Source organism: Cololabis saira, chromosome 15, assembly GCF_033807715.1.
Source record: "Cololabis saira isolate AMF1-May2022 chromosome 15, fColSai1.1, whole genome shotgun sequence".
Classification (NCBI taxonomy): domain Eukaryota; kingdom Metazoa; phylum Chordata; class Actinopteri; order Beloniformes; family Belonidae; genus Cololabis; species Cololabis saira.
Genome location: NC_084601.1, coordinates 19,078,717 through 19,150,595, shown reverse-complemented (window position 1 = coordinate 19,150,595; position 71,879 = coordinate 19,078,717). Strand labels below are relative to the sequence as shown.

The window sequence follows — 71,879 nt, the reverse complement described above, 5'->3', positions numbered from 1 at the left end:
GTTTTTGTGGTTAATGACTGTAATCCATTGAAAATAAAAGTTTTGCAGTAGCACATTTATTATAAACTGTCTATACACTATAAAATGTTTGTAAGTAGAGATCAAGGGAGTTTCAGCTATGCTACAGATAGGTAAAACAAGAACTTCACACATTCAACTTTTAATACCATCAGCAACATATAAATCTGTACCTTTACATCATAAATCATGACAAAACAGATGCACTGATAGTACGGAGAATTCAATCTGATGACACAGGAATAATATCTGGTTAAGAAAGGTTGAGAATATCAACTGACCTATTGTTGTTGTTTTTTTATGATAAAAGATCTTGTGACTCCGTTCACATAACCATATTTTGTGAAAATATCTTTTAAAAATAGGGATGTAATATAATAAGCAAAAATGGTTGTCATTTTCTGCCATTTGCAGATTAAAAGGGAGATGACACAAAATAAACTAAACGTTTAGTCTGCAGTGCTTCCATGAACAATAACCATGTCATCATATGTGCAGCAATTAAATAATTAATAGCAGACATCTAATTAAAAGACAAAAGCAGTTGAATTTTGATACATTTAGCTTAAAGTCAAAAAGAAGGTGATTAAAGCAGTCATCTATCATCATTTATAGACTGTATCTATAAATGGATGAATTTCAGGGCTATCTAACTCATGGGTTTGAACTTAACTGAAAGCATGCTACCAGCAGGGATGGGCCTGAACAAAGAAGGTACTGGAAAACCTAAAAGAAGCTATTCTGCTCTTAACTTTGTCAGGTGGGAGTCTCAGGACACTAACTGAGATCATAAGATGACGCTACAACTGCCAAAGAGCTGACAGGACACAAAACAGCCAGTGCAAACTAGTTACCACATGAGTCAGCAGGGAAAAAAATGCAGGTACATTTATGTACCAGGGAAAGTTAAAGGCAGAAAATGAAATATCATGATGCAGACAAAATTTCACTCATTTTCAACAGCAGTTCTTACTCCATGTAGGGTCACAGGGGACAGGAGCCCATCCCAACTGCCAGCAGGGCAAGATGTGGGACATTTTTTGTCACATTATCACAACTACACACAAAAAAAGGTTGTTTGTCACCTGTCTGTTCATATGTTAACAAAAAAAGGTATTGTTGTTGATTAGTCTAATTTCAATCATAAGTAAGTTTTGTATGTTTGAAGAAATCACCACCAAACTTTCAGCCAACATCTGAATGCACGAACCGATCTCTGTTATTTAAAAAGAGTGTGTTGGTTGCACTACTGCACTCAGGATACTCTGTCAGGACCTGCAGCCTTAGGATCATTTCAGGCCTCGGCTCCACCTCGGCCAGGGTGTACTCCAGGGAATACAACGTCCGATTCAGGCATTTGCACTGGCTCCTGGGAAAAATGTTTATACTTTATGATTATACTATATGTTTAAACCTTTTATTTAAAAAAATAGCCTACTTGTCTTAAGAAAAAACATACAGGTTGTTCAAGATGTCAATTCTAAGACCTAGAAATGAATCTGTTGATTTCTACACAGATCGACTCCAAGGATGTGCAGGTCTCAACACACGTCAGATGTGTACCATCTGCATTTCACGCAGGACTCTGACACCCATGAGGTCCCATCACATTCAGACCCCCAAACTCATGAACATGTGTCGAGCTGAGACTACTTTCAGGGTCACTGTAGCAATATCACCTCTGGCCACCAGGGGGCAGCTAGAGCCGCTGTGTTGACAAAAGCTCTGACAGGACTGTGATCAGGACCGGAGGCTGTCTGGGACAACTTATAATACTTATTTTCCCCACTTTTTTTCACACAAAACTTTATTTATCATATACACAGTTTACATAAATGTATTGTCTTCAATGTACAAGTATTTTAATGTGCAAAGTTTGCAAATTGAAGGTCTTCAACATCAAACTGAATATACCTTGCTAGGGGGATCAGGGCTTTACAAGAAAATGCCAAAATATTACAAATATTCCGTTTTTATTGCCTTTTGATTGAGAGAAAAACTTAATTGAGTCGATGTAGTGCTTAACCTCACTGTGAAAAGTTTTGTGTGAACTTACATTTGTAAATGTGGAATTTCCCCGGAAGAATGATGAGTATAATAAAGAGTGTTTCATTAGGTTTTGTTTTATTTCTGTTAGAGTCAGAGAGACCAAACAGCACGTCCCTCCAAAACAAAAAATATTTTTCAATGTTTCTAGTAATAAAACTACAAATATTGATCCAAAGGTTTTGAACAACAGGACAGTGCTAAAACAAATGAGTTTAACTGTTTCAACATTCATAAAACAGAAAGTGCATTTCACATCAATGTCTCTTTTAAAGACAGGCAAAACCTATGAATTATTTTAAACAAGATTTCTCTAACTTTGTTGGTCAGCATGTATCAGTCGGGTAAGAGCCAAGCGTTTTTCCTGTCAATGTGTTCCACATATTTATGCCAGTATAAACAACATATGGCAATGTGATGACATCTGATTGAAACAGAGATCTAATCAGTTTATTGTTGAAGGGTAAACAGATCTTACCAAGTGAAGTGTCAGTCAGAGATAACAGGGTCGGGTTTCCACTCTTGCGTGAGCTCTACATAGCACGCACCAGAAGAGATTGCTCCTAAGAATTTTGCATAATCTCCAGGTGAAACAGGGATATTGTATTCTTCTAGAAACTCATTATAGAAGTAGAGACGACCAGCCCTGTTAAATATTTGACCAACGAATATGTTATCAAACCAGTATCCAACGAATAGAGATTTATGTTTAAACAGACACCAAGAGGACGGCCTGGCAGGGAAATAACAACATTTTTATCTGAATTTGATCAATTTTGTAGTGTGACATTCCATGTAGAGGACCCACCATCGGATACATCATTGCAGTGGCAGGGAAACAATGCAAACATCTTGGGATTAACAGTTTTTCCCATTAATTTGCCATAAAATGTAATCTGATATTGATCTAATTCACAATAACATATATAATCTACAATTGTAGAAAAAGAGCACATTTAGGGTTTCAGGATCTTGCTGAGAGACTGTGGCAGGGCTTGATCTGATAATCTTGTTGGGGAATAACCTACTGCACCAGCAGACAGAGGAATTTAAAGGGGACCTATTATGGCATCTAATACCTATTTTAAACAGGCCTTGAATGTCTTAAAAACAAGCTTTTGATTGTTTTTGCTAAATAAATTAGAAATTCAGCCTCTAAACCATGTCTTTATCTTCCCATTCTCTAACCTCATTATCTATGCGGGATTCTGAGTGGGCAGGGAGTAGGGATGGGAATCGAGAACCGGTTCTTGTTGAGAACCGGTTCCCAGTGTTTCAATTCCTTGGAATCGTTTGCCTTTTTTGCAAACGATTCCCTTATCGATTCCGGTGGGCGCGAATGACGTCACCACGCATGTTGCGTAGTTATGCAATGTGCGCATTCGTGCCCAGCAGGAAAAGATGGGGACAAAGCGGCATAAACACTCGAAAGTTTGGTTACATTTTACCAAAAAGGATGACAACAGGGCGACAATACTTGCAATGTGGACATTTCAACAAGGGGAGGAAACTGTTAGGGCTCGGCCGGCTGCTTTCCTCCGCAACCCGTGGAGTCGGCCGGCGTGTGGCAGGAAAGCCTGAATTATGGTTCTGCGTTAAATCGACGCAGAGCTTACGCCATAGGGTACGGCGTAGCCTACAGCGTAGCCTACGACGTAGGGCGCGCATCGCCGCGTACCCTACGCCGTAAGCCCGGCCGCAGACGCGGGCAGGTGCACCCGCCCCCACGAAAGCGGCCCTCCAGAACCAGAGTCTATTAGACTGTCCTAACTGGCCGCGAGCGACGCAGCCCTGCAACTTTGAGCTGAACATTTGTCGGACACCCTGCTTCTATTTTCTTCCTGTCACTGGCATTGAAAGCATGTTGAAAGCGCTGTAGGAAACGGTCATGGATGAGGAATCCAGTTAGTTGAAATGAGAAGTTATCTTTATGATACCTCCTCATTTCACTACAAAAACCTCCGCCGACATGCAGGAGGTGCAAAAACATCACCGGTACCAGCTGCTTGCCCACAAGCGTGGACTCTCAAATTCATTGGATGAATTTGACGAGGATTTATCCTTGAAACCAGTGGAAACATATCAGATAGGTCACACAGACAGTGCTGTGACTCAAGCACTGGAGACAATAGGAAGTGGCAAGTGTTTCATTTCTGCAGACTGTTGTGGACTCCCATATTCACACTGTTACGGTGATGCCTCCGGACTGTGGGCACTTCGGAAACGTCACAAGTATGAGCTGCTTGCCCGCTACAGAGGGATCTCTGAGTTACTGTAATAAACCAGAAGGAAGATGGCTCCAAGACTAAAGGTGACACCAGGTCTTGTCAGTTTGATGCCACAGAGGATTTGCTGGTGAATGTGTTCAGCAAGATGGTCTTTAATGTTTTACAACACAGAAAGACACGCTCAATATCCAGCAAGGATTCCTCAGGACTGTGGGCCCTTCGTAAAAACCGCAGGTACAAGCTGCTTGCTCACTACAGAGGAATCTCTGAACCCATCAACAGAGACAAAGAGCAGAAAGAGACAAAAAGCAGTACCACTGATGATCCAAAGACATTAAGGAAGCTCATAATTCGCCGCTGTGGCAATAACCAAAGCTCGTTGCTACAGAAGCATCCCTCTGGTTTGTGGGAACTGCATGCATCTCGCTGGGAACAGAAATACGACAAGATGGCACGTGGCAGCAAAAGCAACGTTTGGTGTCGTTTGGGGCCACGGATACCTGAACAATAAAAGAGTCAGGCGGAGGAAGGGAGGATGACTTCATCCCCAAAATCAGAGATATAAACCTGAAAAGAACATTTTTCTAAATAAAAAAGCAAATGTTATGTGAAGTTCTATTGTGTTTCCTTTAACTTATTCAATTATAATTATTACATTTTAAACCCAAATTCGACTTTGTTCCAAGTGACAGCTGGAATATATCCTATTATCCCATCCTATTTAATGTGCTGCTATGAGCCAAAATTTAACAATCTATCAGTATTTTAGGACAGGATTAAAGTCAATTTCTCCCCAAACTGATTACACTGATACACAGCAGATTTATTTATTTTTTATTACAGTCACTTACAAATCCATGAATGATAATATCTCAATGTTCCATTCTCAGTATCAATAATAAAAGGAAAACTATCCAGGTAATGTCTGACATGAATATAAATGACAACACAAAATACCAAAGAAGACCAAAATGTGCAAAGTTAATCGTTTATTCAACTATGCGCTTCTTATGCATCTTTTACTTTATTAGTTTTACAGTCAGCTTACAGGGTTTCTTAAATGGACGAGAGAAAGCCCAATGATTTTACCCTCAACTGCTGCAGACATGTGGACAATGTAACTCACTCATGTAATATGTAAGTCCCGGTTTGTGAAAAACTATTTGCACCCCCTGACTTAATAGCCTCAAAAACCTTAAGAAATTCTTGTCTTTATCACGCCACTATTCTAAACAACATCCCTTAGTTTTAATGTGTGGATTCATTTCTGAACCCATAAGAGTCCAGACACAATTCTACTTGAGGAAAACATATGTGGTCATAACAGAGATGAAGGAGGCTATATCTGTGTCAGGAACCTCCCAGGACATTAGAAGCAGTGTGACACCTGTGTCACCATGGGTCCCCGTGTGAGTGTTTCAACCAGTTTATATTAAAGGTGTTATTTAAAGTACAGAAATCTAGAAAATGTAGTCCACCTTAAACTGATGTTAATATTAAACATTGTTTTTAGTATAATTCTGCCAGATGGAAAGGGAGTGGCAGTATGATGCAAAGACGAGAGAAGAAAGGAGCAGGTGATAGAGAGAGAAGGGAAAGCTCCAGCAGAAAGTGAAGAGAGGTAGGTGAACTCTGTTAAATGTTAGTTTGTCACATATTTAAATACAAAAACATTAGGTATGAGTTGTTATGTTATTGATGACACATCCATTTGGAAAGAAGCTTAAAATGATGGCGGTGTGAAATCATTATCTGTATGTAAGGGCGTCCAGTACACAATCAAGCAAAAAACAATTGTCCAAAAAAGGTTTTTGGTGGTGGTTCCTGAACTCATATTTAGTGATGTCGGCTAAACTCCGGATGTCCTTAACTGTTGGCAATTAATTTAAACGTGTTATGGAGCCACCTTGTGGATAAACGGGATCATTACCGTTTATGAGGAAACATTCACTTTTTGCAATTACATCAGGTGCTTAAAACTACAAAACTGTGTGTATGTGTTGGTGGGGGGGATACATATCAGCACAGACTGAAACCAAATGAGACCAAGCTTGACTGTAGGCCTACATGTAATATTTACTCCATGTCCTCATCCAAATGTTGTGCTGACTTCACGCACACACCTCTGCACTCTGAACAGGCTAGGGAGCAATCAAGTCCTTGACGACGGCATTTGCAATGCATAGTGCCACAACCTGACTTGCAATTACAGCGCATAAGCTCCAACAACGATTGAGGAGCAGGGTTCTGGTCTGAATGGACAGGAATGAGGAATGAATCTTGGATATTCCAGCCCCATTCCTCCGGTGGTAGTGAGTTTCCCATCCATTCCTGGACTTGATGGTACACTCTGAAGCTGTGAAACCTGGCAGAGGAAGATGTTGGTGGCAAGTTGCGAGGGTGGACAGCTGTTTTGCTGTCAGTCACCTTAGCGTAGAAACGTTTCAGCCTGAGGTCATTAAGAGAATCTGTCTCTCCACCTTTGTATATTAGCATAATTGCCCTTTCCCCTGCATCAGCAATTTCATCTTTGGTAGCAAATTGTTGTTGAAAAATGCTGGCCTGTACTCTGAATGAGTCGTTTTCTTGACTCAGACGCAAAGATACCCCTTTCCCAACTCCAAACACTCTGGATGTTGTATCACAGCCAAGCATGGCATGTGCAAATAAGATGTTGTTGCAAACATCCTCACCCAACACATCTCTTGCATGCCCAATGTTCAAAAACCTGCTTCTTGGCGAAGGCAACTTCCTGGGTTCAGACATGAAGTACAGCTCTCCTTGCTGATAGAAGTGTAGCAGAATAATGAGGAGGTCAGTGTCATCTCCCACAAGGACAGTTCTTTGTTTCAATGCTGCTGTCACTGCTGTTTGAACTATAAGCACATCTGCATCTCCATGAGCATTGTGAACATCAAACCCTGCAAGTTTTAGTCCTTCCCCCAACAGGTTTATGAAACATTGTTTGTTGTCATTGTTTGACAGAAATTCCTCCTTTTTCAAACTCAGTGACATGGTTGATGTGAATGAAACCTTCCGGCCAGTCTTTGGATTCCTCCTTCTGTGAGCACCATCTTTCGTAGATGGCTGGCTGCTGTACCCATCAAACACGATCACCGCTGATTGTCCATAATGTTTTTTGAATGTAAACGATGTAAGTTTCTACTATTGCCCCGTATGTCTTTCCTATCTCCCAGGGTATTCGGTGGAGGAGGGCCCCTCCATCTAAGACATACAGGATGTCTCTTTCTGGTACATCATCATGCGGCACAGCGTTCCATATTGCTTTTGCGATTTGGGGTTTGTTCGCTGGGAGAAGCACTGTTTTTGTCTCAAAGAGGGCAGGTGGATACCCGCAGAGCTCATACTTGAAGGCTTCAGCTAAATTGTCTGCCTGTGTCCCAGCAATCACTAGTCTCTGAAACAAAAGCTGTGGATCAATATGGACTACTTCTTCATTGTTGAGTTTGACTGTGGATTTGGAGTCCATGGTGACTGCATGTGCTTTCCTCTTGAATGTATATTCTGTCACCTTTTTACCTACCATGTCTTTTAAGACCCCTTTTCCGACTTCTTTTGAATGGTCCACATTCACTGCATCATGGGCTGTCACACCAGTGATTAAATGTTGAAGGTGTTCATACCCAGCAAATGGACTTTGTGACTCTAACAATTCATCAGATGTGACAAAAATATTCCTTTTTCGCTTGTATACAGGCCAAGGGTGAAGGGTGAGATTTGCTAACCTTAGCCAACACATTTATAAAAAACATTTCAATGATACACATTTGAATAGTAATTTCAGCAATTTATTTCTATTAATTATTTTACAATTGTATTTATATATCACTCCTGAAATTCTTTCCAACAGCTCAAATTCAAACTGCTGGTAGATGTTACTGTTGTTAGCTAGCAAATGTTAGCTAACTGCTAGCTAACTGCTAGCTGACTGCTAGCTAACATAAAGAGTAACCTAAGCTGGAAAAATGAAAACTGGTTATGATTATAAATATGTTTTATAGTACTGAGTGGTAGAAGTAAAGAAATGTCTGACTTACAGGAGGTCAGCCCCCAACGACAGTCTCTGCCAGATTCACACACACGCACCCTGCCCGCGCGTCGTGTGCCACTGATGGGGGTCAGTGGGGGGTCATGTCATGGTAGACACTAAACATATCTCTCAGGAACAATCTTAGATGCAGATACACCTATTTTAGATGCAGATACAACCATTGGAGCAGTCTAGCACAAACTTTGAGTGTAAATTTTGTAAAAAAAAAAATTAGGTGTTGGGCTAGTAATACCCAAAAGGGTATATGAGGTATATGATATTAGAACAGGGTCTGAAAATTATTATATTGGTATTAGTATTATTGGAGAGATAGACCCCAAAAACTTAGGAAAATACACTACACATGTCAAATAGGTGTACAAAGACCCTTCTATATTAACAGAATTTTACCCAGACCAGGTCACTTTAACATGTTGAAATGTTGCTTTTGACATTGAAAAAAAAGTATGTTCCACTAAATCTGTGAAGGTATACTTTTAATATATGATGCAGGAGGGTATTTGGACCAATAAAAAACTATGAAACATTACTATTGCAATTTCTCCTGGTTTGGGCCCTTTTTTGAGTTAGATTGACTGGACTATAGCGGATCTATCAGGACTCAGACCGTTGCTAAGCGACATTTATAAGGCTTTCATCGGAAAGCTGTAGCGCCGTGGCGCGTCACGTGATTTTTCTTACTATTCTTTTTACGTACTTAATTATTTATATTTATACATTTTTATTTGCAAAAAAACAAGCCTGTAGTTTTTTTTGTTAGTATAGCTTTATCACTTTGCTTCCGTGTTAAAAAAGAAGACCTCTGTTCAGAGGTCTAGTGACGGCAGAGGTGTGACGTCACTCAGGTGGTGACGCATGTCAGAGATTCTAATTAAGCCAGTTGTCGCCCGATTTTTGTTCACAAGTCAGAGTGACAACAGAAGTAGCAGATCGCTACTGTTCCCCGTGATAGATTTAGCAGAAAAATTGTGGTTAACGCACTTTTATTCTAACAAAATGTACAACAATAATCAAGCCGACCCACTTTTTGACGTACGGTGTGGCGACATTCTCTAGTGAATCCTGCAATTACCACATTGAATCGTTCCTGGGTCAAGGGGGCTTTGGAAAAGTAGCCAAGTGTAGAAAATCGAAGACAAACGAATATGTTGCAGTGAAAGTACTGAGAAAAGATGGTTTTGAAGAAGCTCTATTTGAAGCTAAAACTATGGAAAAAATCCGAAAACTTGACCCTGAAAAAAACAACATGGTCATGTTGAATGAATATTTTATACACAGAAACCATTTTTGTCTGGTTTATGATCTGTTGGACGTGAGTTTGTATGACTTCATGAAAATGCGGGAGTCCCGACCTCTTGAACTAAATGCAATTCGAGTGATCGGTCAGCAAATACTGGTGGCTCTCAAAGCAATGAAAAGCATCAATCTGGTTCACAGTGATATTAAACCACCAAACATCATGCTAGTAAACCATCAGTCACAGCCTTTCAAAGTAAAACTGATAGATTTTGGTCTTGCAACTGAGGCACCTAATCTGTGGATGGAAGGAGCCCTACAAAACCTTCCATACAGGCCTCCAGAAGTCCTGTTGCACCTTCCCACTCTGGATGAAGCCGTCGACATCTGGTCTTTTGGAACTGTCCTTGCATTCTTGTACCTTGGCGATGATTTATACCCAGATAGGTGTGAGTATGAGGCCATGAGGAGGATTTGTGACTTGAATGGTCAGCCCAATAATGACCTACTGGATACTGCATTCGATTCGGATAGATTTTTTGATCTTGTACAAGACGTTCCTGAACGTATGTGGGATTTGAAATCCCCAGAGCAATACGCAGAGGAGACAGAAGAGGAGATTGTGGAATTTTGTGGAATGTTTTGTGACTATAGTTCTCTGGACAACCTAATATTGGGGCAGTGAAGGAAAAAGGTCCCCGTTATTCGTCGAGACACTCTGGAATTTATCAGCCTTCTCAAGCAAATGTTAGCTGTGAATCCACAAGACCGCATCACCCCAAATGAAGCGCTCCATCACAATTATTTTACAATGAAACACTTTCCTGCTGTCAGTAATGACCCTTATGTGGTCTCTGCAAAGGAAATGATGATGGCCTACCACAATGAAGAGGAAAAGTCAATTCCTATTGAGTGTAGAGCGGAGGAAAGTCGATTTTCTGGAAGCTACGACAGCAGGGATCTCAAAATAGGAAGAGCGCCCAGTTTGAGTAGTAAAAACATCAATGACAAGATGGACCGAGTCTCTACAAACAGTAACAAAGAAAATATCAGAGTTCCTGGTATCTCTAAAAAACAGTTGTTTAGGAACAAAACATCTGTAGGCAGCAAGAGGAAAAAAGAACTCAAATCTGCACAAATATCTGTGACAAAAGAAACGTCTTTCACAAACAGAACTTGTGAAGCCAGCACAAGTATAGGAGAAATACAACTTTTACCAAGAACTGAGGTAAAAGACCAGCAGGTTTTACATAAACAAAGCATTTGAAGCAAACCTCCGTGAAGAGGAAATATTATCTGCACTGGTAACTAGTGAAACATCCCAGCAGGCCACCTCTGAAAATCGGGATTTCAGAAACAGAGCATCTGAGGCAAACTTGAGTGAAGAAGAAATATCTGCACCAAGAACTGGGACAGAAGACCAGCAGGGGGACCCAACAATGCAGCTCACTGAGAAGACCAGTGTCTGTGAAGTTAAGCCTGCCAAGAAACGATTCAGAAGGATCCGCAAACTCTTCTCTAGGATACTCAAGTTATTTTGTATCCAACCTAAGAAAGATGAATGAATATTATTGAAGATAAAAGGTTACTAAATACACTCATCTCCTTCTGCACCACATCAACTAGAATATAATTTGGCTTTCTGCCCCCATTTTTCCATCTCCAACGCATGCTAAAGATTAAAAAGTCCGGGTAGTACGGTGGTCTGGTCATCAGCCTTTCCACCTAATAGCAGGAAGATTCCCAGTCTGAGTTCAGGGCTGGAGTCTTGCTGCGTCTGCGTGGGTTCCCTCCGGGTGCTCCGGCTTCATCCCACTCCCCAAAAACATTATTTGGTGACACCAAATTAGACAGTGTAAAATATTTTTTATAAGATTTGAATTTGTCATCCAAAATATAATTAAAAAAATAAAAAATAGTGATTTATGACACATTAACATGAAATTACATTTTCTTTGATTTCTCCTTTGGTGTTGAGATCTCTTATGAGAAATCAAAAGGGGAAAATTGTGAGGAATAAAAGTCATATATGTGTGTGAAAACATGACCAATTGTGAGTTCTTTTCCCGCTTCAATGTGTCCCACGCTTTAGGTAGACGAAACCTTTCTTGTGATATGCCGTATTATGAGGTTAGAAGTGCTACATACAGTAGTGTTTCTTAATAAAAACAGAAGGAGCTGTTTCACAACACTGCTTGGCTTTACTAAAAGTAAAAGTCCTCACAAATCCCATAATACAGCAGACGTTCCCTGATTCATGTGAGGATGATTACTGAGCAGATATCCAGGTGAATGAATTGGTGCTTTGATTCATCTGGAGAACAGAGGTTTATCAAAGTCTGGCATTAAAAATCAAGTGAAAAGGCATCATGTCTGGAACAAAGGAACTGTGAAGATCTGAGTGGGAAAAAACGAGCGTTGGTTTTCAAAACTGGATATACTGTAGATTCACAACCGTTAACACCATCTAATTTTAACATTTTCATCATAATCTGAAAACTGAAACTTCACGGTTCTCCAGGAATAAGATTAATGTCCATTTACAGTTTTAGACAAAATAAATGTTTTTGGTTTTAATGAAAAGGCTAACATTTATATAAACACCTTTTCTCAGCATGAGATGCTAAACACACTGTTCTGCTGCAGCTGGACAAGGAAGACTTGCTATCATGGAGCGTTAAGTCCGAGTTGCACTACTGGATTTCAAAATAAAATACCAACAAAATACATTTCAGGGGAAAACAAGTCCATCAAAGAAAAAAACAAAACAGCCCGAGAAGCAGAAACATTCTGACCTCAGTCCAACAGTAGAAATGATGAAGGATCATTTTCAGTCACTAAAAACTTGACATGAAACAGATTTATTGCTTATTTTGTACTAAACTATTACAACAATAAACACAAACACTGTTTTTATCCAAGAATACATGAGTATAAATATAGAAGATCTGTACTAAAGGGTAATATCTGAATAACTGACAAAATCACAACACACATTCAAAAAAACCTTTCACTCAGCCATGAAAACAAACTGACTCAGAGTCGGGTTTGAACTTTGCTCTCAATGACACATTCACACACACGTTCACAAATATGAATGGAAGACCATTCGTGTCTCGGGGGGGTGAGATCCAACTTTAAGTCTCTTTAGTTTAGGGATCAAAGTACTGCTTGCTGTGCACTTTCTTCCTTCGTGTTTCTCTGAAGTCAAAAATGACATTTAAAGACGTCAGAGAAAGACACCAGTCGGTTTCTGTCCCGTTTTGATCCTTACGTGAAGATGTTCGCAGCTAATACTGATAGAAAATGTCTCTTAGTGGTGCCTCAGGAAGGTTAATGTAAATTAAAGTTGACTATATTAATGCGGCCACGTCAATGCATAGCTACAGACATGTTATATCACAGCTGACATGACTGATAGATTCTGGAGGGAGATTTTACGGCACAAATAAATAGAAGCGAGGTCTCTCTGCAAGGAAACAAAGACTCCATCGTAAGCGAGGCTGTTTCGACCAAACGTTGCTGATGCCCTTGGACAAACACAAAGTCTCACACTGCAGATGTGAAACAGCTCTCACTTCTGAGCAATATTTACATACTTTCGTATTTGTGTCCTGCAAGGTGAAGAAGGTGAGCATAAGCACACTACATAACATCTTTCATGTGACAACACTGATGTTTACACAACACGAAGAGAGCGAGTCATGCGGGATGGCGGCCTGCCGTTCCGTCACTTTCATGTTCATCCTGCTCCGAAACGCTCTGCAATGAGTCCGTTTTGAGACCTGAAGATAGGTGCAGTCAGTATTTAAGGTGCAGCACACGTCCATTAGACGCTGTTGAGGAGCAGAACCGTAGCGGCGGCGCCGGGGGAGGAGACTTCAGGGTCAGTGAATTGTGGATCTTGCTCCGAGTCCTCTTGTGTTTGTGCAACATTCAAGGTTAACTTGTTTAGACTGTCCTCTACTGTGGCCTCTGCTCCTTCTGCTCTGTCACCTGGAACACGCACAGAAAGGAAAGAGCATGAGCCGGTTAATAAATCTGCATGGAAAACCAGGGATGGAACAGCTCTCTATGCTGCCAAGATAAGATTAAACTCTGGGTCTTTTACTTTGCTCTGAAAACTGCAGCTTCTCAATTTATAATTTCTGAACAAGAATATCAAACGTGAGACGATATACTCAAGCAAAAACTGTGATCAGCTGTTCTGATAACCCCAAGCTTTTAATATGCTGAATCATCTGCTGCAACAGGAGTTAACTTCGCCTCCGAGGTGATTTATATAATTTAGCTGGCCGACAACTACTGCTCTTCACCCTTTAAAGCCTGACACATGAAATAGTCGTAAACAAGTGTATTATATACTGAAATTAAAGACACCTCCGAATCTCCCACAAAGCACTGTAACCTTTATTTATTGCATCTTATTTGTTAATTCTTTTTAAGTGATTATTTTAAAATTCTGTAAAATATGTTTTACTTTATTTTATGCATCTTATTATTAGTTTAAACTTTAAATCATGCTTTTTAATGTCTTTGTAAAGCCCTGTGAATCACCCTGTTGTGCTATATAAATTAACATATTTTATTTATCAACATGAACACCGTGGGTTATTTTACATGTTTATTTATTTCTTTTCTATGAATCTATGTTTTTATTATTGTAGCGATGGTGCAGAGTTCTCACAAATCTATAGATGTATCAATAAATACATCCAATTTCAGTTTCATTCATTCATCATAGTTTTACTTCACACATCAGAGGGAAATGCTGTTCTTCATACGTCATTACATTTGCTACACAGATGCCGGATGTTTTTCAGATTTCACAAATATAATAGTATGAGGAGCCTGAGAAAAAATATATAAATATAACGCAGTGTGGTAATAAATGTACTTTTACCTTAGAAACATTTTCTGTGTAAGACTTAGGTATTATTGCTATTATTGCTGATTTCATTGAGCAGTCTTGATAAATGCTTCAGCAATGAATTGATTGTATTTTTTCTGAGTAAAACAAAGTGTTAAAGGGGGGATATTATGGAAGAAAAAAAAGAACGAAAGATGATGACTGAAATAAAGACTTAAAGGGAACATATATATCAATACATAAATAATAAATAAACAAAAACTCAACTTGGCTGTATATATTGAGGTATCTGGACTGAGTCGACTCAAAAACTACTGTACAAATTGGGACAATTCAATTTTTTTTTTTTTTGTGGCTGCTTAAATCTGAAAACTGTGACATTACAGACCGAAGATCAGAGCCTCCTCATCTCTATCTTCACCCAGTTTCACTTCATGCTGCATTTACTGCAGCACTGAAGCGAGAAGCACCACAGGTACACGTACATGCACACGTACATGCACACGTACAGTCCACAGAAGAACATGTAGGGGGAGTAGCTCCCTTCACCCTCTGAAAACCAGCTGCTACGGACAGAGGTGTAAACCTGTGGTCAAAAAAGGTGCTTTTCTACTGTCTCCTCTCCTGCCTCCTTTGACCAAAGTTTGTATCAGGCATTTAATGACGCCTGAAAATTGCTAAAATCTTAGAAAAGGGGATAAGATGTGATAATTTAACACTTGAAAAATCAAGAAATTCACCTCTAAATCTGACTGGTTTGTCTTAAGTCATTAGGGAGAACTGTTTACTTTGAATGTTTAAGAAAGGGTCTGATAATAATAGTAATTCAGTTAAATGATTTCTTTGAACATTTTCTGCACAGATGATGTCACAAGTCAGCCTGACACACACACCTCTCTCCTGTTCGCAGTCTGGAGAGGAAGCTCCACTGCACTGGCTGCGAGGACCCAGGAGAGGTGAGATGTGCCCAGAACCACACGCTGAGTCTGGGCTGTGAGAGCTACAGGGGCTGGCCAACTCCAGACCACCGGGACAAGAGGAGGACAGGGTGGAGGAAGGAGGAGACGAGTTGAGGAAGGAGCAGGGGGTGTCGAACGAGGAGGGATGGCAAAGGGGAGGCATGTCGAGGGGGGTGGAGGCAGAAGTGGGAGGATGTGAGTGCAGAGATGAGGGCGAGGACGCCGTGGCTGGATGTGAGGAGGTGGTGTGTGTGTCGGCCTCCTCCTCTGAGCTCTGACTGCCCTCTTCGTCAATTGATACTGACACCACTGCAACACATGCACACATAGAGATTTGTACAATAAAAATGCAAACATACAGATGCAGCAACTCAAAACCAACTACGACAATAAAATAAAATCATATGAATGCAACGACGAATGGAATGACAAATGATCTTTAATTATGACTCGTGCTCACTTGACACCGCGTCTGACTCCATTTTGAAGTCAGCGATATCCTCGTTACCATCGTCTCCCTCTGCACCAACGCCTTGTTCCCTGGTTCCCATGGTGAGGGAACGCCGCCTTGCATGGATCTCCTCCGAGATGCTCTCCAGGTTGCGTAACGCTGTGCGGTATTCCGCCTTGGCAACCATCAGTTTGGCCTGACGCTCATCCACATGGTGCTTCAGTTGCTGTGAACCAAACGATCCATACACACGGAAATAAATGTGTCGAAATAGCTCATATAAGTATGGAAATATAGGAAAACTGATAAGATTTCCATGCTAGGAGATTTACACAGTCAGGGTTGCCATCACTCTCAGGGTGTTATGGTTGTTTTAAGAGCTCTTTCATCCTGTACTATGGTGGTTTATGTTAAATTTGAGGTTCTTGAGAGCCACGATCTCCCCTGAGCATGCAAATTTGCTAAATACATTTAAATTAATTTTGAATGCCATGAGCTCAATTAAATTGTCCACATGAAAACGAAAACACAAACTGAACCTTTATGATCGACACGGCAAAAAATCTAGAAACCACAGCTGCTTTTTACACATACATACCTCAAGTTGTAGATAGTATTTGGTTTTCAGTTCAAAATAGGGTCTGCAGGGGGAAAAAGAGAAGAAAAATTGAAAAAGGTGGGGTGGGGGAGAAACTTTGCCCGTGCACTGGAGAAACTGTTAGAGGAAAAATACTCCTCTGTGAGCAGTCACATTCCTTGGCTCTCATAAAGGAAGCACACCCCAACACTACACGACCATCACATGAAACATCTGGTCTGTATCAGATGACACAGACGTAGCCCCTTTTTTCTCACACACAAACACCCTTCCATGTGAAGAGGCCCAAGAAGGGCGAAGCATCATTTCCTCTTATTGGCGATTAGAAGGACAGACACGGACCTAGATTTGTTGATGGAGCGCTTCAGCTTCTTCTCTAACTGCTTCATGTGGCTGATGCAGGAGTTGTAGTTGGCTGCTGTTTTCTTGTGTTCAGCTTCACTGCGTATCCTGGCCTGCTCTGCCTCCATGACCTGGAATAACGAGGAGGGCAGGTTTACTTAGAACTTCTTATGTATAATGTTTTGATTGAGTTCAACTGTGCACTTACTCTCTGTGTGGCATGGTTGAGCATTTCCTGCCAGGCGGAGTCAAACTGGCGAGTGTCTTCCTCCAGAAGCCTCTCCTCAGCTAGAGCAATGGTCTCCTTAGCTGCCCGCAGGATCTCCACGGCCCTCTGGAATTCCTGTGTGGCTTGCTGGGCTTCAACTCGAGCCTGTAATTCAGAAAAACGCAGCCAGCTGTTACGAGGCATTCAGACCCGACTGGAAACCGAGAGACCCACCTGAAGATCCGATACCACTAAACTTCAAAATATTACCGGAACTCAGTGACTCATTAAAGAAAAACGATGATCCACTTAAAGATCATTTATTATGCAAATTAATACTCATGTATCTTGTTTTAGAAGACTTCCTCTTAAATGTGAAGCAGGAATCCACACCTGGATGGTGCAGTACTACAGGGCAAAATACCCAGGATGCAACTGACCAGTCTAGTTCACATACTGGAGCCCATGATGCAATGAACAACCACAGAAATTATGACAATGGTGTAAAATGAGAGAAAAAACACCTATGAAATTGCTTACTAGGGCTATTCAAAACTAGAATGACATTTGTAGAACAAATACAATTAAACACACAGCAAAAAAATAAGCCTAAAATTACATAAATTGAGTCTAAACTGTCTTATTTTAAAGAAAAGTATCTTTGCCAACGGGGTGAGCAAAAATCTTCCTGACTAGATTTCTTAAAGCTAGCAAAATAGCCTAAAATAGTCCTCTCTATTTTATTATTAATCTTGAATAAAACCTAACATTAACAGACGGTATCAGACTGAACAAAATGAAAAGAAAAGAGAGAGCCTGAAATAAAAAACCACATGCAACACCTCAAAAGCGGATAACAATCTTATTCCCCAAAAGATCCCCACTGCCCCAGGATTTTTCAAAGGTTTTTCATGATTTCTAACCATCTAACCAAGTCTGGAGGTAATGTGCTCGTCCATGTGGGGAGGATGACTGTGGAGGCTGCGATCACCTTTGCATTCATTATCTGGTGTTGTGGACCGTACTGACCGGTCTCCTAAAAAACACAACCTTGTCAAGTCCAACCGTTCACTCAGGCATGCTAGTACTTTTTCTCAGAAAGGATGTACTTCTTACCCACTGCTTTTGACTGACATTTCCAGCACAAATTGTTGGAGCTAATAATCATCCTGTGGAGTTTCGATGAGGTAACATAAAACCTGTGAAACATTTCGTGCTGAACACATTTCCCCCTGGCCTCTGTCATATAGCTATTTGTCTGAATCATGAAGTATCTTGTTTCAACTCTCCTTGCTAATTTTGCAACCAAGATCCTCCTGCAAAATAATCCATAAATGATCACAAACATACTTTTTCAGAGAGTTAAATATATTGTAAAATCTAGCTGCTGTATGCATCACCCCCATGACTCCAAAAAGGTCTCTCTCTGGGTTTTTCTGTTGTGTAAATTGGCCCTAACTAATAATCTCTTAACTGCAAATAATATGGCCCGCCATTGTTTCCAATATCCTGGTTTCTAATCAATCAGGACAGCAGGGTTGTGCCAGAGTAATGCATACCATTGTCGCGGGTGTGACACGCCACACATCTTATGTACTTCCCTCCATACTGCTCTTGAATAAGAGATTATGGGGTTAAGGTCCTTCTTTAACAAAACCTTGGGCTTGAAAGGGCTGAAATAGTCTTCGGATAATTTTGTAACTGTTTTCCCAATGTATTGTTGTTTATGTATCCATGTTCTTTTTGTTTTTTCTGTGTTTCACTCATAGTGACATGTACAGTCTTATTTGCTCAGGAATCAATACAATATAAGTTGTAAAAACAATATCCCATGCACACTCACACACACTTATTTTTTGTCTTTATTCTTTATTATTTATATATTGCATTATTAGTTTGCCATCACTTTTGTGTAGTTATACTTTCTGTTTTTTGTATGTTAATCTTGACATGAAATTTTAATATCTTCGGTGGAGGCTTCAAATAAGCCCATTGGGTTTTTTGCCTCTTCCTGCACCGTATAGTGTTTATCATTGATATTTCCTGTATATTTTTAAAAACTGTGCAAAACAATAAACTAAACTAAACTAAAATGTTGAAACAAGGCTTACTCTTTTAAAAACATTCTTAGGAATTTGTTTTTGCAGTGCATCATATTACATCATCTTCATGGGAGTACCACAGAGATGCACCTCCCCTGTTTAAGGTCCTATTCCCCGTCTGCTTCAAAAATGAACCGTAAAATGTGAAGCGCCCACAACACAAACCACTGAGGAGGAATTTTCATGAGGATTTAGATTCACGAGGAAAGAAAATCCTGGCATGTCAGGCAGTTCAAAAGCTGTCACCTCCGTGAGAGATCACTTCCTTTGGTGTTGACATGTGATATGCGATTTTGTGGATTTTACATCCACAAGATGAAACAGAACACAGAGAGGGAAAGTGGCTCTCAGAAAGAAGCAATTAAAACTGACGATGGCTTTTATCTCAAGCTATAACATGATGACAGCCTCCGACCACTCCAAATCCCTGTGTTGGCGAAGTTGTCCTAGTGTGTGTGTTTGGAACTTCTGACCTACATTTCATCCGGAGGAGCCACGCTTGATGCCATCTGACATCTTGAGAAGGACTAAGTAGATTTGCTGTTGCGTCCACACTCATCCAAGACAAGCGCGCCTTGATCCGGCGGACAAACACAAGCTTTGTCTCTCTGCTGATATGACGTGATGTCAGTGGGCTCTTCTTCCCCACATTCGCTGTCACTTAGAGGATTATTGTGATCCCCCGGACATTTCTGGGCCCACTTGCTCAACTCCAAGAAGAAGAACGGGTCAAAGGTCAGACTGAATGCTGATGTTTAAGCAGTCACAATAACTGATCAGATTTCCTTGTATGGGATAAAAATTATCAGAAAAATCTGGCTTGCTTGTTATTTATAAATCAAAGTATAATGACAATTTATTTAACATATAAGAAACAATTCTAATTGTAGAAAGGTATTAAAGGAATATATGAAATATATACTAATATGTGAAAACAAATACGCCACGTTGTCCTGTTTTAACTGTACTGTCGGTCTGCGTTGAATGAACGCTACCAGAGAAACAAACTTGCTCATGAGGTTTACATTTCTGTGCCAGAGTTTTTTCAACAGATCATTGTTAAAACTAAATGAACGTGTGTTGTTTATATCTGAAGTTTTATCTGAAGTTTCAATTTTCAATATCTGCCTAGAAAATAACCAGAAAATGATCATCTAAACCTTCATTCAAAGCTCTTTTTCTTTGTCTCAAAGCTAGAAAAAAGAGAACTGGATTCCAACTCTATGTTTTCAATCACCTCGTGTGGGAAACAGCAGACTGTGCGTTTTTGCTTTAACCAGCTAGTTGGTGATGTAAGAAGAAGAAAAAAAGCTCCATGCCGAACCAGCAGCACAGAGAGTGCTTATCGTGGCCTTTTTTCCCCCAAAAACAATTCTAACTGTAAACAACAAGAACAAAAGTTCTGACAAAGCTCCTTTGCTACTGAAACGTGCAAAAAACGCGTTGCCTGTTGGGGAAACCTCAATAGATGATGTAATACAGGAATGAGAACTGATAAAACTCCATTGAGTACAACAACGTTATCAATTCTGCTTATAAATCCAATTCTTGAGTTTCAGTGAGGAGACAAGTATGTTTACATAGGTTTTGACCTCAACAGAACTGATTTATTATCAAATTTCATAAAAAACAACAGGTCAGTAACAAGTACCATCGTCTTCTTCAGCTTTAACTACACAACTCTGACAGTGGTAACTTATAAATGTCCATATAATAAGGAGACCTGAGCTCAGTGTAGGGCCCTCCTTGGGTTGGCAGAGGGGAACAATGCCAAGGACTGTCTAGGTATGAGCACTGGGTGATGAAATGGGTAAAAAATCAGGGATAAAAAAAAAAAAAAATAAATAAATAAATGTCCATATAACTGTCTTATCTTGATCTGCCTTGCACTCACCAGCACTGATGATGAAACCGATAAGTTTAGAGGTGTATACGGTTCTGATCAGGGCTGGGGATTGATTCAAATCTCAAGAATCAATTCAATTCCGATTCTTAAGATTCAGAATCGATTATCACGATTTGATTCGATCCGATTCGATTTGATTCCGATATCGATTTGGGTTAGTTTTATTAAAACTGTTTTTTGAGCTGGTGCATGAATTATATTACTGTGTAATTATGCAACATATTAATAGTAGTATTATATTGAGATTCAACAGCAAGTATTTGCAGCTAATGATGCTGTAAGGACCAATCACCTCCCAGAATGCTGATAGAACTGCTTTTAGAAATATCGTGTGGAACAGAATTACCAAACAGATCCAGAGCAGCAAATAGAATGAAAGTATTCAGTATTATAAGTATTCAGTATGAAATCAGTTTTATTTTTAACCACATTCCGTTTTTATTTTTTCCATTTTCGGTCTTTTTAATTTTTTAATTTTTGAGAATTTGGTTTTTAGCATTTGAGGCTAATATAACCCCAAGACAGTATATAAAGTAATGAAATATAGACAGATTGTGCAATTACAACCTCTAAACATATTTAAAGGCAAAAACATGGCACAAGTTATTCTTGTGTCCAACGAAACATTCCTTTTTTGGGCATAAACAAAAAAAATACCAAAAGTTATGTAATGACGAAAAAAAAGAAGATCTTTAGGCATACGAATCAATTTTTAGGAATTAATATGAGAATTGATTTAGAATCAGAAAACCGATTTTTTCAACACAGGCCTAGTTCTGATTATTCATGAAATTTGTAACTGGTTCTGAGGTGGAATTGATTTCTGATGCTCGCGTTTGAATGTAACGTGAGACCAAAGGCCAAGACGAGGACTCTCTAAGGCACCATTGTAACCGAGACGCGGGCAGAGATGCATCGTCTCAGACAAAATATAAAAAGCTGCCATTCCCTGAGACAGTTTTCCTATTTTTGACACCTGGGTGGTTAATAATGCTCTTCAGGTTTGATTAGGCTTCTTTGGAAAGGTGCAAAGATCAAAGACAGGCAACACAACCATCCGAGAAACTCAGGAATTAATCCTTGCCCTTTAGTCGCGCATCGTGACCCATTTATCAGCCGTTACAAGGATCCGCTCTGGATCCAAGGAAGACAGAAGGGGGGTGATGGATATTTGATGGGGTGGAAACACAAAACAGAAACCGAAGAAGGAACTGAGTCTTTTAAAGTACTACCCATTTCTGTTGTCGGTATGTCAAGGTGGACGTGACAGTTCCCCAAACTTCCAGGACTTCCTCCTCAGCAGTATTTCTATGCAGAGCTGCAGGATAATACTTATGTGACACCCCGGTGAGTCAGTTGCATAAAACCCAGAGGACACAATTAGACTATATTTTTGTGACACGACGCCTGCTGAGCTTCAGGCAGCGTGTGTGTGAGGAGATTTGTTACAAGTGAATTGACTTTAAGTCGTGGTTGGAGCCCACATTACGTGCTGCTCAGAAATATCCAGAACCATGGTCTTATCTGAAATGCCGTAACACGCCGTCACCTCGTGACCATTGATAATTTCCTCCCACTGAAGCGTGTCGCTGACGTGTTCGTCACCAGCCAAGTGACTTGCTTTGGCTCAGATCTTCCAGTCTGGTGCCCTCGACTCGAGAAAACCTCCCTACAGTACATGCAGCTTCTGAAGGTGCGAGACGGAGGGTGACGGTGGGGGTGAAGAGAGCTGGCGGGTGAGGGCGGGGCACAGATATCCAGACAGACAGACAGGCAGGCAGGCAGCGAGGCAGAAGAGAACGCCGGGTGAAAAGGACAAAAGATAGGGCAGTGGAGGCACATTCCTGCATCGCGCACCCCCAGACTGTTGGAATGCAGAGTGGAAAACATGGGGGGCTGTGGGGGATGAGTCTGGCTGATGCATTTGGGGAGGGGGGAACATTTGTGTTTCTGCTGGAGGGTCAGTGAGGGCAATTCTGAATCCCTTCAAAATAGGTCATCCCTTAAATATTAAATACCCATCCATAAATCATATCCAGACAATTTGCCAGTTCAACCCAAGGCCTCCTCCGCCCCCCTGATCATTAGTTTTGGTCTATTCAAACATACAGACAGTTCCCATCGAAATTGAAAGCGGCCCCGGTAATCTCCTGCCGTCAAAAGTGGAGCAGCGACTTTAGCAAACTGCAACATGAGACACAGTCACACACATAGATACTCGAGTCTATTTCAGCACGGCTCTGACACACAAACGTCGGCCTTCTGAAGTTATGACTCCTAAGCTCCTAAGCTTCTCAAATCGCAACATTTTGGTTATTATCCAATCAGACTGAAGCAAGGAGCTAAAACACGACTCTGCGCTGCAGATGTAGTTCACATCGGTGAGCTCTCTGCAGCGGGGCAGAAAGCATGAAATCACTCAGAATCCAGAAAGAATCAGAACGAGAAATATGCAATAAGCGTATCAACACAGAGGTGGTGTGTTTGTGACAGTAGCTGGGGAAGGAGAGGTGAGGCAGAGTTTAAAAATAAACATCACATGACGGCCTCCTTTAAGCAGATACAAGCAGAGCTCTTTAAACTTCTCATTTCTAATTTGCAGCACGTCCTCACACTCCCTCCAGCTTATCTGTGTTTCTGTGTCTGAATGTGTCTACCTTTTTGGCCACTTTGCGGGATTCCCAGTAGGGTTTGGAGTCGTCCACGGCTCGTCCGATCTTCTTCACCAGCTCGTCCAGCTTCACCGTGGCCTCCGCCAGCACCGCGCGAAACCTCTGCCGGAAGTCCTGCACGCAAGCAAATGTGCAGTGAGGAAGGTAGAAATATGACAGGGAGAATCTCAGGTGCGCCGGTTGCTGCACATGCCGTCAAGGACACATGAACTCCAACCTAAAAGCAATCCCAGCTGTGCAGGATCTGGGACATGTTTCCTTCGCTCCATCAAGTGTTTTTGCCATCTGTGCGGTTGAGCAATCTTAAATACATTCTTAGGTCAGGAAGTGAGGACGTCTCAGTAATAGTACAGCACTGTAAGAATACGCGTGTGTTCTTCTTTTTGTTCCTTCACTTGGATCTTTTCCAATACCGACACCACGCAGTTGGGACCAGTGTTCTTCATGAGACACAAAGGTTAAGATAATGACACAAAATGTCATTTTTGCTGTTCTGGTTTGACAGAGAAGGTTTGGATCCACAAAATCGGATCCAGGTTGTGCTAGAAGTGACTTCCTGTTAAACGGAAGTTCTTCCTCTCCGGTTTCACCCATCATCCCGCAACACACTCAGGACGGGCATCTGAATCAAATTTGAGATTCGAACTTGCCGGCCCTGAAAGGATCCAAAGCAACTCTTCTAAATCAAGCTTTCACTTATTTTTAGATTATATTATATTAGATTAGATTCAACTTTATTGCCATTGCACAGAGTACATGTACTGAGACAACGAAATGCAGTTAGTATCTAACCAGAAGTGCAAAGAAGCAGAAAGTGCGGAATGTACAGTCGTATAAAATAATGAGGAATAGTGTGTGCAAAGTGAGCAGCAGTTTTGTAAACTGTGACAAACTATGAAAGGATATATTCAGTATGAAAGATATGTGCAATACAGTAAAGTAGTAAATCATGCTGAGACTGTAAACATGAGAATAAAGTATAAAGAATGGAATATGTGCAGTCCGATTGGAGACAATAAAAAAAAAGCAGTTTGTTAAATAGCAGATGTTTTTGGTTGTTGGTTGTTTTTTTGTTGTATTTAAAAGGTCAGTGCAATATTCAGGTGATTCAAGGTTATCTGTTACTGAACATAGATCTGACACAAACATGCTGAGCATCGTCTCCAACCGTGTGGTTGAGCAACCTCAGATAAGGTCCATTCTTCAGTCATGAAGCAGGAATAACCTGTCTGTTACTTTGTTGGGCTCTTCTACGGGTCACCCCGACCTCCCAGCTGAGACCGGTATTCATCATTCATTAATGCTTGGTGTGAGCTGAGTTTAGGATAAGGACGGGGTTGGGGAGAATCAGTTTGGGTCCACTAAGACTGATTTTGGTTCTGCTGGACTTTACTTCAGGGTTCCAGGGAGCTCGTCCTCCCCACCGTTGCACATCCCTGCAGACACGCCACTGGCTTCAGTCTGTGTGTTGGCCTGTGTGGGTTTCAGGGTGGCAACAGGACGGCGCACTTGTTATTCATAGATATGTTTATTGAGTCGGGCCGCCTATTTTTATGGATGTGCTGGATTACATTTACGTGTCTATTTCGGATGTAATTTTCAGAACAAGGGCTCGAAGAGCAGCACCTGTGTCCGGTTCGTAGCACTGACGGAGCGGTAAACGAGAGGGCTGACGAAGGAAAAGGGACAGGGTGCTGCAGGAAGCACACTTCCTGTGACATCATGACTTCCCATTCCTGCGCTGAGATGGTGATGCAGCACTGAGGAGTTACCGCTGCAGCTTTGTTGATGTTCCCGTCTCAAGTCTCCGTCAGAGCACGAGAACTTTCAGATTGTGCTGGCACAGTCACAAAAGGAGTGTTTTGAGGCCCAACGCCTTGAGATTTTTCTACATCTTCTATAATTTGTCCTTAATCAACTCCAGACTGCAGTAAAACTCCCTGCAGCCTGCCAGTACCACTTCACATTCTCCAGCTCGGGAATTCATTTTAATGCACGCCTTTTCTCTTTTTTCTCTTTGCGTAAGCCTGTGTTATTCTACAATTATGGTCCAGGCGGTTCGAATTAATAAAAGAACAAAAGAAAAGACAAAGTAGTTTAAAGAGCAGGTTACAGCAAGAAATACATATAAAAATTGTCAGGATTGTGTCATAGTTATATAATACTCGACTTGAAAACAGGAATAAATGACAAATAGCAAGACCAATCCCACCCTCTCGCTCTCTATTTCAATCAGGTTTTCTGCTTTTTCCAGCTCAAGTATGAATGCGAGTGTCGCTCTAATAAGAAACAGAAGAAGCCTGGCTTCAGGACGAGAAACACTGTGGCTTGGCTCTGGAACGTTCAAGAATTTGTCCAACACCGACCCAATAGCAGACAATAAAAACTCCTACAAACTAACAATCTTTCTCCAAATTGATCAATTGAGTTTTATACAAACCCCCTCTTTGAGGTTTAAAATCTTTCGATTTGTGTACTTAATATAATATGCAGTTTAGCAACAATGAGAACACTATGGTTATTTTTCTCCAAATGAGCTGTTTCAATGTTAAATTTAACACTGGAACCACAGTTATGACTCTTGTGGCCCCGTGTTTATAGAGCACACTATTATTTTGCAACATTCCCTGTCTCAGATTTTCCACATTTTTCCCCTCAGAGGCAGCTTGTGCCGTTACAAAATTTCCATCTTTTTGAGGAATTTCTTGTGAACTGCTGTAAAGTGAACACATTGTTGCTAGGCATACTCTGGAAAAATACACAAAACCACATTAGAAACAGCAAGAACCAAAAAGGACTTCTCACTTTGTTTGAGTTTAGAAAAAAAAGAAAGAAAGAAAGTAGTTACAAGACTGCAAACGGAGGCTCAAGGGCTGCTTTGCTTCAGCTGAAAGTGTTTACCCCATAGCAGAGGAGGGGGTGCAGCGATGATAGTGATCACAGTGTTGTGGCATTGTCTTTACCTCCAGCTCACTCTCCCAGCGGTTGATGTCATCTGTAGACTGGTTCAACTTCTCCAGCTCTCCCTGTTTACAGAAAACATGACAGGCATGGGAAGACAAAGAGATGAAGGAGGAATGTTAAATCAGATTGTGTATCTGGACTGTGTGACTTCAGTTTACTAAATTACTGAGCATGTGGTCTGGTGTGTGTGTGTGTGTGTGTGTGTGTGTGTGTGTGTGTGTGTGTGTGTGTGCATATGTGCAGTAGGGGGGGAAAAACTTTATATATAACTTTATATATATATATATATATATATATATATATATATATATATATATATATATATATATATATATATATATATATATATATATATTCTTGGTACTGTATACATTCGGTGCGTAACCAATATCCTACACATAATGACAGTTGGACAGTTGTATTATTTGTATGTGTGTCACATCTGGAACATCTCACCTGGATTCTGGGATCCACCTCTTCTTCTTCCTCTGCACACTCAGAGTTGTCCTCACACTTATTCCCATTTTGTTCCATCCTCCGAATATTTGGTGACTTTAGTCAAAAGAAGGGTCTTGAGTGTATTTCGGCTCGCCCCCCGGGTGCTGCGCGCAGTGGTCCGCCCTCTCTAACCTTTACGCACAGCCCAGACCATGGTCAACACTTTCACAGGATTAAGTTTGTGGAAAGAAGCAGAAGTGCCTGCATCGCCTCACGCACTACCGCGGGGTATCCTAAACATTCAGCAAAGGAACATTTAACCTCAAGGATCCGCAGCGGACGAACTGTGGTAGAAGAGCGCATAGAGCAACATTCAATGATCACTGGCACTACTTCTGGAGTGGACTGTCAAAATAAAAGCCTCGAGTATCAACTGTAGCGCGACTCAAGTCACTTATCTCGTTAAAATCTGGAGGTCGGTTCCATTGAAGACAACAGTTCAGAATTTATTAAAGGATAGCCCCTTGAGATGTGCCATCTCATTTTCAAGGGGGTCCCAAGAAAATATGCAACATTACAATATATCACATTACAGTATAGACATACATGACATAAAACAAACACGGACATCTTGCTCACCCCCTCCCACACACAACCCCACCCACATAAGTCTAGTTACAAAATTGAATAACCGGAACAATGAAATAAATATAACATAACAGAGAGATAAATAAAAATAAATAAATAAATAGAAAAAAAGGACAGAAAATACATAGATAAATTAAAAACATAGGCAATTTGTTTTAAGATGAGAGTACAGTATGAAAACTTAAAACAATGAAAAGAGGTAATAGAATGCAAAAAGAGCTTTAAAATGAAATGATATTTTACCAACCTCTTTTGAAATTCTAGGAACAAAGAAAAAAGGAAAATTCATATGTCTGAGAGTTATATGGAATTATGAGTTCTTTTAAATATAGAGGACAGTGAAAATAAACAGATTTAAAAAGGAACTGAAGCCAGGGAAATTGCCGTCTAGATTTGGGTTGCAACCAGTTCAAAGGATTGAGGCCGGATTGTGGCAAGATTTATGAAAAAAATCCGTATACATTTTAAGTTTTCTAGTAATAATGTCAGATGAAGCGTTCCAAACCCAAAAGAATGAGCCCTCTAGTGTATCTCTCCTTTGCCTTGAACAGGCTGTGTGCTGCAAAATGTGCTGCAATTCGGTCCCGAATTTCCCGCGCTGGGCTGCGGATGTGACGTCACATGACGCTGCATGTGCGTTCTCCCCGTTCTCCCGTGCCGGCTTCACTGTTGGATGCAGTACCCCCAACGGCCGTCGTGGTGAAGGGTGGCGCTAGAGAGTCTCATTTCTTAAAAGGAGCCTCAAGCTCCTTTCAATGAATCAAACATAAAACAATGATGTGTTCTGAAAGGACAACGTAACACAAATCTACATAATGAATTAAATAATACAGTCAGAGGTTTAAAATGGGTATCTGGAGTATTTTGATAAACACTATCTGCATAATCAACAAGTGGTAATATGAGTTAAAAATTTAACCTTTTTCTGACAGGAAGTGTGAAACAGTTGATTGAACGGTAAATTAAGCAAGACAGCCTTTTTTAATTAATCAATGTGAAGTTTAAAGGTAAATTCCGGGTCAATCCAAAGTCCAAGATATTTGAATGTGTCAACTTTATCAACAAAATATCCATCGGAAACCACTTCTCTGCAAAAACTGAAACTGTGTATTTCATGTTTCATCTAAGCATTATAACCACTCCCATTATGGCCAGAGTCCACCCAGTACATCCGTTGCATAGCCTACGCAAATGCTGCAGGATTGACTATGAAAACAATAACAACAGGAGTTAAGCAAACCACATTTAAGTTCCAAATAATCAAATATGTTAACCAATTAAAAAATGTATTTATGAAAGACTGGATTTACTGTTATCTATAACCATCAGAAAACCAATGTAAATTGACCAATAGAACAGCACAGTCACTGTGGATGTATATTTATCTATTGATCCATCCATCCATCCATCCATCCGTCCGTCCGTCCATCCATCCATCCATCCATCCATCCTCTTATTTCGAAGAGAACCATTTCCAGATTCAGATTAACTTTCGCCAACTTGCTGTTGCTCCCACTCGGCATCTTTCAGCGGCTCCACTCGCCATCTGGTGGTGAGGACTCCAGGCAGCAGGAAGGGTCTGGATGAGCACACTGATACAAATATTCTGCTTGATCTACTTAAAAAAAATAAATCAACTTTTTGCACGAGATTATTATGTAGATCAAGAAAGACTAGTCTTTGTATAAACTACTTAATTTTATGTATGTAAATAATACATTTTGCGAGTACAGTCAACTTAATTGTGTTAAGTTAACTTTATTTATCAAAATTAAAAAGAATTTAAAAAGAAAAAAAAGGAAAAAAAGAAACAAAATAGAAGACAAAAAAGAAGAGAAAAAGAGAAAAAAAGAAGAAAAAAAACAAAAAAGGAAAAAAGAGAAAAAAAGGAAAAAAGAAAAAATAAAGTTGACTTTACTTGCAAAAATTAAGTTGACTTTACTTTCAAATGAATTTTGTACATACTAAAAATGTATACAAAGACTAGTCGTTCTTGATCTACATAAAAGTAAGTAGATCAAGCAAGATATATTTTACTGTTGTGTTCTACAAAAAAAACAAATAAAGCATGTTTCATCTAAGCGTTGGTCAATGTGCCTAATAGATTAAAATTGTTAAAGGAAAATACAACAAGATCATTGCTTGTTGTTTGTGTGTAAATGAAAAGATTGCCTGGGATTACAGAAATACTGCTTATTAGGGAAAAAATGCACAATGTCTTGTTTTTTGAACAAATGCAGATTAAGTTCAAAACTAGATGTATTCGTGTAAAGCAACACATTTAATTTTTAATTGTTAATGTCACAGATTTAAATATGTTATATTTACATACACTTAGATTATTATTTTTTTCAGTGTAGAGCTCCTTGCATGTCGCCGACACTGGCCAATGCGCGTTTTGTCTCCTATGCTATGCATAGGTTCTTTTGTAGCTATTTTGTGAATCCACTCATTTATCATTTTTATTTTCCTATTTGCCAACAGCAGCGTCTAAAGGCTGATTTATGGTTCTGCGTTACACCAACGCAGAAGGTACGCTGTAGGATACGCGGCGACGCGCACCGTACGGTGTGCGTCGCCGCGTACCCTACGCCGTCGATTTAACGCGGAACCATAACTCAGGCGTCACATGTGGACGGCAGCCTGGCTTCACTGTTCCGTCATCGCGTTTTTCCAGCGTCCTCCTGCGTGTACGCATGCAGGCTACCGACTGGTCTGATTTCATAACGTGGGGGGGAAGAGAGGAATGGGGCTTTGAGAGCGGATGAACGCCAGTCCCCGGTAGGCTCGTTGTCTTGTTTCCCCGGGCCATGCAGAGCGCGCACAGGGAGATGCTGTAGTGCAGGCTGCTGATGCTGCGGTCCGATCAGCTGTTTTCTGCGTCTTGAGCATCCTCGCCGCGACGGCCAGAGAGAGATACAGATCCACCTCCGGAGCCAGGGGCCAGAGCAAAAGCGGATACCAGGAGGATGGAGTTCAAACACTTGGTGGAGGCGGCGGAGAAGTGGTGCTCCGGGAACCCGTTCGACCTCATCTTCGCCGAGGAGAACGACGAGAGGCGGCTGGACTTTTACGCGGAGCCCGGAGTCTCCTTCTACGTGCTGTGTCCCGGCGGGACCGACAGCTTTGTGAGTGCGATCCGGCAGGGCCTCGAGCTCCGCTAGTGTGTGTGTGTGTTCTCTTAAAACAGCCTTAAGGTGTGTCAAGGCTTGATGGGAGGTTTGGGTTGTCCCGGTTTTCTTGCTGATGGACATTTAGAATAGGGGAGGGTATGATGTCATTTCAGTTTAGGTGCAGTTTGGGTCAAGTGATTACCTCCCCATTCAGACCCCTCCTAATATTTTTTTCTCTACCTTCATAATTATCAACAACATTTGTACTGAAAAAAAATCTGCGACATTGCACTGGCCAATATAGAAACCCAAGGCCTAAAACTTTCAAAATAAAGGTCCGGTATGTACCATCATGATGACTTCATAACAAAAACGAAAGAAGATCTTCAAATGGCATCCTACAGTAGTTCTATTGTTATGAATTTAGTTAAATGCATGATATTTTTTTTAAAATTGTATATCCTTTTATACAAAAACATAAAAACTGATCATGGTGCATGTTAGAATTAGACAACTACAGGGGCAATTGATACTCAAAACATAACTTTTTATTACCACGCCGTTATCCATTTAGCAAAAATGAAGCCAAGTAAAGAAAATTAAAAGGGGAATAATAAGTTACCCCATGATTCAGTAGCTGGTAGATCCTACTTTAGTATCAATAACCTGAAGTATTTGTTTCCTTACTTTATTTATCTCATGTTTTTGTGGATGACTTTTGGGCCTGTTTATCGTAAAACATTGCTTCAGTTCATTGAGGTTTGCAGAGGTTTGTTTATGCACAGCTCTCTTAACGTCATGTTACAGAATTTGAGGTCTAGACTTTAAATAGGTAATTTATTTTTCAGCCATACTGATGTAAACTTGCATATGTGTTTTAAAACCCTGTCCTGTTTTATGATCCAATTTTAACCAAGATTTAACTGTTGGTCAATGGCCTTAAATTTGCCTCTTGAATACTTTGGTGCAGAGGAGTTCATGGTCGACTCAGTGGCTGCATAACGATCCCAAATGATCATGCCACTACCACTGAGCTTGACACTAGGTATGAGTTGTTTATCCTGAATTTCTTTGTTTCTTTTTTTACCAAACCCGTTAAAAGGAAATTAAGGCAAAGCAACTCCATTTTCATCTCATCTGTCCATAGGTCATTGTTCCTTAAGTCTTATGGTTTGTTCAGATGCATCATTGCAGACCTAAGCTGTACTGGCAACCCGTCCAATCAAAGGTAAATCTAAACCAATATATATAATATATATTATAATAATATAATATATAATAATAATAATATATAATAATATATAATTATAATATATATATAATAACTGAACTAAGCGATGTACTGGCGACCTGTCCAGGGTATATCCCTGCCTTTCCCCCCAAGCCATGTGGGACAGGCTCCAGCAGATCCCTAACTAAGAATAACGAGTATAGATACATATGGATGGATCGATGGTCTGACCTTGGAGTAAATCCACTGGGATGTCAACTTCTGGGAAGATCAGCAACTTTTGACGCATTCTACTTTTTCACTGTAGAACGTTGAACTCCAAGTTGTTTGTTTCCATAAATTTTCCTGACTGATATGGAACATAAGTTGCTCCTCTAAGACTATTGTACACTCAGCGGTTGAGTTATTAATGTGACGGTGGCAGTATCTGTCTCTTTTGTGAGCGGATCAGCAAACTGACTCTCACACACACACACACACACACACACACACACACACACACACACACACACACACACACACACACACACACACACACACACACACACACACACACACACACACACACACCTTCCAGTGATCAGTTCATCAAGGGCTGATGATTAGCGACACCTGGCTGCGGCTTACTTAAATTGTGTGCAAGCAGTAATTACATACTTCTTATTAGCCACTTTTTTTCTTTTTTGGCTTAATTTCTGTTAAATTTCTGATGGCATGGGGAAACATGAATGTTGTCGATCTGAGGTTGTATGCATAAAATCAGCTATGCAGAAAACATATATATATATTTACAAAAAAAACAACTGCAAGAGTTTATTTACATTTCATTCCTGGCTATATCTCTCCATAGTTGATCCACGAACCTGTAAACATGCACTAATAATACTAAACAACTTTAACATCCTGCTCACACTTCAGATTCAGATTCAGATTCAGATTCAGAAAACTTTATTTATCCCCGAGGGGCAATTGCAAGACAACTGAGCAGCAAGACGTTGAAAATATCAAATAGAACAAGAAATAAAATAGAATAAAATGAAATGAACTTTCTGTAGAAAATCTAATCTGGTGTGAAAGGTTTGCCTACAGGCAAACATTTCTTTTATAAATATATTGTGATACATTTAACTGCTCAGTTAATTTAACTTACAAAGCAACATACTTTTACGGTGGAGAACTATCAGACCTCTTCATTGTTCTCATTGTTCACTGTTCTCAAGGCAACATCATAATAACCCTTAAAAACAGAGTTTTTTAGTAGTTGTGAAACATCAACCCTATGGGCTTTTTAAAATGCACAAATCTCCATCGTATTCTATATGCCAAGAGCTTAATGACGTAATGGCAGCAGAGAGCTTTGATCATCCAATAACATGCCTCACAGTGACTCCCTACTGTATATCTAATAGCTGTGTGGTGCAGTGGTGGTGTTATTAGTCCTAAAGCCCTGGAGTCCAGACCCCACCTCCCCTCTCACTGGCATGGGCCAACAAAGCAGGAGCAGATGGAGATGACCCAAGAGCCAGGGCGTCTGTCCAGTCAACAACACATTATGTCACACATACGACGCCCTTGTTGGCTTCGCTCACATCGTCTGGACAGTCCCACACGCAGCAGGACGGCTGATGAAAAACAGCTCGGCCTTTCGTCCGCTTGATCAAGCATACTTGTTGGAAATGTCAGAGAAAAACAGTTGAATCTCACGAATGCACAAGAAGCAGGTACTGAAATAGCCAGCGTGATCTGTTTTCTGTTTCCCCCCTCCTTCCTTTTCTTTCTCAGTAGCCTACCTTCCTCTCAGATCACAGCTTTCTCCTGCCATGTAACCTAATCCTTCATGTGCGTGTACAAACAAATATACACTGCCACATGCACTCATACATTGACATTTCTCTCCCTGCTATGAACTCGGCCATGACATGTCGCCTCTCTACAAATAAAAGCTGTGCGCACACTCTGTGCCTACAAATGCAAGTGAGAGTGCTTTCCACTCTTCTCACACTCAATAAACCTTTCCTAATGACTATGTCTCATATTCTCCTTTCAAGTTTAAATTTAAGGGATCTTTAACATGATACTGTTTGGATTGGAAATCATGATCTCATTTAGAGTATTGAATATTTTGCTTCATTAGTGCTCCATCATTTCTGACACTAACTGATGCAGTGAGCAGCTTCTCATTCTTTAAACAAACATGCACAAGACGAAACCTGTGGTTGTGGAAAAGACACTCTTGATCGCTTCAAGCTAATAAAATAACTGAAGAGATTATAGAAACTCACGGAATTAGGTTAAGAACTGTACAACACATGATCAAAGCCTGCAGGGTAGAGATGAACCATCATCTTTATATAAGCAAGGTGTCTGAAAAGCCTATTATGGCCTATTATGAAAAACAGGTTTTTTCTTGCTTTAACATATATAAAGTGGTCTCCCCTCAGCCTGCCAACTCAGAGAAGGAGGAAAGCAACCAAATTCTGCAGTGTCTGTACAGCCGCCCGGATGAGCATCCAGTGTGATGTGGATCTACGAGCCGTTCAGATTCTGCTCCCTTTCGTTACGTAACGAAAATGCGATTTACATCGGTTGGCCTCCGATGCGTGAAACCACGCCCACAACTAACTCCGCCGGCCGGAGCTTACGCCATTTTTTCATAGCGGTGTATCGCGTCATTCAGGCAGCCAATCAGTACAGAGCCTCATTATCATAGCCCCGCCCACTCAGAATCCTGCATAGATAATGAGGTTAGAGAATGGGAAGATAAAGACATGGCTCAGAGGCTGAATTTCTAATTTATTTAGCAAAAACCATCAAAAGCTTATTTTTAAGACATTCAAGGCCTGTTTAAAATAGGTATAAGATGCCATAATAGGTCCCCTTTAAACTGTTGGTAAAACCAAAGGAAATATATTGATATACATGTATATATTAGGGTTCTCCAAGTTAACTTGAATTGTTTTTAATGGCAACATTTTTTTAAACGCAAGATTATCACACACGTTTCAGAAAATATGACTCTCTGCCCAACCTGTAGTTTGGGGAAGCGATCTGATCTGGAAGCGATGCAGCTGTAATAGACTGTGAAATACAATGCGGGAAGCATGGGTTGCATTGGTTTTCTAAAGAGTGAGTTTGAGGCCTCATATTTTTCCCTAGACTGTAAAATACAAAAGAAGGGGAATAAAAGATAATGTAAACTTATTCCTGTTATGACGTGCCACCATATTGCTCTCAAAGCCGATGATAATCAAACTTAGCTGTGGCTATCAGCACTTTAAGCTTTATAAATATATAATATATAAATATTAGTTTATACAAATTGAGAAAATGTGGTGCAAAAAAAACAAACAACCAAAAACAAATACAAACCAAAATATAAAAATGTTTTCATTAATCATATACATCATATGAGCGTTTTTATTTGTACAATGAAAAGAAGACTTAACAGTTGTGTAGCCTTTAAGGAACATTTTATTGGTGAGAATAACAAGAAAAACAGCTTAATTTTGCTCAGCAGGTTGGGTTTTATGTCAAGTTTTAAGTCCAATAGGATGTAGCATCTGTCTTCCTAATTTGTAATCAACACAGAAGGGGCTGGCTCCGCAGAAATAAAACATATTTCCCGGGAAAATACATGACAACTGTATGAGAGTGAATTTTTATGTACCTCATCAGGTAAAACTATATACAGTCACACATCTAAACACAATTTGGGGCTTGTTGGCCGACCTCTACACTGCAGTGTGTGGTGTTTACAGATAGCTGTCAGCTCTCTGCTGTGTGCGACTGCCATTCCCTGGCTGGCCTATGAAAGCCCACAACTGGGGGCAGCTGGTTCTGCTGCTGGCTCTAGGCAGACCCCCTTCTCCACCAGACTCTTCTAGGTCGGCCTGGAAGGCTCCAGTCTGATCACTGTCGGCCAGCTAGCCAGGTTGAGGGTCGGCCAAGTGGATATGTTCCAAATTCTCGGTGAACAATGTGAAATCAATAAAAGCTGCAGCTCCTTGACTCACCACTAGGGGCTGGCTCCAAAAGCAAATCAGTCTTCATTGACCCCTGTGTTAAAACCCAAACTTTAGAGCATAAATAAACATATTTACAGCCTGGTTCAAAACATTTTTGGTCTTCAAAGTTTGCTTGCTTGATTATGAAGAAAAGAATATCTGAATCACAATTATTTTGGTCAATCATGATTATTGAGGATGATTATCCCCTGACTTTTGAAGCACATTGCATTTATCAAACTTAATACAACATTTAGAAATCTCTATGATAAACTTGGATTCTGATGTAAATCAAATGTCCAATTGAGTAAAAACAATAATTTTTTGTACCACATCAGGTAAAAGTATATGTTTGTGTAATTAGGGCCATGGTTTCTAAATGAGCTCAGGCATGGCCAACGGCTAGCTGTCATTCTTTCATAAGTGCTAATTCAAGTGAATGTACTAAATTTAGCACACGGGTACATCCCTGGAATTATTTAGCACTTCCATCTTTGGGATGTACTAGGTACAGTAATTGGGGTGTACTTCTCTTGTGCATCCTATAGAGGGGTGCACTAGAAAAGAATTAACCGATTCTCTCAGAGCTGTGATACTTACAAAACTGCACATTGCCACACTGCACACTTCCCCATCTTTAAACTGTCTTTGGCCATAGTAGTATGCAGACATCCAGCTGAAATTCAAGAACTACTGTATTCCATATTTGACCTTTTTGTTGGTGCATGAGGCCAAGTCGTGCTGTAGAGACATCCATCAGAGCTAAACTGGATCAACCACCCGTGAACAGTCGGATAAAGCCTGTCAATAACTCTGTCTGCAGAGGAACAGTGGGAATTTTATGCCCTTTCACATTAGTCTCAAATTACTTTCACATTTTGGTGTGCAATGGTAAATCAATAAAGCTTTAATTTTACTTCTTTGATTCATTATAAAAGTGAGATGTTTTGGGGGATCCAGTTGAGGAATTAAGTTAAAAAACAAACATTTTTTTTAATGGGTTATATGGTAAAAACGAATTGAAAAAATGATTGAATGCAGCTATGTAAACCTTTACATGTAAAAATAACTTGAAATGCTATTAAAATGTAACTTATGAACTTCAACTGTTAACCTGAATCCAAAACAAGTTTCTAAAGTAAAACAAGGCCAAAACAAGGTAGACTTGACTGGATGCTCCTAATATTTAACCTAACAGAACAACCTTTAGACCCCAATTAAACAACACCAAAGTATGTAAAGTGGCATTGCTCCAAGAGCCTTTCACACACAGCTGTGTTTGTCCAGCAGTTCCTGTAAACCTTTGAGGAGCCTGAGCACTTGAGCTAATTGAGGAAGTTGAATTTAATCGGACCAGAAGTCTTGAATCTGATAGCGACAAACTCTTATTTCGTGCTGTTTCAATAACCTTAAACATGCTTGTTTCTGTCTCTCATTCTTCTCTAAGCAGTGAAATTAAAACATTCTCACCATGTTTGTTTTGTACGTGCTTTTGTGCCCATTGTATGTATAAAATATCTCTTCATCGGTTTTGTTTCAGTTATTGTTGCTTCCTGTGCAGCATCAGTCATGCTTCATGTCACGCTGTTGCAAACATGTCTGGAGGAAGTCTGACGCAATGACATCACAGTGTATTTAAACCCCAGTTCATTACTTATTTTCTTTATATTTGTTTGCATGCTTTGCTTTGATGGATGAGAAAGATAATAATCAGTGTGTTTGTGTGTGTTTGTGTATGCTTTCTGCAGCACGTGTGGAGTGAGAGTGAGGACTGTCTTCCCTTCCTGCAGCTGGCCCAGGACTACATCTCGTCCTGTGGGAAGAAGACTCTGCTGGAGGTGCTGGAGAAGGTCTTCACGTGCTTCAGGCCTGTAAGGAAACAAAAGACGTGACAGTCTGGGAGTCATAGTTTACTTTCCAACACGCTGCTTCAGACGCAGCATGGTAACCTTTTCTTGCTGCGTCTATGACGGCCCCGTCACATTCTGTTCTCTCGGCTGCTGACAAAACACGCTGGACCCGCTCACAACTCTGACCCTCATTGTTTTGCAGTCTCGCTGATAGCACATGAAACTTGCTTTAGAGTGAAATTTGAAAGCCCTTTTTTTAAACTTGGAGTCTGAGTGAGGATAAATAGCATGATGTGCCACGATTAAGATATGAAACCCAAAAATATTATTATAAATTCCATTTTACATTCATTAAACATGAATAAATCACGTAAATTGGCTTTGTTTATATCCTAAAACACATGCACTACTTGAAAATATACAGGCTTCTGGAAATGTTTGAAATATTTGTAAGAGATTTGCTTTTACTTTGTCAGTCGCTGCTCGGAAATGAGCACTGAGTTTCATAACCATGTGCAAAAAAACTATTGGGTCACCCGGTTTTCTGGCAACAATATGCGAAGAAAAAAATGTTGCAAGTTCACCAAGCCAGCAAATAATATACCAGAAGCAGACATGTTCACTCATGAGATTTAACCTGCTTTTTTAACCTCTGGCAGACGTCTAGCTCATGTTTGACCTGTTTACAGACTTTGTTAGGCTCCACTAACTCTCAAATGGCAGTTGCTTCATATTTTCTATTCAAAAATGATAGAGAGGCATCAAGTTTCTTAAGTAATTGGATATGAATAAATTTAAGGTAATCTTATACCTTCGTATTGCATCCATGTTTCCCATGAAACAAAACTTCTGTTCAAACATGCAACTTGAGTGAAGGGGTTTAAAGGAGACCTAAACTTACATAATGAGTCACAAACCTGATCTTCATACTCTTCTAAACACTGACTTTTCGACTTTTGCGCTGAGCCGAGGTCAGCTCAGAACAGACATACAGTAAAGGAAAAGTTTGAAGGTAAGACCTCTGATCCTTTTCTGAACAAAAGAAAACCACAAAGCCATAAAGGATGTTCACATCAGGAACTATAATTGATAACTGCAATCATAACTAAATAAGTGCTGACACTGCTGGACAATAACGTCCTCTGATGCAAAGCATGTGTTGTCTTCTCCTGCTGCAGTCAGGCTCCAAAGTGGACATAATGACCTACAACCCCTGCTACTATATACTGTGTATATTTAAAAAAAGTATTTTTTTTAAGGCAAGAATAGTTTGGAGAATCAGTCACTCTATTTACAGGATTTGAAATCTCTACATGGTAAATTTGTTTTCGTATGAGTCAATATGACATCCTGGCAATTGTCAGTGAAGAACAGACTCACTTCAGATATCATCAGCACCAAAACCCACGCGACAGTGTTGTGCAACACAGGGTAGCTTAGCTGTCCAGTTATCAGAAGGTTATTAATAATTTTATTCAACAATTATTAATAAATAATAAAGTCGACTATTTATCAAATTTAATTATCAAAATTATAATAATCCTCGTAGGGGCACCATCTGGGCCTTAACCAGGAAAATAATAACTTTTAACAGCAGAAATCAGTCTCATAAATTAGGGATTATTCCACCAGAATAACAAGAAGGTTCTATTATTCCTGGTGAATAATGTTGAAGGCTCTTAAAGAGTTCGGCACTGGCTCTGTCAAACAGTCAGTGTGACCAGGATTTGTGCAAAACAACACAAACAACTCATTAAAAATCAATCAGAATTTATTTACATACAGGTGTCAAAAAAATGGTAAACGCAACACCCTAAATAAATCCTGATGGCACACTACGATAAACATAAAACCATTAACTAACAAAAAAAACAACAATAAAATGAAACTTAAATGTATGGAATGGAAAAGAAATCAAAACAATAATAAACACGATCACCTCTGTGGTTTCAAAGTTGAATATACACATTTACCAAATGTTCATAAACATTTATAAGTTCAGAGTTCACATGAGCACATGGGCGTGGCACAACAACAGTTTGTTCTGGGTCAGCCATGGCTTCATGTGCTTGTCTACTTTTTAATGCATTGATTAAATTGATTTTTTCTTCCTTTTTTATGATTAAATTCATTCCTAGAATCACTCTAAAACCAATCTAAAAGATACTGTGTACCAGTGTCATCGTTGATATAGTTATGATGTGGACTCCACCTTCCACTTAATCTGGAGGGTTATTGTTCTGTTGTTTTTCAGTATATGCCTCCATCAATATACTGGTTTTATCAAGAGAACTCATGATATAAGAGATACTGTTTAAGCTGCATAAATGCCAATTAAAAGATCAGTATATTGTTTTAGATGTATGTAAACCTACTCTGAGTCCACCACAGGGCCCATTTAAAGCACATATTTACCTGTAGTAAAACCATCTCCCTCTTTTCTTCTCTCTATTAGCTGTTGGGTCTTCCAGACATAGAAGATGACAGTTTTGAGCACTACCAGACTGACATGGAGGGAGAACCTGGGCCCGACCACCAGCAGATGGGGGTTAGTCAGCAGTGACAACCCCTCCCTTCCCCTGAAGAGGAAGCCTGACCTGGTGAAGAGCTGTTCCACATTAGCCCATTAAACAGCACATGCTCATACATACTTACAGTAAACCTGCTGAAAAAAATGCACCACTATGTTCTTGAATGTCTCAGTGGCTTTGCTTCCCAAAGAGTGCACTTTGTTGACCCCTCCAGTCAATCAACCTCCGACAGACATACCTGCACACACACACAACCGTTTGAGGCTATGTAAAGTAGCCGCGTACAATGGAAGCGTCATGATAATTTATCATCTGGTTATATTAAAAAAATCCACAGAACAGCAATATCACATCAGCTTTTTTATGCAGAAATCCATGCATATGTTATGGCAATACGGACTTTGACCTGATATGATGGTGGCAGGTAGCTTAGTTTCTCTGCCATGCAAGGGGTTACATTTGATCCAAATGATTCATGAAAGGCTGAAAGCTGTTGGTTTGTGGTAACGTGAGGCAGCTGGAGTGATGCAAGAAGGTGAGGAGGGAGGGCGTTCAGCCAGAAGTAATTCTTCATTTTATGGAGGAAACTAAATGAGGCCATACTGATAGATGTGGCACAAGTTCAACCGTACCGATCGCAATCTATCCCGTTTCAGACCCACTTACAGTCACACAGGTGTGCAAAACAGCATTTCAGCAGAGTACATCATTTTTGAGGTGTGCTTGTTAATACTTGCCAGGCAGAACACCTCAAGGGGTTAAAAGTCACTTTTAAAAGATGTTTTAGTCTGTGCTGCTATCTCATGACCATCACAACGACGCCCCATGCTGCATCCTAAAGCCCCTCCTGGTTTGGGTGTCTCAGTATCACATGACACCCAGCCGTCTGTATCCTGTAGTCTTCCTGTTTGTTGGTGGTGGAGATACCCTCCCAATGCTTGCCAAAATCTCTTTTTTGTGTGTTGTTTCGAGTGTGTCGTCTCATTGAGAGGCTCCTCCTGCTCATGAGATTACCAAGGGCACACCCACACCCCTGGGCGATATCACAGGGTGGAGAAATAGTTGTTGTTGCCTGCACCTCCTGCCTATCATATTCTTTCAAATCTCAATGTGTCACATCGAGTGTACTGCACTGCTTCAGCCCCTCTAGCTTTCAACCACTGACTAGACCCACATGCAAGACTGTCAGGTTTTATTTGCCCATTTACTTTGGCTTTGTAAATGCTTGTGTTTTTATTTGCCTATTGAATGTTTTTCATGCAGAGTATCTTTTTATTTTTATTTATTGATTCTTTTTCTGCCCTCTGACTTGTGACATTGGTCAATAAACCGTCAAAAGTCAATAAACCGTGTTTCTGTGTGGTTAATGGGACACAAAGCAGCAAACATGGAGGGATTTTCATATCAGAGTCCTGGTGACCTGCTGCTGCGTTAAGGCTGATTTATGGTCCCGCGTTACACCAACGCAGAGGCTACGGCGTAGGGTGCGCGTCGCCGCGTACCATACGCCGTCGATTTAACGCGGGACCATAAATCAGGCTTTAACAGCTCTCTGGCGTCGGGATGACGTCACGCGCCACCTGACGCGCCCTCTCACAGCTGCTCCAGTTGGACACTTTGGGCCAAATGCACAGGAAGCCAGGCTCTGGTATTCAAAGTAAAAGCCTGCAGGGGGTCGCTCTGAAACCCAGAGGTGGCTTGTTTTGTGGCTGACTGCACGTAGTCCCACTATTTGTAATGATTTTACTATTTACTATAAATAAAAGAGACTTTACACTGATCAACTACAGCAGAAGAGTCTGCCAAGTCATGCATAAGTGATAATAAACCAAATATTTATACACAGTACATCACATTCACAAAGAGAGATTTTATTCTACATACTTCAATTTTTATTATTTCTCAGTAAACATTTCTTGTCATACCATAAATATAGACTGCATCATTACTAAACTTATTAAAATTTGCACCCTTCCGCCATCACATCACTTACCTGCACATGTTTGGTGGTTTTATTCACAAACATCATGTAAATCATTAAAGAGAGAATCTGCAAGACATTTAATAAAAAATAATTTAGTTCCATTGTTTTGATGACTAAATTTGATATTCTGGGCAAGTGTAGAATTTCTTATGGTGAAATACAGCAGTGTGAAGGCATTAATGGTGTAGTGATAGATGAATATTAAAGGTATTGTGACATCATTTTTAACATGCTTTTAACACTATTAAAAGACACCCAACAAAACACAAAAAATCAAGAAAATTTTGTTTTTCATATCACAATACCTAACTCCTCCATCAATGCTGTATTATAAAACAAAGACTAGTAATTTTAGAGCCCATGCTTTTACTTTGATAGGGAAGTCTATCTTCATCTTACTGAAGGGCATTTGACGAATTGCCCCGCCAGGGGAGGAGGGCAATCCCTGCTTTTATTTTTCTTTCCAGACGGCCGCAGTTAGGCATAAAAACAAAGTGGGATCAGAAGAGCTTTGAGGCCGACACTTGCGCTCATGCCCTCGTCTGCAGCGAAGCAACTGGAGGCGTAAAACTGAGGAGATTTTTTTTTTAATTCACTTTATCTTTCCATTGTTAAAAAAAAGGGAAGCGCTGTGCTAAGACAAGAAAAACAAAACAAAAAAAAGAAGAACCGGACAATTGTAAATAAAGTTAGACGAGTGAGCGAGTGCGCACTTTACGCACCTAGGGCGCACCATGAAACTGTGACATGTTGGCGCGTCTCGACGCAGTTTCTCTCCACGAGTCAGACCTTATTATTGTCCCTGCTGTTGTTGTGTCTTCAGGAAACGCAGCAAGCATGTGTCGTGGCTAGAAACTTTTGTAAAAACGCTCACAGAAATCCCCGAGAAGACTGAGCCTGACGCATCATGGGGGCCAAACAGAGCAGCCCTACTGTGTATGACGGCAGAACTCGAGCTTATTCCAGCTCTGACCTCCCGTCTGGAAACGCTGCTGCTGGAGTGGGGGAAAGGGTTGCGGGCTTTCGGTACACCAATGGACCCGATGGGCCCCGGATCCGATACACGGCTGGCGGGCCCACCAGCTCCGGGCTGAGTATCCCGACCGGTGGCAGGTCGGGGTCACAGAACCAGGACCTGGATGGTCCAGATGGAGAGGAGGGCCAGCTGCCCCCCGAGGGCCACAGACTGCTCATAGGGTCTCTGCCGGCCCACCTGTCCCCTCGCCTGCTGGGAGGTAAGACTGGAACACATGCAGGTCCTTCATGGTGCATGGGGCTAAAGCCTCAATTATGGGTCTGAACCATAAATCAGCCCTAAATGTTATTGCTACTTAATCAGAATCAGAATCAGAATACTTTTATTATCAGTGTACCTGGGCACTGTGAGATTAGAGGCAGCATCACCTCTACAGTGCAAGAGAAATAGCAGTAGTGCAAACAATAAGAAATATAAGTAATATAAAAAATATAAAAAAAGGTTAAGGTGCTTTTGAATCGTTTTTTTTTTGTTTTTGTTTTTTTTACAGATGACAGTATATACAGTATATACATATGTAGAATATTGTAGAATATTGCACTTGTTCTCTTTAATCTCTTGATTTCCTTATCACTTCTTATTTACTGTAACCCAGCAGTCCATTTTGATTAACCACGTTTAATTCTGTTTGTTCACAGTCATGAAGCCTGAATTATGATTCTGCGTTAAATCGACATCACCCTTTAGTCTCCCTTATCTCTCAGCAGCACTGTCTCTTTTTCTGCTGTCTCACGTGGCACAGCCATAATGTCATGTATCCTGGCTCATACTAATAATTCAGAATAAAATCATCTCTTGACAGTCTTCATAAACTCTTCCAGTTCAGTCAGAGTTGCTTAGTATTTTTTCTGTTTGCCATGTGATACCTGGCATATGTTGATAGCTACCTGATGACTAAAGCCCTTTGTTTGGCACTTCTGCACACTTATCATAGCCACAGGTGGCTCTGCTGTTGCACTAGTGCCCTTTGTCTTCCTTCTTCTGCTGCTGCCTCTCCTCTGTTTTGCAAAACGGGCCTGTTTTTCACTGTGGCTGAGAGGGAAGAGTGCGCTATGTAGGTCAACAGATAAGAGCTTCCTGCTGGTTACACATTGCTTGGCAGACGCGCAGACAGGCACACACACTCACACAAACTTCCTGAATCTGCAAGCCTTGCTGTTTGTTAACTGGTGAGCTTGTCTCCAAAATCAGACCATAACAAAAGAGGAATCGAGCAAGCGAAATAGGAGTGTCACAGCCCTCGAGCAAAACAACAACAACCAAAGAAGTGCAGCTTTCCTCTCCTTTAAATATGACCCACTGCCAGACTTTCATAAAAGGATCCAAAAGCAACTGCATTTTTACTTGCCTCCCCTTTTTCTATTTACTGCTGTAGTTAACAAGGAAATGTAATCACTGATAAACTCATCAGTAATCTTTTCTCATGAGAGTCATGTGACTGTGACTCTGTAAACCTCACAATATGTCTCACAATGTGAGACTTTAAAAAGACATAGCATGAGCATACACAGCTGGTGCATAGATGGCTGCCAGCTGCATATTTGATTTTTGTTTGTGCTTTTTTTGGCTGAGCTCTTACAATGTTTGACTGATCACCTTATGATCTCAGGTCAAATGGCTCTGGGCTTTAGGAAAACATGTTATGACTCCTTTTTTTTTCCATGTTTCTTTTCTTGAAATTCTAATGAAATGTGTCTACCTTGTTTTTGTCAAAAAAACAAAAGAAACAAAAAATAGATAAGCATACCGTCTTCCCAGCTCTTTTCGTAGCAGAGATTACATATTTCCTACAGCTTTGGCTACCATGTTCATGTAAGTTTTGACACAATTTGCAGTCAAACTGTTGAAGCACATTATACTATATACAAGAGCAGAGTATATACCCTGAGTACTGACAGTGGCACATGGCAAATACACAGAACCGATCATTTACAATGATTTGATAGATAATACTTTACTAGGACCTTTTATTCTCAATGACTTGCTTTTCTCTGAGTTGTGGTTCATCCACGTAGAGTTTGTATTGATCTGTTATTTAGTCACAATCTTGTGATTCGTGCATTGAGCTGAGGTTATTAGAGTACAGTACTGCATTGTATACTGCATCACATTGGCTGAATAAGTGTCGGGCTTTAATGTTGGGCCATTTCTCTTTATCTTAAGGTTTCAGAAGCTAAAATCAATGAACTTTGCTCATTTAGACTAGGGGTGCAATGATTCATCAACGTTGTCAACATAAATCCATCATAGAAATAGTCTCCACCAAATGTAATTATCCACCATTGTCTGCAAACAAATTTCAACAGGGTGAGGCATCATTCTTCTTTATATCTCTGCTAAAAAATGTATGTGCACAATAGCCTTCAGCCGCTATTATCACCACACGTGTTTTTAAACAGAGTGAGCAAAATTCATTAAAATATATATTTTTGAATCAGGAGACGATAATTCTTGTTATTTTTAAATTGGCACATAATTTAAACAAACTCATGCAAAATTTAAAAGCTGAGAGCTATATAAGAACCATTTAATAATTATGGGATTCATAATCTGAATAGTCGACTAATCGTTTCAATAGTCGATGACTAATCGACTATCAGAATAGTCGTTAGTTGCGGCTCAACTATAGACAAAGTTTTAATTCAATTCAATTTTATTTATATAATGTCTATAACAACAGAAGTTTCCTCTAGGTACTTTCCAGAGACCCAGAACATGACCCCCACGCAATTATTAAGGAAACAATGGCAGGTAAAAACTCCCCTAGTGGGACAAAAATCTTAAGCCAAACAAGTGGCAAGGAAAAACTCCCCTTTTAGGAGGTAGGAGACCTGGACCAGGACCTGGATCATAAGGGGGGGCCCTCCTGCTGGAGGACAGCTGGGCAGAGCAGGAAAAGAGAGAACAGACAGAGAGAATGAAGAACAGAGAAAGGAGAGACACAGTCACAATGACTAGCTAGTGCACTGCAGAGATAACTATATAAACAGATGTAGACAGCAGACACTGAGGTGGTCGGGGGTCTGCAGGTCAGGATGCAGCTCCTGAAGCTCTGGCCAGCAAACATGTACAAAAGAGAAGAGGGGGGGCAGACCATTAATAAACTACAATAACAATGGAGAGCAATGATGAATAGCTGAGTGTTGATCTGAAGAAAGGAAAAAGAAGAGGAGAGAATAAAGTGGTGATGGGCGTTGCTCAGTGGATCATGTCGGTGTCCCCCTGCAGCGTAGCTCTATAGCAGCATGTCTAGGATGAAGCTCTGTTTCAGACCAGCCTGACCTAGTCTTTTTATACAGCTGCAGCTAGGACTGCTGGCCCACTAGAGTTTACACTAACTATAGGCTTTAGTAAACAGAAAGGTTTTAAGTTTGGTTTTAAAGGTGGAGGTGGTGTCAGCCTTCTTAACCCAGATTGGAAGTTGGTTCCATAGTAATGGTTCCTGATAGCAGAAGACCGTCCTCCAAATCTACATTTGGATACTCTAGGAACTACGAGTAAACCTGCACTTTGACAACGGAGAGCTCTGTTAGTACCTTAGTATGTTCCTATCAGGTCTTGCAAATAAATAATCAAATAAATACAATTTTCCCTTCGTAATCCCTGCTGCATTTTGGATCATCTGGAGGATATTCAGAGAATTACTTGGATATCCTATTAATAACACATTACAGTAATCTACTTTTTTACTGTATATACTGTACAAAGTATTACTTTACTTTGTACAGTAATACAAACGCATTCATTAGTTTTTAAGCATCACTCTCATAAACCTGTCTTACAAACCTGAGATAAAATGTCTGGGTCAAGAGAGGGTTTTTCAAGTAATCCAGTGTTGCATTCATTCAGTGTACAGAACAAGATTTCTGCACTGTGGTGCGTTTAAAATGAATGGGAACTTGGAATTTTCAGTTTATGACTGAAGTCTGACAAAATGCCAACCAGAAGTTAGATAGTGAGAATAAACTTTAGACAAAGTATCAGGAGAACATTTCATGCCAATTTTCTATTTTTTTGTGGTTAAGTGGACTATATAAGTGTTGTGCATGATCTGGGTTTAATGCCAAAGAGAAAAGAGTTTTGAGAGAAGGAATAAAGAGATGTGATGTTCCTTAGTTTTATGGGTATAGTGTTCCAGGTATGAGCTGCTCGATAGGAAAAGACTGACTGCCCAAAGGCACCTTTTCTATGTGCAGTTTTACAATCCCCTCTGGTGGCAGCTCTGGGGGGGGGGGGGGGGGGGGGGGCATGAAGGATTTTATATACAAGTAAAATGTCTGCAAACTTAATCATATTACTCCAGTTTAAAAAACCATATTTAGTTAAAATATTACAATGATGATATAAATTTGACTTTTTATCCAATGTTTTCAAAGCCTGCTTACAGGGCTATATGTGCTAGATAAATGAGTTTAACCTTGACAGAAAAGGTAATATCAATTGAATCACTATAATATGTCCACACTAATATCTCCCTTTGGGTCGAGGATATTGGAGACCTTGTGTGTGTATCCAATTGTGAATCAGTGCTGTGATTCATGGATGAAGTGCATATCTTATATCTGCTTAGCTATGTGTTTGCATTGAACAACATTTTAAATGTGTACAGTATAATGTAAGTGGATGCGTATAAATTTGAGGAAATAAGAGTTGGGAAGTGCATATAGGTATTAGGTCATGTGGTAGACAGTCCCATGTCCTCTCTCGTGTATATATCTGTATCAATAAAAGACTAAGTGTTACATCAGGGTTCTCATGTTTTTGTTCTTGTGTTTTCCTCCTAGGGTTTCACTGTCCAGTTTGCTCCAAGTTTTTGGCTGTGGATGAAATGGAGAAGCACCTGCTCATGTGTTTCAGCAAAACGCGCCTCACCTACAACAGTAAGAATAAGGGGGTGAAAGTGCAAGAGGCAATGGGAGACTTTGATTGTCTTTGGTGTTATAAGTAATTTTTTGATGCAGCTAAACATTATGTTGTGAAATTATTGGTTAGAAGAAACAGGAAAAAAAAAAGTGAGACTGAACAGAAACAGAGGAAATGAAGCTATACACCAGGATATACACAAGAACAGCTGCAGGCATCACGGATGAGCAGTTGTACAGAATTATGACAAATCACGGTTCCTGTGTCTGCACGCACAGGCCAGTAGGCACTTTGCAAATGCTCCGTCCATACCACAATTTAGTTATGACTTGTTTGCAGCATGTGCACATCCGTCACTTGGGAATGGGAAAAGAAAATGTCTACATTTTGCCAGCAAACAGCTAAGGATTTTTGTCTTTTGTGGAACAGTGAGAAATTCATGCAGTACTCTTTTAATCAAGAATGATGCATGTGTGGATCTTCTTGTGCAGCTTCTCTTCAAAAGAGGGCATTCTCTATTCTATTCATAAAACTGAAGTTTCAGCTGCACAAGCTCCACAAGGATTCTTAGAGACTTTGTTAAATTCTAACGTTTACAGTAAGTCATGCAGATACACAGGGACTTTTTAAAGACACATTGAGCATGAACTGGCCCTTAGAGTCTGATTGTAAATTGTTGCTGACATGCACATAGACAACTTTACCACGACCCAAAAACTGAGGCGTACATGTTCCTATTACCATTTTCACACGGTACACTTCATTTCTGTTGGTCAGCATCTACAGAAAGAGGTTTGCTGTGCGTGCACAGAACAAATCAAGTCAGTGCTGTCGGGGCAGGTTGCTTGAGAGTAGTCCAGAGACTCACACACATACACACTTCTAGAAAGACATTTTCATAAACTGTTGAGCATTTTTCTTTTAAATCTAACAGTGCAGTATGTTTTCTGATGTAATTTGAGTACAGTTTAACATGTAAATTGTGCTTATCAGAACAAAATTGAATACCTTGTATATTCACAAGCCACAAAAAGTGCACCTGCACTAGAATGTGATGCACTACAACAGTCAAATCTCAAAATCTAACTCAAATGTACGATGCAGCTGCATATTTACGAGGCCAGCCGTTTGTGCATCCGTGAAGAGCTCCCACACACCTACATGTGCACACACAGGAAAAACAAACAGATCTTGTGTGTGGAAACAATAGAGAGAAAAAATCATGCTGTTGGGAGTCTATGAGCTAAAGATTTGCTACGTTTGAGGATTTAATAAAGTTAATACAAAGTATGGCCTCTCTTAATTCTTTATTTTCAAAAATAGTACCCCAACAACACAATAGCTATACATTGATGGGACATTATTTATTTATAAATGTGTTCAGTACCTTGTAGAACTAGGTTTTAGTAGCAAGTCTGATGTTATCAGTCTCACAATGGGGTGGAAGAATTTTGCAGCATCCCTTTTTACAACATTGCTTCAGTTTATAGAGTTTTTCAGGCTTTTGTCTATGCACGGGTCTGACAACTGGACTTTGACTGGGCCATTGCAACATCCATCCTTCTAACTTTCATTTACCCAAATTTGGGTCACTGGGCTAATAGCCTAAGCAGTGAGGCCAAGACCTCCCTCTCCCTGGCCACCTCCTCCAGCTCTTTCATGGAGCTGCTAAGGTGTCCTATGGTCCTATGCTACCCGAGAGATATAATCTCTCCAGGATGTCCTGGGACAGCCTCGGTGCTTCGTCCTGGTTGAACATGTCCAAAACACATCCCAAGGCATCCAGGGCCCAAACCAGTAATGATCCTTCCGCAGGTTCACCATTAAGGGAGAGTCCAGCCACCCTGTGGAGGAAACTCGTTTTAAGCTGTTTGTAAGGCCGTCCCAGAGTCCACACAGTCAGCCTCAGTCAGGAGGATGTGTTGGTGGGATTAAGAAGTTCCTCAAAGTATTAATTTCACCCTCCGGTTACATCCCCAGTAGGGGTATAGCATACTACCCCAACATGTATGCAGTGTTGGTGAAGTACTGCTTTCCCTGGTTGGAGCCACCTGAGGGTTTGCGAGAATCTTCTTGGAATCATGGCCTCTTCTAACGTCTCCTACCCAAGTTATTGCCTCAGCAGTCACTTGGCCTGTCAGTTGCCTTTTGGAGTTGGACTCCTTCAGCTTGATGGCCTCCCTCGCCTGGTGTGTCCACTAACAGGTGTAGTGATTATCACCATGGCAGGCCTCAACACCCTTGCACCCACACTACCATTGAGCTGCCTCAACAGTGGAGACCTTGAACAAGGCCTATTCAGACTCAGAGTCCCCAACCTCTCTCAAAACATGGCTCTGTTATAGGTGGGGGTTGAGGATGTTTTTGACAGGTTCTTCTGCCAGATGTTCCCAGCAAACCCTCACTATACATTTGGGTCTGCAAGGTCTGTCCAGGCATCTTTCTCTGCCATCTGATCCAACTCACTACCAGATGGTGATCAGTGCGATCTCAGCTCTCCTCTTTTCACTAAGTTTCCAGAAAATATGGCTGCAAATCCAATCCTTTAGGACAGGGGTTCTTAACCATTCTGATCTTGGGGCCCAATGTTTTCAGTACAGAGTGGCCCGGGGCCCATTAAATATTAACACTGTATAGCAGGGGTATTCAACTTTAAGAGGTCCATTTAGAGAAATTCTCCTATATATATATTCAAGTAGCCTCATAATTGTATCAACATCTGCATCTGACTGTTATATTAAAAAAGTACATATTTGCCAAATAACATGTTTAACTTGAATTACACATATTTTTTTTCTCTTAAAAATAAAATAGATTTTATTTTATTTTTCAAATGCTATCTTATTTTATTTCTCTACCAGCCGCTTGAATTTCCCCTTTTCTTTGTTAATTGTCTCAACACATTTTTATAATAAATGAATATAAACACATCTTAATAATTGAACCGTTTTGCAGTTTTTCTTTTTTCCCCTTAATCTTATGCCCCCACTTTCTGTTGTTCAGTGAGAAAACTGAGCTCTAATTTCTCCTGTCAGGACTTTAAATCTGGGCTGGATGGTGTCAGGTTCTCATGCACATGTGAAGGTGCTCATTGGTGAACCTGGAACGATATTTAGTTTTAATTATGTTCACTGTGGAGAAAGCTGCTTCACAGCTGTATCTGGACCCAAACATGTTTTACAGTAAGATGGTCCGCTTATTTTCTGTGACTTCAGGTCAGACTTGAGTGGATATGTTTGATGAAAAACTTCGTTTTTTTTCATGGGCGTTTCACTTTCGCACTTTGAACGCCACGGTCTCTGAACGTATGAGACACTGGTTTTGTCCCAGTGGGAAGACTGAACCAGGATGAATCTGTCCATTCCGGGTTGAACTTTCCACCTGTTACGCTTCTCATCTCTGTAAGAGTCAAGCTTACTTACTTACTAAGTAACTTACTAAGTTTTATTTACATTAATAAGTTGTCAGGACTGCGCGTGTCGGATTTCATCCGAGCCTGATCAGCTACGACGGGCAGAGCCAGCACCGCAGCTCTGGCCGCTGCAGCCGTGTCACTTTCCGATGCTTTTGCGAGCCCGAACAACAGTCCAGCCCACACATCTACATCTACAATCCTTCAGCAATAACAACGGAGCGGCACCGACCTCCCCGGCCGCGGGGACGCGTCAGGATAAATGATCACGCCGCGCTTGCTCGCTCTGGGCGCAGACCCAAGTAATCGATCCCTGATCCTGGCGGATCTAAACCTACTCTGTGCAAAATGAATGATTTTCTCTATAAATACACACCATTTCTCTTACTATTACACGTACAGCTAACTGAGTCTTCTTCTCCTCATTTGGTCGGGAGTTGCTATGCAGTCCCGCGGCCCCCGCGGCCCACACGTACAAAACTGATTTTTTTTCGCGGCCCACTAGATGGCGCTCGCGGCCCAAGTGTGGGCCGCGGCCCAAGTGTGGGCCGCGGCCCTATGGTTAAGAATCACTGCTTTAGGAGACTCCAAGAAAGCTAGATAGTCCAAACTACTGTTTGGTCCATAAACCCAAACAACAGTTAAAACCCACTCTCAGACCCCAAACTACGCTTTCGTCCACTGTGGAAAATCCCAATATACAGGCTGTGAGGGGGGAGGTTATTTAAGCCCACTCCAGCCTGACGTCTCTCACCATGTCCAGAGTGGTATAAGGTCCAGCTCAGAGTGCAAAACCATGTCAGGGTGAACACCGACTGACCCCAGCCAGGTCCCATGGGTAAAGGCCTTGGCACCAGGTGCCTGCCAAGGAGCCCCTCCCCCAGGCCTGGCCACATATACCCCTGGGGTGGGTGTTTTATGTGTGTGTGTGACTCCATGATAAAAATCAAGGAGTCATATATCCCTTTCCCGCAGCAGAGCAAGGGATATGGGACTCCTTGATTTTTATTGCCCATGTTTGCCTAGAATTGCTCTTGGTCTGGGTCGTCTACCACTATCAATTTGTCTTGGGAGACCCTACCAGGGGAAGCTAGCCCCAGCACCATAGCTCTTGGGATCATTCGAGCAACCCCCTTCACCAAGATAAGGTGGGAATTGAAGGAGGTTTTGCAGGTGTGCTAGGGATCGTTTTCCTGTTCTGTGAAACTTTTTTAGCTACACTTAAGCAGTTGGAGAAATTGTTTAATAGTTATCTGTGGAATACTTAAGCATATGGAGGAGTTCATAGTCAACTCAATGATTGTAATGTGCCTACTTTTGGGGAAAGTATGGGGTAGGGGGTAGCTGCCATATAAAAAGAAATGACAATAATGGCATATGCATACATATAGAGTAAAGGCAGCAGAGTGAGGGTAGGTGGCTTATAACAGACTGAACTATGAGTTTTATCAAAAGGGAAGTTTTGAGTCTAATTGTAAAAGTAGAGAAGGTGTTTACCTCCTCGACCAAAACCTGGAAGATGGCTCTGAATCCCATTCTGCTTCTGGAAATTCTAGGAGACATAAGTCTGCAGTTTGAGAGCAAAGTGCTCTGTTGAAATACTATGTAACTAGAAGCTCTTGAAGATAATGAGCTTGATCCTCAAGGGCTTTATATGAGAGAAGCATTTAAACTGTTGCGGATTCATCAGGGAGCCACTGAGGAGAAGTTAGAAATGTTCTGTCTCCTGCTGATTGTCATCAGGATTCCTTTCAGCAGCATTTTGGATCAGCTAGAGGGCTTTCAGGGGCTGTGAGGAATGGCGAAGTAAAATCTTTAAAGAAGCCAATGTATAGACGACTTTGTAAACATCACATTTTTGAGAATGTCAGGTAGGTGAAAGAAGGCATTGCGAAAAAACTCCTCGTGGTAATTGGGTCCAGTTATGACAGCCTCAGTCTTGTCTGAATTATGAAGGAAAGTAATGTCACCCAGAACTTTAACTCTAAGTTATTCTTGTAATGTAGTTGATTTCATCTGCTTTCCTGAGTGTCATCTCAGTTTAATTTTTTGCTGCATTGTGTAATAATATCAACCAGTGGAAGGATTATAGTGATAAATATTGGTCCAAACAGAACCTTGCAGAACTGCACATTTAACTGTGGAGTATGACTTAAAACTCATTACACTCACATGAATGCCTCAGAGAAAGCTTTTTGTGTTTGGAAGTGGTCACGCTTGCTGATAATCCAATATTCACCTGGATATGATTTATTTTGTACCAACACTTTTCATTCATTTTTGCAATTGCCCCTCGGGGATAAATAAAGTTTTTCCGAATCTGAATTCCTATGGAAAGAGTTAGTGTGTACTTAGTTTTTCCGACATTGCTTCTGCAATGTGGCTTAGTTTTGAAGCTAAGGAATGAAATGCTTTTTTTAACATAATTGTATATATGCAGGATTAGACTTCCCTTCATTTTCGGTGCTGTTGCAATTTTCTGCTTATGCACTCTGTCTCTCACACACACAACCACATACAGCTTCCTTGATCTATACACTCGCAGTGTGCATGTGTTGATGACCTTACCAATGCATGTCACATTCCACATACATTTTAAAGGGTTATTATCAAAAGCATGCAGTTGTTTGAAGCCTTTACACGGGATCCTTTATCCTTTACCTAAATCGTGCAAAATACTTATGGTGTTCAACTGAGTCCATCCTTCCACAAGTTCTCATTGGAAAAAAAAAAAAAACTATGGTTACATCTTGCCCTCTGATATAATCACAATGACTTGCTGTAGATTATTTTGCAAATAAATACACTAAGCATAATCGTCACCTGGTAACATGTTAGACTGATCCTATAGCCAGTTTGTGTTTAACCGCAGCATCCTATTTTGATATAAATAATGTGATTATTTAAAGACAATTTGCTTAACATACTAAAAGCTGTCCGCTCCATTCGGAGGCCACCACTTCCCAGTTCTGGTCAGGGCTCAGATGACGACAGGTACTTAAACAGATGGTTGTGTGGCTTTCGGTGAAATAAACATTTGGTTTGCAGGGCAGCTCTTTGCTCATTTTCTCTGTTTTCTCTTTCTTAGAGGACATCCTGTCCAGAGACTCTGGGGAATGTGCCATCTGTTTAGAGGACCTGGAGCAGGGAGACACCATTGCCAGACTGCCTTGCCTTTGTATCTACCATAAAGGGTAACCACACTCTCGAAGAGCAAAATTAAAGCTGGAGAGAGTTTGGAGTGTATACCAAATGTACCGGGTGAAAATACTTATGATTATTGATGATTTACAGAGTTTATATTCAGTACAAGAAATACAAAATTGTTTGAATTAGTACATTTACATTAACTGGATTGTTGGTTAAAGCTAATTTAGACCTTTCAGTTGGAGGACTGTATTTTTACTAGTCCACAAACACAGGAGGAATCATTTTATTAACTAAAATCTGTTCAGCTCTGCCACAGCCGATGGTAGTGTGCCTTCTTTATTTACTTTATTTATTATTTTGTACAACCAATTACAGTACATAATACAAAAACATTAGCACATACATTTTATATGTACTGTTCACTTAATTGTATGTGTATGTTCAAGTCTGTAAAAAAAACAGTAATACAATTTAAATGTTATATTAACTGCACTTTTCATGGTGTACACACAATAAAAAGTACTGTTCAGGATAAATGTAGCTGGCGTATAAACACACTACTACACCAACTACTTCACCTGCATAGCTGTTCCACCACCCGTAGAGCCAGCCAGCCCATCCAGGACTGATGGCACGGCCGAGATTTCACACACACACACACACACACAAACACACACACACACACGACTCATGTACAAACACGAACTGAAACCACATACTTCAACAACTTTTCTTCTTTTTTTAAAAAAACAGGAAAAAAACAAAAACACATCATTTCCGCTCTCCATCTGGTAAAAGCACGTGTCTCTTTGCGAGACTGGAAACTGACAGAGCAAATTTCATAAAACGTTTTGAGAAAGAAAAAGCTGTTCATTTTCATCACGTGTATTCGGATGATGTTTTGTGAAACGGGGCCTCGGGATAAGATCCATGGCACTGTGCCCTTCTAGTTTATTTGTGAGTCTAAATACAAACAAACCAAAACACGAATGTTACCACGCTTTGAGTCTTTATGCTCCGCTTGCTTCATTTGTATTATAAAGACATGAAAACGATGAATATCTACTTACAAACCTTGTGGGAAGCAAGTGAACAAGGATATTACCCAGACTGTAGAACTATTAATAGTTTTTCAGTTTTATTGCTAGACCTTTAATATATTTATTTTACTACAGTATTAAGATCAATTTAAATTCACAAATAGAAATGAAGGTTATGAAACCCTTGTACACATCTCACTCTGCTGATTCGTTTAGTCAAACAACTGTCACACGTTTTCACTCGTACTTGTTTACTTTAAAAGAGTCAAATATATGGATTATTAGTATAATCTGCACTTTCTAAAGATGACAGCTGAGTGTAACTTATGTCATCTTAGCTGTTAGCTTTTGAAAGACAACAAAAGCAGTATTTTGATATGTACCTTTTTTAGAGGTGCTGGTAAATTAATTGTATTATCTTTAGGCAGGTCATGTTTTCTGGCCCAGCAGTTGATCCAGCTCACTAGTGTTTCAGGGAGACTAGAGGCTTCTGGGAGAAAATAACTCCCTTTGGTGTGGACTTTGGGCTTAGTGACTTATGGGGAAAAAATGCCTTAATCAAAGGTTTCAGCCATTTTGCCAGAAATAAAATGTCATTTTGGTTCATACCTCTGCTACCTTTGACGTCAAGATGCTGAACATCTGTGTTTTCTTTTCCTGTTTCAGGTGCATTGATGAATGGTTTGGGGTGAATCGCTCGTGTCCGGAGCATCCGGCGGACTAGGAGCCGCCGATGTCCGGTTTCAGTCTGCAGAAAATCACCGAGGCTGGCTCTCTGCCCCGTCCTAATCCCAACACTGTCTGTTCCAGCTGAGCATCAGCTTTCCTCAGGGATTGTAAGACATTAAGATGCAAAGAAACACTCTGTATTGCCTCACGGAAAAGCAATGGACTTTGGATATGTCTCTCCACGGGGTGTGAATTTAGAAAAAAAAAAAAAACCCCAGGGGACTCCTTCTGCCTCCAGAATACATGTGAATGTTCCTTACACCACTTGTTGGCCTGAAATGGGTGGATGCAACCTGGAGTCTGATCCAAGCGGTTCTTGTGAAATGGGTGGGGTTCTGACAGCGGAGGACTCGTTTGACCCGGTCGGTGGACGGAGGTTTTGGCCAAGTGACTGCTGAGAGACTTGGTGAGGAGGCTGATGTTGTGCAATACAAAAAAGCAGCCAAACAGAATTCAAAAACAAAGTCTGTGTCAGCTTTAAGGGATAATTGCAGTGTTTAACGGTAGTCGGGGAATAGATCCTATTCCAGACCGGCTGTCTGTGTTGTGTGTGAAACAATCATGCGTCCTAAACCCAATAAGATAGTCAGACTGTGTGAATCACTTGGCCATTTAGTACCACGGTAATGTGATTGTGTAGTTTAGTGGTGAAATTAAATAAAGGTTAAGACATTATTTAATGATGATTCATGCTCTTTCTAAGGAGTGCCATAATGTGCTGCTAAGTCAACGACTGGAAAGTTTTCCTATAACCTTTGAACCTGATTCTTCGTCGTTCTTTTCAGTTTGTACTGTAATGAGTTGCACATCAATAAATGTTTTATCTTTTTGTGTTTTGTCCTGCATCCAAGCTGCTCCCTGCTTGTTTTGTACCTAGACGCTGTTTCAGCAGTTGTTGCTTTTCAGGGCATTTCATGTCTTTATTATGATTGTATAAGTTAGAGAATAAATATTTGCAGTTTATAAGGATGATGTATCGTTTTTAAGTGGTTTAACGTGCTCATACTAATAAGGGACTATTGGACCAATTTTTTATTTTGTTTTTGTCAAAGTGGATCTGCATGATGGAAGAATTTCAAGTAACTGAAGTTCAAGTAATAGTCATTTTTCAAATGAGGAGTCTTATGAAATTGAATCTTTATTTTCACTGTACATGAAGATCAAATGCTTGCACATAGTAGATGATGAAGTCCCAGACTTGTCCAGGGTGGACGCCGCCTCTCGCACAACACCTGTGATGCTTTTCACGATCCTGGACAGGATGAAGGTAGAAGATGAATCCCCCATTTAAATGTCATTACATCTAAAATACTTTTCTCTCAGTTGTGAAACAAGATTTTCTTTTTGGCTCACCAAAGAATTTTGGCAGCGTTCAAAAATATTCAACCATGGATAAAATCACATCAAAGACGGGTATTTTTTGCTCTCTCCCTATTTTCTTTTTGTGTTTCACTGTTTAAAAAGTAAAAGGTAAATAACAGTGGTCTGGGTTAAGAGGATTTTGATACAGGAGAGACGGTCTTTGAGTAGAGCTAAGTGGAAAAACATTAGATGCATTAGTGATCAAGACATACAAAGTGTTATTGAAGATCAAGTTTATTCTTTTATCATTTCAGAGGCTGCAAGACGGAGTAGACGGTCGGAAAGAATAAACAGGATAAAGCTGTCAAAGTTCAAAATAAAGCTTTTAAAATTAGAAATAACAGGGTTTGAATTTGTTTGTTTTTACAAAGAATTGCAAGTAAATTTCGGGAGTTTTTAAAATGTAAAGTTGGAGACGTGTTTGGAAAGGAGGCACACATTGAAAAGACTTGAAAAAGATTTTTAAAAATAAAGAGTGAATGTGATCAAAAGGGATTTAACTCCTTGAAGACTGAATATTTTTCATACATACATTTTAAGACCTCTCCACCACATTCAGAATCAAAACAATAATTAAAAAGATTTATATCATTTTAAAAAATACTAAAAATAGAAAGAAAAATACAATTACCCAATGTGTTCATAGAGATATATCAGGCATCAAGGGGTTGAAGTTCAGAAAACATTGATTCATTTGGGAAAGGAGAAATGAAGCAACAGCAGACAATATAGTGCTAACACAACCAGCCGTCCACATACTGGCTCAGGCTTTTAGAAAAACCAAATATCACCATCCGGCAAAGATCACACTGTAAATGATTAACCTTTTCAGCGAATCATCAAAACGTATTTTACTGGAACAACATAATAAAGTTTAGGAACAGTGGGGGAAGTTGGAAAGAAGCCGACTGTTTGAAAACCAGGAAAAGATGGCACAAATCCAGGAAGTTATGTCAGACCTGCTGAACATTTACCATCTGCAACAGAATGGAGGACATGATGAACAAAAGATCAAAGTGCACCATTGGTTTAAAGGATTTATGGCCAAATATCAGAGAGAGATTTGATATAGAGACTTTAAAAAGAGGAGGATGAAAATAATAGTACATAACTACATAATATAATTATGTTTAGAGAACAAGGAAATCCTGTGATATGATGTGAGATGAGGAATTCTTAGAACTGGGTTAATTAGAGGGTCAGGTATATTAATGCTCTTTCTAAATATTCTCTCTTTTTATGGAAAGACTTGCACAAGTAGATTAGAAAGGGAAAGTTCAAGAAACTACACAAGGAAGCACTGTAAGCTCCTCATTTTTGCATCATAGATGATGCATTCATGACAATATCTCAACAAGTAAAAAAAAAAAAAAAAGAGGAGGATTTTAAACTCCATGTGGTGTAAGGAGCTACTGAAAAAGTTGACAAATTGTTGTATAAATCAGGTCTTAAACGTTTAGTTGATAAGATAAGGAAAATTAGCAGTGTAGTTAAATTAAAATCTTTTCATGAAAATATAAATTTGGGGTTATAGGTGAATGAGGAAATGACGTGTCATGGGGTGTTGATAAAAAACATCTCTGAGACTGTTAGAAAACATGAAATATCACACCTTAATTACTCAATTCATTATTATTATTGTTCAATTAAACAATAATCAAACAGTGCCAATAACGGCTCAGATAAAAGCCTCTGTAGATTTTACACTATTCAAAAAAATAGGGTACTGCAGTTATGTATAGATGCATTAAAGTGTGTATTTCTCAGAGTAGAAGTTTTTTATTGTTTATCATTAGACAGTGTTATATAAAAGCATGAGGATCTCATCACTGAAGAATTATCAGTGTACATGAGAAATGTTGACAAAATTGGTAGCAGCACAAAAGGATTCCTGTTTAAGATCAATCATCTGTTGGGACTACATCCCATTATTGGCCTATTTACAAAACAATCATTAAGACATCCTGGTGTAAATACAACTAAAAATCTACACGGTTCACATTGTGTGTTTATGGCAGAAATGAAACATGAAATATAGCAGATAAAGTGGCAAATTAAAGAAGTGCAAATGCTGATTTAGTAGTTATCACCAGGACAGAAATCAAGAGCATCATCAAGCAAAAACTAAAAGAGAGACACCAAAAGCAATTGAAACAGGGAAAGGAAATGATCGTGGTTCTGTATTATAATTCACAGGAAAGTGAAATCGGATGTACTGGGGGAAAAAGAAAGGAAAAGGGAAAGAAAAGATGGTCACGTCGGCGTGTTGTATGTACACGTGACCAACCAGTTGGTGGCGATAATGCGCAAACTCTCTGTTGTGTTCGTCAGCCGCCAACAGCGAAGAAGAAGAAGAAGAACAAGGAGAAGGAGGAGAAGAAGAACAGATGAACGTTTGTGTTGCGGGAGTTTATTTATCGACCCTCAAAGCGTTTATTTGACCACATTATAACCAGTTTTTTAATTTAAAGGTAAGTGCTTTTACATTTTGACTGGATTTCTTTCTTCTAGGCTTCATTATTTATAGACCTGAGCTGATATAAACAAATATAACCTGGTGATCACACGACTATCCACCGTGTGTTGCTGCTGCTGCTTCAGGTCTGATCACTACCAACCGTGTCTGTTTTCAGGGTGGGATCAACAACTTAGTGCCAGGATGTCGTACATGCTGCCTCACCTCCACAACGGCTGGCAGGTGGACCAGGCCATCCTGTCCGAGGAGGACCGGGTCCTGGTCATCCGCTTCGGACACGACTGGGACCCCACCTGCATGAAGATGGACGAGGTTCTGTACAGCATCGCGGAGAAGGTAGAGCAGGAAAACACTCTGGTCTGCACCAGCAGAGACTGGGGGTACCAAATTTATTCTCAACAAAACTAGACGTTACACCTCCACAAACATTCAAAAGCATGTATATCCAACATTATTAACAGTACAAAACATAATAATAAAAAACATATCCATGTTTGAGAGTAGATATGACGTGCTCTCAAATAAAATCAATGATATATAATAAGTATAATAATATATATATATGTATCCATCCATCCATCCATTGTCCACCGCTTATCCGTTCCCGGGTCGCGGGGGCAGCAGCCTCAACAGAGATGGCCAGACTTCCTTCACCCCAGAAACTTCCTCCAGCTCTTCCGAGGGGAGTCCGAGGCGTTCCCAGGCCAGCCGAGAGACATAGTCTCTCCAGCGTGTCCTGGGTCTTCCCCGGGGTCTCCTCCCGGTGGGACATGCCTGGAACACCTCCCTAGGGAGGCGTCCAGGAGGATCCGGTACAGATGCCCAAGCCACCTCAGCTGACTCCTCTCAATGTGAAGGAGTAGCGGCTCGACTCCGAGCTCCTCCCGGGTGACCGAACTCCTCACCCTATCTCTAAGGGAGCGTCCAGCCAGGAGGAAACTCATCTCGGCCGCTTGTATCCGCGATCTTGTCCTTTCGGTCACTACCCAAAGTTCATGACCATAGGTGAGGGTAGGTGCGTAGATTGACCGGTAAATCGAGAGCTTTGCCTTTCGACTCAGCTCCTTCACCACGACGGTCCGGTACACCGACTGCATTACTGCGGACGCTGCACCGATCCGTCTGTCAATCTCCCGCTCCATTGTTCCCTCACTCGTGAACAAGACCCAGAGATACTTGAACTCCTCCACCTGAGGCAGGACTTCTCCACCCACCCGGAGAAGGCATGCCACCCTTTCCCGGTGGAGAACCATGGCCTCGGTTTTGGAGGTGCTGATAATAATATAATATATATAATAAGTAATAAAATAACCACACTTTATGCATGTCCTAAAAAAAACATCACAAAAACATAACCACACACACACATTGCGTGCCCAATGAACCGAACATGAAATATAACACTCATGCACTCAGAGCCATAACGTATCCATATTACACATGATCAACAAAGCTATTTAACCATAGGCTGAACACGACTATTTGGTTTAAAGGGGACCTATTATGAAAAACACGTTTTTCTCTTGCTTTAACATATATAAAGTGGTCTCCCCTCAGTCTGCCAACTCAGAGAAGGAGGAAAGCAACCAAATTCTGCAGTGTCTGTACAGCCGCCCGGATGAGCCGTCCAGTGTGATGTGACTTCTACGAGCCATTCAGATTCTGCTCCTGTCATGACGTCACGACGGGAGCGATGCGTGAAACCACACCCACAACTAACTCCGCCGTCCGGAGCTTCCGCCATTTTTCGTAGCGGTGTATCGCGTCGGGCAGCCAATCAGCACAGAGCCTCATTATCATAGCCTCTCCGCACACTCAGAATCCTGCATAGAGAACAAGGTTAGAAACGGGGAAGATAAAGAAATGGCTTAGAGACTGAATTTCTAATTTATTTAGCAAAAACAATCAAAAGCTTGTTTTTAAGACATTCCAGGCCTGTTTAAAATAGGTATTAGATGCCCTTTAACATTCATCACATATGATTATGTAACAGGTTGGCCTGATGGTAAAAGACAAACATATTGCTGCTTACCTGTGCCACTGCACAGCTCTCAAATTAAAGGGCATAATGGCGTGGCTTGGCCTTGAATGTATTTATTATTTCATCAGAGTCCAATTTCTCCGCAAGCTCTTTTTCAAACATGAGCAGCGAGAGGCTCCTCAGTCTCTCTGTGAGCATTGTCGCTCTGCTGATGGCTCGGATCCTGTTGACAACTGAAAAAAGGCTCCACAGAGCAATTTGGAACAGGCAATGATATCAGAATACGAAGAAAACCGTTAATCTTGGGGAAAACATCTTTGTCGCAGGAGTCTAAGACTTCAGTAATGGACGGGAACTCATGTCCGCCATGCATCTTCCGTTTGATGAGTTGCCTAAACACAGTCAATTCAGGGTCGGTTGCAGGTGCCGCGACACATCGCCTGACGGAAGGTTTTACATGCGAAAAAATAAGATTTTTTTATTTTGAACATCATGATTACATACTAATAGCCTAGATTTAGAATACAACATGTTAGTAAGACTATAACAAAAAAACAAAAAAAAATGCATCACATTTTTGGGTGGCTACGCGACTGGTCCCAGGAGGCTTTTACGGTCCACGTCTGCCCTCTCAGCCGCTCAAAGTGTCAGTGGATACATTAATAGTTGGTTTAACCACTTTACTGACCGATGGAAGCTGACGTTTTAACATTCAGGACCTTAAGATGCCGGTTATCGTGCACTGATGGACGATCCCTCTTACTGCCAGCAGAGGACACTGTTGCAGAGGGTTAACTGTACACAAGGTTAAACCCAGCGGGTTGAAGTTAAACTGCTGTGTTTAATTTGACCTCCCAGCTGGGAGAAGCAGTGATGTTGGGTAGGGGGGTTGCAGTTGGTCTGCAGAATTTGGTGGCAAGTAAGGAGAAAACAAGACTTTTGAATTTCCCCCGGGATGTATAAATCTGTCTTATTAGGGCCCGAGCACTGACAGTGCGAAGACCTATTGTATCTGTAGGAATTGTTCTCGCTTTTTTTTCTCGTTTTTTTTATTTTTCCGATGAAATGAGGGCCTTTTTGCCCCCCTAAACGTGCCCCAAAAGTCACCAAATTTTGCACGCAAGCCAGGCCTGGCGAAAGATTTGATATTTCATGGTTTGCATTAATGGGCGTGGCCTAATGGCTCAACAGCGCCCCCTAGAAAACTTTGTGCCTCAAGCCCCACAATACGGTTTGACGTACATGCACGAAAATCGGTACACACCTGTATCATGTCACAACTTAAAGAAAAGTCTCTTGGCGCCATGGCCGAAACCGAACAGGAAGTCGGCCATTTTGAATTAATCGTGTAATTCTCGGCCGTTAATGCGGTCCAAACCGTAACGTGCACCCAGGTGTGTTATACATCAAAATGTGCGTCTCGATCCTGCTACGATGGGCATTACTTTTCTCAGTCAAACGCGTTACCGTGGCGACGATAGACACCAAAAAGCCCGCCCCTCCTTCATCTGATTGGTCCTTTTTTGATAGTTCCTACATTCTGCCATAACTTTTGAATGGTATGACATAAAGACTCGTGGGTGGTGTCATCGGACCTAGTTTTGAGTCCTTCACTTTTATTGGTGAAAATTGCATGCACGAGGCCCCGTTCATCGCTGCTTGCAGCTTTAATTTTATCTAGTAATGGTAACATTCATGTGAATGCCAGGATGCAGGTTTTCTAGGAGAACTTTGCACTGTGACAAGATGAGCAGTGTTTACTCATGTTACCTGCAAGTGCTCATGATGTTGTAGCTTGTAGTCAATACTGCCTAAACCAAGACCTGAGTATCGAGACCAAGACTAAGACTAGTTCAGCTCAAGACCAAAATGAAACCTAGTGATTTCATCATCCTGCCTTGTTGTTGAACATCAGCACCATCCTGGTTCAGCTAGTTTCCATATGAGGTTGTATTCAACTGCAGCTCAATAACAGACAAGTGGATGTCTGATTTTGAACTCACTATAAATGTTTTCATCAATCGGCCGAGATCAAATATGTGTGGCAAATGCACTACCGTTATTTCTACACTATTGGAGGCTCGACTCGAGTGCTTTTAAGGATTGACATGACTACTAACTAGTCCCAAAGTCCTCTAACAGAATAACCAGCCTGCAATACCCCCCTCCACCTCTGAAAAGTAATGAATAGTAAATGTTACTGATTTAAATAGACCTGATGCTTAAACAAACAATATGAATAAAATATTAATTAATTATAAATATTATTCAAAAGCCAATGATGCCATATATTTATTCAAACAAGGCAGTTATAAACACAATACTGTCATTAAATATAGACAAATATGCAGATATATATATATATATATATATATATATATATATATATATATATATATATATACACACAGTAGCGTTCCTGCATATATGTTCAGCTATGACTGTGTTAATCTTGAGAAAGTTCTGTACTTCATGTTCATGTAGCTGAGTATGAGTCCAGTCTAAACCAATGATGAAAAATCTGAGTCAAATCAATCTGATCTGAAGTTGCAAGTTGTTTCCATCATCTGCTCAGTGGTTACTTTACAGGTGAAACATTTTAGTTTTGCAGCTTTTTCCACTACTTGAGAAATCAGTAAAAGCAAAGCAGACACCTTTTTGGGTTTATTTCCTTTTGATGTTCTAACATCATTCCTAAACGCGTTGCACGTGTATCATGAGCTGTTGCCAAGTGGGAACGTGCATCTTCTGCAAAATTAATGTTGAACTCAATTTAGATTTTTTTTTTAATGCCAAAGCATGATGGCATAGATTTTGTGATTGATGAATTTAGTTAATGCACAAGTCTCAAGTCAACGATGCTCAAGTCCTTAAAATTAGGACTTGAGATGGACTCGAGTCTGGAAAAGGGACATCAGTGGGTCTTGTCTTTGTGCTGTTGTGCGGTTTGTATTTTAATACAGAGCAAAGGCATAAAGTAAGTGCAGATGCAAAGATGATGCCTTTTCCTGCATACAAAAAGATATTTATAAAAGAAGAAACTGCGGATTGTTTTGCAATTTATTTGTTATTTTAAAGTACAAACACCAATTTCAGATGATAACTAATTTAATTAATAATAATGGTAATAAACGTTTGTGAACAAACGTTTGATGTAAAAACTTGAGTATATGTCAAGCAATACATTTGGCACTAGATCCTGCATTTGCATTTGATTTTGCCGAGTTGTGGCTGAAAATAGCCTTCAATGTCCCATCTTATCGTTAGTGTTGTACGAACATGATGCTCTGCAGGCCTCACATCAGTTTTATTTACACGGTTCAAAAAGAGCATCAGTCTGTTCCAACAAGTCGGTGTTGCCGTGTTTTACTGTCATGTGATATGAGTTCAAGTCTGGGTGAACAGACTCGGCACAAGCTCCTTTTCATCTAGAAAGAAAAACCCACAGGTTTCAATTCTTTATTCCTACATGTGCCCTAACAGATGCTTGTACCACAATATAACTGTTTGCACACAAACCACAGTATTTTGGCAGAACTAAAGTCTAACAAGTAGCTTATAAAAGGAGGTGATACTGTTGGTGTGTCGTTCCATTTATAACAAGTGAGGAGACTGTTAACGTCATAGCTTTTGTTGTGCAGTTCTGGATGTAATATTAATCACACTTTGCTGTTCTCTTAGTTTAATGTCTTAATAAGATGCATCTGTGTCTTTGCAGGTGAAGAACTTTGCTGTTATTTACCTTGTGGATATCACAGAAGTGCCTGATTTCAACAAGATGTACGAGTTGTACGATCCCTGCACTGTCATGTTCTTCTTCAGGTAAGGTTCTGTGTCCATACAGTTCTGTATCCATTTAATGTCATTGATGGTGTCAGTTTTTAGCTCAGTGTGACTCTCATAGACATGTAGGTAAAGTCACACTGTCCAAGATATACCCGTGTTTTGTTTCTTCCTAGGTCACTATTGATTTCTCTTCTGTCTTTCTGTCGTCCTTGAGTCTCTCAGTCGGCTTTGTCAATTAAGCTGTAGCTCTGTGACCTAGTGTTGAAAGATCATTTATTAATGTATTTATGTTTTTCAGGAACAAACACATCATGATTGATCTGGGTACTGGTAACAACAATAAGATCAACTGGCCGATGGAGGACAAGCAGGAGATGATAGACATTGTTGAAACAGTGTATCGAGGAGCGAGGAAAGGACGAGGTCTTGTGGTGTCGCCTAAGGATTATTCTACCAAATACAGATACTGATTTTCTGCTTTTCTCCATTACCCCTTTTTCATCACCTTTGGACACAATACCTGGACTACAAGTGGCAGGAGGACAATACTCTTCAAGTGGTCTTTATTGTTACATTGTGGTTTTATATGTGTAGAACAGTTTTATTCAACTTCTTTAAGTTGTCTGTGCTTTTCAAAAACTCATTTATGTGGTGCAGTCTTGGAAGAGATCCATCATGTTGTAAAAGGCCTCATATTTATCTGTTTGTTGGAATAAAGACAGATTTCTTTGTACAAATATTGATGGTGCTCCATACTTTGAGCTGTTTTATGGGTGGGTGTAAAAACGTACTTCCCCTCGACTAAAAGCAGTCAAGTCAGTCTCTATTGACACTTTGCATGACGTTGAGAGGCTGATCTCTGATACAGTTCAAACCTTTTCCCAGATGTGGTTTTGCAATTTTAACCCGAAAAGTGAAAATCTTTTTTTTTTAAATAAGATTTCAGATACCTAAAACTGAATAACTCATTTACATGTAGCTTTTTAGAATCTGATGACCATTTTTCCTTTGAGGAGATAATAAATAAATTAAAATCTTTTCTAATAGGCTTTATCTTGAGAAGAGAAAAACTTTTGGCATTTGCCAAAAGTGTCCACTAGATGGCGCCAGAGCAACTGATGAGCAACTCTTAAATGCGTTGATTTCAATGTTGGGAATCACGATTCAGATCATCTAGTTAATGCTGATGGATTAAAATGAAATGTCTTAGCCAAGTGTGTGAGCCAAATGCAGTGTCAGAAATGTATGAACGAGAAGTTAAAATTGAGCAGATTGTTCGTATTGATGGGATTATTTTTTGAAAGTGACTGAAAATGTGCAGGGCGGGAGCACGATTCAATAATCTGTAAATGGTGATAATTTACATAATTGCTGGGTGTTATGAGCCCTGTGGGACTAACTGAGTTGACTTCATGAATGTGACCGTGGAATGAAGCAGTTTGGGTGTTTACTTGTTTGTTTTGAAGCAAAGAGCTTCTGCCAAATGGGGTGAAATTGATGAACAGGGAACTTTTCTTTAAATGTTTCCAATAACTTAAAATCAGAATCATTCAAGCGGGGATGCATATTCTTCACAGGTCAAAGTTCTGCATTATGCAAAAAAAAAAAAAAACAATCCCATATTAAATGGTCTAACTGAAGACCATAAAGCACTAAATCCACTGAATCTTCTGCTGAGTACATTTTCAGCCGTGAGAGTGGCTGAAACATTGAGATAAATGAAGATACTGTAGGAGAGGAACACGTTGAAGTGAGGAGCTGCAACGACAAAAATATCTATAATGAATCTCATCAATATTAAATGTCTGTGCCATCAATTTCCTCTCACCGGTGTGACAGCTCACCCTGCCTGGGAGAGAGACGGGAGGTGGACAGAGACGGTTTCTGTCTCTTCCTGTGTATTTGGAAAGAGGTGTCCTCTCCAGAGAAAATAGCCTCACTTCGTGACCTCTCCCGACCTGAGCAGACTGCATAATCTTTGTCTGGGTGTTTTCAAAGAGGAATCCCCTCCAGCTCCCCCCACCTCCTCCAAGAGTACCAACTGCCCCAGTGAATTGGATGGAGGAGAATATGGGAATGGCTAAACAGCAGCTGGTCACTGTAAAAGGGTTGAGGGAGAAGAAGCCAAACACATGGCCACGCTTTGCTTTTCATGAGTAAAAAAAAAAGCCCAATTTGCTTTTCAGGAACTACAAAAATGGAGCAACTTAAACGGAGCTCTTTTAAATAATTAAAAGATGCCGCTAAAACATGACCTGATTGCTCAGACGTGTGAACAGTGTCAGTCAGGGGGAATACACCAATTTACTCGTGTTTTTACGTTCCGTGTGAAGACCTTGTCGAGGATTTACACACCCCACCCGCCCTCCAGGCCTCCCGTGTCCTTTCCATTTGCGCTAACCCGGAGTCTGGCGTGTCTTTGTCTGTGTCTGGCTCTTCCCTGCAGGGCCCATGTTCACCATCACTGTACCACTGTTCTCATATGGAGCACAGGGGCCAAAGGCTGCTTCTATTGGTTCATTCAAATTCACATTATCATGCATTGTTGCTGCACTTTACTGTTAATCGGCTCGGCCTCCGGGGTGAAGAAGGGTGTGGACGTTTAAAGGGTGGTGGGGAAACCCCAGTCTAGATGTGAATAGAAACAGGGGAGGATGTGCAGCACAGACTTTGTTTCTTTGTGCAGAGGGATGAGGCGTCGTCGTTTTCCCTGCAGACTGTATCAGCAACGTTCACAGTTGCATTCAAAGCTGCATTTATCCAGGATCTGTTTTACCCTGATAGCATGTGAAGGGAGTGTGCAGCAGGCGGACCACAAAGATGATCTGGATGCCAGGGGGAAGACATGCTGGCGAGCTGCCATCCCGCCCATGTGTCTTGCTCTCTTCCCTCCCTGTTGCTTTTCTGGCCTGTCACTGACCATGTGGATGCCCAGCATGAGGGGGGGAGGCGGGCCAGGGGCATGTGCCAGTTTGTGGGGCAACCCCGCCCCCACCACTCCAGTTTCACCAATTGGCTCCGGCACCATTACAAATGCACACACAAACCGTATTTGAACCCCTTGCTACCCACAGCTACCAATTTAATCTAAATATATATCGATGAGTCACTAAACCAGCCAAAAAAGTGCTTCCTGCTTTTTCTGTCACGGCCAGCAGAAAAAAACTGCTGCAGTGGTTAAAAATGTTGTCGGCTCGTTATAATATACGCTGCTGATCTGTTTTGTTTTTTATTCTTGTTTTGCCAACAAATTAATTGCCCTGGGGGCAGGGTTATGTGTGAAGGTTAAAAAGTAAGGTAAGCAACAGGTAAGACCTTTTCAGTTACAACAAAGTGCTGGGAGCAGGTGACTGTATCCACCTTACCAAACCGTCAAAGCATGAACTGGACATGCACGCAGTCCCCTAAATCAGTGTCTCCCAACCTGGGGTCCGGGCCCCCCCTGGGGGGGCGCCAGAGATCTCTGGGGGGGGCGCAAATCTTTGTCTGTTTTGAAGATATGCAGTTGTAAAAATTATATTTGCGCATGTTAAATAAATAAAAAAATCATAATAACACATAATAATAATAACATACCTAATGGAATACTGTAATCCAAGTCTGTATAAACCCACTTAGTATTTTATTTATTCATACTACTACTCTGACAGGTTGTTGAAGGAAAAATGTTGAAAAAATTTTGCTCTCATATTAAAAGACACATTTTTCAGAAATTATTTTATGTTTTTGTTCGTGTTTTATACATTGCTGACACAAAATGAAGGTGAGAAAAAAAAGTCATATTTGTACAGGGTAAACCAAAGAGAAATGTATCAAAAAAACATAATTAATGTTAATTCTTTTCAATTAAAGATTTTTAACGAATCACTAGTAGGGGGGGCTCCAAAGAAAAAAGGTTGGGAACACTGCCCTGAATGACCACTAGGGGCAGGTTCTGAAAGAGGGTCCATCTCCTTTAACTGAGGTCCAACGTAGCAGCAGAAATCAGCATATTTACAACCTGGTGTGAAAACAGTTTTGGGCTCTAAGCTCTTTCACATCTGAGATCTGCATGCAGGGATTTTTTTTTTTTTTTTACCACATCAGGTAAAATTATATAAAACCTCATAAACATAAAATTTCTGGGTCATTTTTTCTTGAGTGACAGCTATATTGCGGTCTACAAACACCCAGCTATTTAGTACTTGACATGTGATTTGTTGGTTAAGAGCTAGGAGAGCCCTTATTTTAAGGATACTATGGCTTGGTGTTCTTTCAAGTGCACTAGCAGACTGCTGCAACACACTCAGCGAAAGTGTCTGGCGTCTGGGGGGGCCAAGATGGCTGGCCTGGAGGCCGCTGCCAGCCTTTGGCCGCCGGCCAGTGACAGCTCAGCTCCAGGGCAGCTGGGCACTAATGTGGCCTTGGGCTCTGAGAGATAGCCACTCACTGTCCAGCTACCTCCGGCCAGGGCTGAGCTGGCAGTTTGGGGGTCGGGTTCGCAGAAGGAGCCACGTTTGGCTGGGCGGGAAGGCTGCTGACTGGCTGCAGTCTGACTGCGTCAGTCGAACCACATAGCCGAAAACGTGGCTGGCCTGGGCTGTCGGCTTGTTACGAATGCTTGCAGCGGCGGCGCTGGCCAAGCCGGTCACCGCTTTGGCTGATTGATCCATCAGCCACCTTTGCCCCGACACCATTCAAGACCGACCGTGGAAGGATCTGGGTCACGGTCGCGCTGCGATGGATCGACACCAGCCTTTAGCCTCAGATGTCGTTTCAGAAATGACTTATGAATCGCGGATGGATGGACATATTGATCGGATCAAAAGTAAAATGCCATTAGTTTGTGCCCTGCCATCTGATGGTTATTTAAGAGTCAACACAACAAACAAAACAGATGACCCTGCACCTCTTAGGCATGTTTGAAAAGAGCAGGAAAAAGCATTCAGCAGGCTCCATCCACCGACGGCTGAATGAATAATTTCTGTGAGTGATAAATAAATGATCTGGAATGTTGCCCTCTGTGTTACGGGTCAACCATGCATCTCCTGGAGGTCATTTAAATAGAGTAAAATCATTTTCATGTCAAAGAATCCACTCTGAGATGGTCTGAGATATGTGACATGGCATGTTTCTTGAATCTCTCCATTAACTGAAGGTTTAAAAAGTGTTGCCATGTTGACACGGGGGAGGTTGAACGCACGCTTTCTCATACAGCCTTATGACTCTCTGGTAAGAGTCAAAGCTCATTGGACCAGGAGAGGTTTTCTGAGCCCAAGCGCCCTGCAGCCTTAGTTTCTCCCTGTTAACTGGAGGAAATAGTAAAGTCCAACATTCAGTGATCGGTGATCCTTTTATTTGTGGACGTTGGTTGTAGCCTTGTAGATCAGCAATTTAGGAAACCCCCAAACCATTCAAAATAATTTCATTCACTTATTTTGTTTTACCACCAGCAGAACTTGTAATGGAAAAGTTAGTGCATCCTCGTGATTTAATAGGAAGTAGCTCTAGCAGCAAAAACCTGAAGTAAATGTTTGTTTGACATCAGAACATCATGGTGGAGGAATGTCAGTTCATTTAGGTTTAAAATGTGG

The 71,879-nt window shown here is 40.6% G+C and overlaps 4 protein-coding genes across 4 annotated transcripts; 3 read left to right on the top strand and 1 right to left on the bottom strand.

Annotated features, from left to right (window-relative positions):
* Window positions 1-11,598: 11,598 nt before the first annotated feature.
* On the bottom strand, window positions 11,599-27,475 carry LOC133460472 (SH3 domain-binding protein 5-like). The gene is made up of 9 exons (XM_061741040.1): window positions 27,129-27,475; window positions 26,672-26,734; window positions 23,694-23,822; window positions 17,029-17,193; window positions 16,821-16,951; window positions 16,479-16,521; window positions 15,890-16,106; window positions 15,364-15,738; window positions 11,599-13,596 (listed from the first exon to the last, which is right to left on the bottom strand). Exons 1-9 carry the CDS (start codon window positions 27,204-27,206, stop codon window positions 13,430-13,432), a joined length of 1,368 nt encoding a protein of 455 aa, XP_061597024.1. The 5' UTR covers window positions 27,207-27,475; the 3' UTR covers window positions 11,599-13,429.
* A 2,947-nt stretch (window positions 27,476-30,422) lies between these two features.
* On the top strand, window positions 30,423-41,812 carry mturn (maturin, neural progenitor differentiation regulator homolog (Xenopus)). Its single transcript, XM_061741940.1, has 3 exons — window positions 30,423-30,886; window positions 37,855-37,977; window positions 40,412-41,812. The coding sequence occupies exons 1-3, from the start codon at window positions 30,728-30,730 to the stop codon at window positions 40,517-40,519; spliced, it is 390 nt and encodes a 129-aa protein (XP_061597924.1). The 5' UTR covers window positions 30,423-30,727; the 3' UTR covers window positions 40,520-41,812.
* Window positions 41,813-42,902: 1,090 nt separating this feature from the next.
* On the top strand, window positions 42,903-57,546 carry LOC133460471 (E3 ubiquitin-protein ligase znrf2-like). The gene is made up of 4 exons (XM_061741039.1): window positions 42,903-43,706; window positions 48,292-48,387; window positions 54,871-54,976; window positions 56,639-57,546. Exons 1-4 carry the CDS (start codon window positions 43,379-43,381, stop codon window positions 56,694-56,696), a joined length of 588 nt encoding a protein of 195 aa, XP_061597023.1. The 5' UTR covers window positions 42,903-43,378; the 3' UTR covers window positions 56,697-57,546.
* A 2,855-nt stretch (window positions 57,547-60,401) lies between these two features.
* On the top strand, window positions 60,402-67,045 carry txnl4a (thioredoxin-like 4A). The gene is made up of 4 exons (XM_061741939.1): window positions 60,402-60,534; window positions 60,697-60,875; window positions 66,239-66,342; window positions 66,605-67,045. Exons 2-4 carry the CDS (start codon window positions 60,723-60,725, stop codon window positions 66,774-66,776), a joined length of 429 nt encoding a protein of 142 aa, XP_061597923.1. The 5' UTR covers window positions 60,402-60,534; window positions 60,697-60,722; the 3' UTR covers window positions 66,777-67,045.
* The last annotated feature ends 4,834 nt before the right edge of the window (window positions 67,046-71,879 follow it).

What these genes read in the sequence shown, in the direction of transcription:
- LOC133460472 (XM_061741040.1), bottom strand. Translation starts at nt 27,206, where the DNA reads ATGGAACAAAATGGGAATAAGTGTGAGGACAACTCTGAGTGTGCAGAG. An exon ending in AGGTGGATCCCAGAATCCAG is followed by an intron (nt 26,735 to 27,128) that starts GTGAGATGTTCC and finishes TTCTGTAAACAG; the next exon opens with GGAGAGCTGGAGAAGTTGAA. An exon ending in TCAACCATGCCACACAGAGA is followed by an intron (nt 16,952 to 17,028) that starts GTAAGTGCACAG and finishes TCGTTATTCCAG; the next exon opens with GTCATGGAGGCAGAGCAGGC.
- mturn (XM_061741940.1), top strand. Translation starts at nt 30,728, where the DNA reads ATGGAGTTCAAACACTTGGTGGAGGCGGCGGAGAAGTGGTGCTCCGGG. An exon ending in CCGGCGGGACCGACAGCTTT is followed by an intron (nt 30,887 to 37,854) that starts GTGAGTGCGATC and finishes TGCTTTCTGCAG; the next exon opens with CACGTGTGGAGTGAGAGTGA. An exon ending in TCTTCACGTGCTTCAGGCCT is followed by an intron (nt 37,978 to 40,411) that starts GTAAGGAAACAA and finishes TCTCTCTATTAG; the next exon opens with CTGTTGGGTCTTCCAGACAT.
- LOC133460471 (XM_061741039.1), top strand. Translation starts at nt 43,379, where the DNA reads ATGGGGGCCAAACAGAGCAGCCCTACTGTGTATGACGGCAGAACTCGA. An exon ending in GTCCCCTCGCCTGCTGGGAG is followed by an intron (nt 43,707 to 48,291) that starts GTAAGACTGGAA and finishes TTTTCCTCCTAG; the next exon opens with GGTTTCACTGTCCAGTTTGC. An exon ending in AACGCGCCTCACCTACAACA is followed by an intron (nt 48,388 to 54,870) that starts GTAAGAATAAGG and finishes TCTCTTTCTTAG; the next exon opens with AGGACATCCTGTCCAGAGAC.
- txnl4a (XM_061741939.1), top strand. Translation starts at nt 60,723, where the DNA reads ATGTCGTACATGCTGCCTCACCTCCACAACGGCTGGCAGGTGGACCAG. An exon ending in TGTACAGCATCGCGGAGAAG is followed by an intron (nt 60,876 to 66,238) that starts GTAGAGCAGGAA and finishes GTGTCTTTGCAG; the next exon opens with GTGAAGAACTTTGCTGTTAT. An exon ending in ACTGTCATGTTCTTCTTCAG is followed by an intron (nt 66,343 to 66,604) that starts GTAAGGTTCTGT and finishes TATGTTTTTCAG; the next exon opens with GAACAAACACATCATGATTG.